At 47.5% G+C, this 70,551-nt stretch overlaps 3 protein-coding genes across 4 annotated transcripts in view; 2 read left to right on the top strand and 1 right to left on the bottom strand.

The window, feature by feature from the left end:
- The window catches only part of LOC308147753 (fibroblast growth factor 14-like), a gene marked incomplete at both ends in the record, with an annotated part of 22,577 nt that extends 19,002 nt beyond the window's left edge, over positions 1-3,575 (top strand). The window contains 2 exon segments of the mRNA XM_080520083.1: positions 3,149-3,347; positions 3,427-3,575. Of these exon segments, the coding sequence (XP_080376209.1) occupies positions 3,149-3,347; positions 3,427-3,575 (348 nt within the window).
- An 18,820-nt stretch (positions 3,576-22,395) lies between these two features.
- On the bottom strand, positions 22,396-32,229 carry tubgcp3 (tubulin gamma complex component 3). Its single transcript, XM_080519508.1, has 23 exons — positions 32,092-32,229; positions 31,332-31,439; positions 30,676-30,743; positions 30,497-30,574; positions 30,209-30,411; positions 29,579-29,742; positions 29,332-29,444; positions 28,459-28,584; positions 28,210-28,278; positions 27,971-28,103; positions 27,721-27,887; positions 26,891-27,001; positions 26,683-26,791; positions 26,151-26,340; positions 25,930-26,065; positions 25,735-25,803; positions 25,472-25,607; positions 25,263-25,351; positions 25,012-25,143; positions 24,782-24,922; positions 24,591-24,707; positions 24,406-24,500; positions 22,396-24,027 (listed from the first exon to the last, which is right to left on the bottom strand). Exons 1-23 carry the CDS (start codon positions 32,165-32,167, stop codon positions 23,961-23,963), a joined length of 2,697 nt encoding a protein of 898 aa, XP_080375634.1. The 5' UTR covers positions 32,168-32,229; the 3' UTR covers positions 22,396-23,960.
- A 1,854-nt stretch (positions 32,230-34,083) lies between these two features.
- On the top strand, positions 34,084-61,985 carry atp11a (ATPase phospholipid transporting 11A). 2 transcript variants are annotated; one of them, XM_080519727.1, is made up of 30 exons: positions 34,084-34,276; positions 47,365-47,487; positions 47,856-47,945; positions 48,084-48,164; positions 48,262-48,369; positions 49,453-49,581; positions 49,699-49,802; positions 50,586-50,633; positions 50,781-50,845; positions 50,956-51,037; positions 51,506-51,656; positions 51,741-51,938; positions 52,085-52,198; positions 52,277-52,336; positions 52,454-52,620; positions 53,021-53,092; positions 53,194-53,267; positions 53,393-53,496; positions 53,601-53,782; positions 53,862-54,113; positions 54,194-54,371; positions 54,467-54,569; positions 54,638-54,783; positions 54,871-54,930; positions 55,013-55,140; positions 55,252-55,387; positions 56,968-57,033; positions 57,113-57,216; positions 57,338-57,503; positions 59,012-61,985. In XM_080519727.1, exons 1-30 carry the CDS (start codon positions 34,232-34,234, stop codon positions 59,231-59,233), a joined length of 3,558 nt encoding a protein of 1,185 aa, XP_080375853.1. In that variant the 5' UTR covers positions 34,084-34,231; the 3' UTR covers positions 59,234-61,985. The 2 variants fall into 2 exon arrangements, with proteins under 2 accessions (XP_080375853.1, XP_080375852.1); XM_080519726.1 differs by lacking the exon at positions 59,012-61,985 and having other exon boundaries at positions 57,338-57,775.
- Positions 61,986-70,551: the final 8,566 nt, after the last annotated feature.

Raw genomic sequence — 70,551 nt, 5'->3', positions numbered from 1 at the left:
CTGTTATTGAGTTCCTACTGGGAGGTTCCCACGTCTTTTCAATCCCTTATTTTTCCGTCTTTAATGGAGGCGAGACAAAGTGCTGCCTGTTTCCATTCAGTATGTTTTTTTTTTTTTGGAGCAGGATGTTTCACGTGGTGAGTCTCGCTCCCAAAAAACAACAACAACAAAAAACGGCACCTGCTCAGTCACACGTGTGCAGCATGTATGGTAGAAACAGTGTGTGTGTGTGGTTGAGAGGAACACAAGGATAACAGGAAGGAGGGAGAACCCCCCCCCCCCCGCTGTTTTTCCAATCAGGAGGCGTTGTCCTCCTCACTTGGTGATTTATCCTCTCGCCCCTCTTCCTCACGCCCCCAATTTCCATCCCTCCGCCGCCGCCCAACGCTTCTTTCTTTCTTTCTTTCATTCATTCATTCCTCCTTTAAAAATGACTCACCTGTGTGGTTGTGAGCCTTTTCAGCCGAAGCCATTCTTTGCAGTTCACTCGTTCTCCGCGGACGCAGCCTGGAACAAAGGCCGCCGCTTGAGAGGAGACGTCGGAGATCTTTTATTTCAAAAGCAGTATTAAATGATGCATGACCCCGCTGACCACCATTAATAAGTGTCTGGTGCCGCTCTCTGCTCTCCACCAAACATCAGCCCACTTCAATTTGATAAAAGAGAGTCAAGGAATCAAGGGTCAAGACTAAATATTCTATATTTAGTTAAGTGAAGCCCAAAATGTTGAAACTGTGAGCGAATACAGCCGTCAATACATGAATCCGAGCCATGGTTACCGGAGGAGAACATTTGATTTGTGGTGTGTGGGTGTCGCTGACATTGCCAATAAATAGAGCATCCATTCATTATCACCTGTCTTGTTTTGTCGCCCGCCAATCATTTAGTCGCATTTCAGGTCCCACCGAACCCCCCTGCCCTCCCTCCATTCATCCCCTGGAGCCACAAGTGTGTGTGTGTGTGTGTGTGTGTGTGTGTGTGTGTGTGTGTCACCGTCTGATTCCTCGCTGCCACCCCGGCCCTCCCTTTAACCCTTTATAGGAGAATGCAGAGACATCGAACATTGCAGCCTGAATGTGTTATTACGTTTAAAATAAATGTAAATAAACACAAAGATGCAATGAATAGGATTTTTAAAAGTGATTAAAATGACATCATTTTTTGTTCAAGAGCTCAAAAGGTTCGATTCTCTTGCAATATGATGTTATTTGAAACAAACAAACAAACAAATACCCTAAATATGATTAAAATAATGGAAAATGGACGTACTTTTTTGTATTTTCAGTTGCTTTTTTCATAATTTACTGCTGAAAAAGGGTCAATATTTATTGAATATGTTTCAATGGAAATCCATCTGTTGCACTTGATCAAGCAGGGTTTTTGTGTGTGCTTATATTTTCAATTTGAACGGATCAATAAATTGAGATTCAACCAATATGTACATGTTTAATATAACAATTTAATATCGCCCATTATGTGACGGTCGTCACTTCACCCTTCTTGGTTTCAGGAATAAGTGCCTCGTCCCATAAAGGGTTAATAAGTGTGTTACTTGGACGTGGTAGATGTGGCACGTTGTTGTTGTGTTAGATTTTCCAATGCATGTGTTTATGTCTCTCTCTCTCTCTCTCTCTCTCTCTCTCTCTCTCTCGCTCTCTGGCAGCCCTCCCTCTTTAGACACCCACCCACCCACCCACTGACCCCTCCCTCTCGGCACTGGTTGGTTGCCACGGCTACAGTGTCGCCTCTCTTCCTCATGTTGCTATGAGACTCGGACCGACAGACCTGAGCTGAATGACAATGCGTCTGTGGCTCTGGCACACGGCCCAATACAGCCAATAACAGACAGTCTAGACAAACACTTCCTGATCGGGGGGTCTGGACACTTTGGGGGGGGGGGGGGGTATTTGGGTTGGCAGGATCCCTCTCGCCATATGAGGAGCAGTGTATTATCATTTAATTCCAGCAGCCGTCTCTTTGTGTGCGTTATTGTATTGTGAGTGATTACGAGAGTAAATCTAAAAAAATGATGGAAATTGTGTGGTATTATCCCTCCTTGTTTAACAAACAGGGATAATTGTTCGATTTCGGTCCTATTCAAATAGATTATCCAGGGGAGGATGTGTTTATGGAGATATCAGTTATTTCCTATAATGTAGAATGAAGCACCTCTTTTCCTTCGGCCTTGTAAAGTTTGGTCTTTTTAATTCAGATTCACACAGACACTCCAATGGGCTTTGATAGAACTCGATCTTACGATTAGATGCAAGGATTTAAAATGACTCACTTCTCAGTCTGTTGTTTTACTATTTATATAACTAGACGAAATCCTTTTGTGATTTAAAGTCCGTGAAACTTGCAAAACGAGAACAATCTCGCTGTTTGTACTGTTTGAATGAGCGCTTTGTTGACAAATAATCTGGAGGAACTGAGTGAAACAGTCCATATGCCGTCAACTCAAAAGGAAATATCAAGGTAACAAGTCTTAACCCCTGACATTTGTCTTGTTTTCACATCGTTCAACTGACGAACCGTCGTGGATTCGCTTGAGAAATGATCTTTTTTTTCTTCTTCTTCCTTACGTAATCTTGAAATTTCTGGAATCTGCCAAAACAACGGTGTTTTATCTGCGACTCCGTGTTTGGAGCAGACACAAGGGAGCAATGGTTAGAAAAAACACACACACACACCTAGTCTGTGCTGAAATGTGCTCCGCTGGAGGCGCTGGCAAGCATCAGGATAAAAGGAGATTTGACGCGTAGCGGCAGGGCTGACGTGGGGGGAGAAGGTGAGCTCTGGAACCACTCAGCTTTTCATCAGTCTGGTGGAGGAACCGTCCACTGTTGCTTAATGCGATTAGTAATAGTTTGTATGTGTGATATTTAGATTTCCTGGCCAATTAGTGCAGGAAACTGCAAAAGGTTTGCTTGATCCTATAGAAATATTGCATTGCTCAGTGAGGTTTTCTGTGTTTTCCTGGTGCATTTCTTCTTCATCCCGGCTGCTGTTCGGTTCAATATTTATTTTTGCCAGTGAAGGAAAAACTGAGCGCCGAATGAAAGAACAGGTGTTTTATTTTAGTTTTTTTGTTTTGTCTTTTTGAACGGCGGATAAATGACGCCGCCGATGTTCCTTCATGTCTCCTCAGGAACTGTTCACGGCGGAGTGCAAGTTCAAGGAGTCGGTGTTTGAGAACTACTACGTGATCTACAGCTCGATGCTCTACAGGCAGAAGGAGTCGGGCCGGGCCTGGTTCCTGGGCCTCAACAAGGAGGGACAGGCCATGAAAGGCAACAGGGTCAAGAAGACCAAACCAGCTGCTCACTTCCTGCCTAAACCTATAGAAGGTAAAATATCACATCCCGTCTTCCTGCCACTTCTCACTTCCTCCCTGGTTTTTGTTGATTTTTGCCTCTGCTTCTCCAGTTGCGATGTACCGCGAGCCTTCGTTGCACGACGTCGGAGAGGCGGCGCCCAAACTCGCCGTGGGCCCGCCCTCCAAAAGCACAACCAGCGACCCGGTCGTCATGAACGGCGGCAAACCAGTCAGCAAACCCGACAAGGAGGCGACATAACCCGGCACCCCACCACCACCGCCGCCACCGCCACCACGACTACCACCGCCACAACTTCCCTTTTGACCCTCCTCCCTCCTCCTGGTTCAGCCGAGGCCGGGGGGGCGGGGAGGGGAAAAAAAAGAGAAAAGAAAAGCCAGAGACTCGCCCCCGCTGCTGCGCTCTCAAGAAGCCAGACGACGGCAACGACAGGTAACAGACAAACAAACCGCTACAGTTCTGACGGGTCAGCAGTGGGGCCACACGTCCCGCCTTGCCTCGCCTTGCTCCGGGACTGGACTGGACTGGACTGGACTGGTGGCGTTGGGGGGGGGGGGGCGACTGCGCTGCAGGTGGTGGTGGGGAAACGCGACGGCGACGGCGAGCCGGCGCCAGCCACACGATTTAGAAGTGGGACAAGTGGCGGGGACCTCGTACGGGGGAGACGAGTGGAAAAAAAGGACTTTTCAAAATTAATAAGGGGGAAAAAAAAGAAGAAGAAAAAAGAAAAAGGTGTCGTCCTCGCCGGTATTTTTCTGTGACAATCTGTAAGAATGAGTAGTTTTTCTGTTACTGGGTGCGCTCGCTCGCTGCTGGCCGCAGACACAAGAGTCCACTCCAAAAAAAAAAAAAGAAAGAAAATTGATGTTAGAGTAAATAAGGAGCAGATTAGATGCATCAGCAAACTCCGGGGTGAAGAGAACGCTCTCGGTGGCACAACACTTGAGGATTCAGAAGATGCTTAGTCATGGATCGATGACGATTTGGCGCAGGAGGGTCGGCCCTCGGCTCACAATGAGTCGCATCTGACGAACAATCAGGCCCAGCGTATTACAGCAGAGTTCAACACGCCCTCCGACCCGTCCCTTCAGTTTGACTACATGTTATATATCCGTTAAAGAGTTCTTCTTTGAGCATGTTTGACTTTTCAGTATTCCTTTACTCGTCTGTTATTTATTACTCTGCACACACAAAGCACTTGTGATTAACCAAGCTACAGTTTTGTACAGACATGAACCATATTTGAGTTTCTACCCGTCTGTCCGATAGCTTTTATTTATTTACTTTAATCCTCTTTTCTGTGTGTGCGCCCCTTTAAATGCTCATTTGTAGCTCAGGAGAGGAGACGGGAAGTTTTGGCATCGAGTTGCTGGAACCGGCGTGTAGCTGAGCGCCTAAAGCATCCCCCCCCCACCCCCCCCCCCCCCCTTTGTAGCAACACAGAGACTATAGGAGGCATGCTGGTGTCCACGCAGCATGGTAGCAGTCAGTGTTTACATAGAGTAGCAGACCTTGTAGATGGATCGATGGCGTCCTCGGACACGGGGATCCTGCTAGACCTACTTTCTTCTGTTGCCTTTTTCAAGTACTTGAAATCCAAGGTGGGTATGAGGGTAATAAGCGAACAGGGTAAAAGGTGTTAAAGCCACTATGTGTACAAACTGAGCTTCATGTGGGACTCAGTGATTCCATTTGAACACACCGAGAGCTGAGGAAGAACCCCAAGTATCCTTGTTTGTGATATTTTGCACTTGTTGAATATGGAGGTGGTTCTAGAGACTGTATATCCAGTGTCCTTTTTTAGCACCTTGCAAATGACCAAAGGCCAAACTTGAAGTATTGTGAAAGGATGACCTGGTAGCCTTGGTCCTCTTATTCATACGTTTCAGTTTGATGGACGTCAAAACAGGTTTTTTTTTTAACCTTAGTTGAGTGAACCCACGTTCTAATCTGCACCATGACTTAAAAATTGGCCTGATCGACACACTTTTCAGAGGAAAAAGGGGCTTTTTGGTGCAGATTTTCTAAAACTCCACATGGAAAATGCTTTTGATTCACCTTTCTAACGTAAAGTCTCAATTTGGAGTGAAATGTGAAGCCTGCTGCTATGATGTGGACTTCTTTGCCACGGTCAGTAAATATATGTCGTGATTTCCCCTTCTGACTGTTGGGTATGAGTGATCTGCTCACCGGGATAAACCTCACACTGTATCCGATGCAAACGTCTGCCACAGTTACACATAGTGGCTTTAAATGTGCCTGCACAGTGGATTATTAAATCTGTAAAGGTAAAGTCAACGTCTGGGAGTTGTAGTTTTAGTAGAACACAACGAGAACGACCAAAAACAAAACCAAACAAAGAGCGCTCATCAATTCTAGTGTTGGAACAAACCTGTGTGAACAAGGTGGGAAATCAAGCCAGCGGGTTCCAATGCTTCGCCCTCTCACTGTGACAAGTCAACATGGCACCAATCTGTTCTGGACTTGAATCGCGTTCGGCGCCCGGGCTTTTTTTCTTCCTTTTTCTGTTTGCTCGTTTTTTTTCTGCGACGGCAAGACGAGATGCCAATTAACTCCTCAAGAAGTCACTCCAGTCGCCGAGGAGCTACAAATACTGTGATCCCCCCCCCCACTTCAAATTAGTGCCGGCGACAATGAGGCGGACTCGCGCAAATTAATCTCTTCTGCCAGGCTCAGGAGGACAGCGTGTCTGCTTTTAAGCGGCCAAAACAAAACACTGTGCATTCCTGGCGTCTTTCAACCCCGCGGCCGCTTTTTACATCGGAACACTCGTCATATTTATCCGAAGACGAACGAGACTCCCGCTGATGTTACTACGACTACAAAGAGCCGACGAGAGTTCAGCATCGTCACACAGAAAAAAAAAAGAAAAAAGAAAGAAAATCAAGGCCGCATGATTTATTCCCACTCTGGTTTCAGCGACTAACGAGCATCGGCCCGACTCCACAGCGTTCCCAGCCTTTAGTAACCCCCCCCCCCCCCCCTTTAAACAAGCCCATCTGAGGCAGAGTTGTCTCACCGTGCAGCTGAAGAGACTGAAGAAGAAGGAAGAAGAGAGAGAGAGAGAAAAAAAAAGAACAAGACAGCTCACAGTGTTTCTAATTGACATTTCTCAGATTTTGCCTCACATGCGCCACATTTCTCTCCCCGCCTCTGATCTCATTAGCTCGTTTCCAACCGGCCCGACACGCCGCTTGCTCATCCGGCCTAATGCCGTCCTGCAGGTGGACGCCTTTGGCCCTTTATATGCTGTTTTTGAACGAGAGAGGGGGGCGGGGTGGGTGGGGGGGGGGCGGATTAAAACACTGTTAAAAAAAACAACGTGTTCCCTTGATACTGGAAGTGTGCGAGTCCACGTGAGCCGTTGATGATTAGAAAGAGTAAAAAACAAAACAAAGCATTACTAGCAGTGTGAGTGCCTCTCATCCCCTGCCAAGCCCCAGACCTGAGGTCTCTCTCTCTCTCTCTCTCTCTCTCTCCTCTCTCTCTCATCTCTCTCTCTCTCTCTCTCTCTCTCTCTCTCTCTCTCTCTCTCTCTCTCTCTCTCTCAAGTGTTTTTTTTGTTTTAAACGTCAGCTCCGTCCTGTCTGTTACTCGGATGGTGTGGATGAGGAAGCAGTCTGGTGTTGTGCTTGTCTCCCGTCAAAAGAAGTGTAACGTCTATAGACGACTCGTTGTGTCACACTAGGGGTGTTTCTAGCAACAACAACAAAAAAAAGAAGTGTACAATGAACCCCGACAATCAGGTCTGTAAACCTCCCTTTTATTTCCATGTATCCGGTGTTGTCTTGGCTGTAGAAGTCCCCCCCCCCCAAAAAAAAAACCTCATCCCCACTTTAATGATGCTTCACAATGTTTGGCCCGTCCGGAGCTACGGCTGCTAACAAGGCACTGCTCGTCACAGAAGTATCATCAAGCGGCTAATTTGTCCTCCGCCGCTGGCAGAGGAAGAAGACGAGCCCCAGGATTCTCCGTTCACAGGTCCAGCTTGTTAGGGCCGCAGTAGGGTTCCCATCCTGTGCGAGCTATTAAAGGATCCGTGGGACGTGCTCGAGGTTTAATGACGGCCGAGGCCGGAGAAAGAAAGAAAAAAGAAATGGCCCGGTTTCCTGGCTACTGACCAAAGACACTGCGACATTAGCGTTTCCAGGCTGGTAATCACAGCTCCTGGTTCAAACAAAGACGGCACAATCACTGTCATCATCTCCTGAGAGATCCCCCCCCCCCCCCCCCCCCCCCCCCCCCCTCGCTGGTGCTCCGCCAGGTACCAAGACGACCATTAGGAAACGTTGGAGCGGCGCACAGGAAGAGAGCCGCTGATTTAATTAGAAGTGAGCAACGGCGACAGAACGGGTCACTCTTCATGTCCACACACACACACACACACACACACACACACACACACACACACACACACACACACGAAGCGCCGCTCGTGTCGTCTCTCCCGGCAGGCGCACATGTCTCCGTCCTGTCCCGCGTCCCGGAGGTCAGAGGTCAGAGGTCAGAGGGTGGACACGTAATGGCCGAGTGCTGAGCTCCGTCTCCCTCACCTTTTCTTTTGCTCTTTCTTTTTTTTCCTTTTTCCCTCCCGGCCACTTTATTCCTCTTACAAGAGACTGCCTTATTACATGTGAATCTGGAAACCAGACGGTGAACGCTCTCTCCTCTCTACACACACACACACACACACACACACACACACACACACACACACACACACACACACACACACACACACACACACACACACACACACACACACACACACACACACACACGCCGTCCGTCCCATCTTACTTTTCAATTATCCTTTGATCCCCAATCTTGCGTTCACTGTAACTACGCTAGCTTTTGCTCTCTGCTCGTGGTGTAATCGTGCATCCAGAGATCTTTATTCCCACCTTTTCTCCTCCACAGCACTCCTCCTCCTCCTCCTCCTCCTCCTCCTCCTCCTCCTCCTCCTCCTCCTCCTCCTCCTCCTCCTCCTCCTCCTCCTCCTCCTCCTCTCTCTCTCTTCGGACTGTTTACCACTTGTTGCATGGTTTTTAAAAGCAGAAAGATGGTGGTGGTGGGGGGGGGGGGGGCTAATGCATGTGGTAATGTAGGAAATGTGTTTTCAAAACAAACAATTACAGCCTGGCACCAGTGGAGCACGGCCTCTGGCTCATCCCTGCCATCGAGTTGCACGTACACGGATGCGACGGCCTGCTTTGTTTGTGAAGATATGCAGTATATTGCCTCTAAAAACAAGTCAATTACTTTTACGTTTGTGTAAAAAATATTTGCAGTGAGGCTCAAACAGAAGAGTGATTATCACTGTGTTCGGATGCCTTCGTGGATTCTCTCTCACGCAGTTGACATTTGACATCAAATCCACCTGTCTAATGAGATTGTATTTAAAAATGACCACAACAAAAAGAACCGCCCCCCCCCCCCCTAAATAATAATGATGGCACCGGAGTGAGGCTTGAGTGGACGACGAGTTGCCAGGGCCCGTTGTATCCCCCCCGTGCAAAGCTTTGGCAGCAACAAGCCAGGAAGCGACGTGTGACCGGCGCCACCCTTAAAGGAGGTCACTCTGTCTGTCGGTAAATGTACAGTTACCTTTACATACATATTATGCAAACAGTTTGTCTGCACTGTACAGTTTATGTCCAATCCGTTGTATACACAGAGAAAACAAGGATATTGAATAAAGGATTTATAAAAAGGAAATGCAACTGGAGGGTTTTTTTGGATTTCTCTTCATGTGTCATATCCTCCAATCTGTCCGTCTGTCCGACACTCACACTCGGTTTAAAGTTCACAGACAGACACTGCAGGAAACTTGATTCTTGTTTGGGTTGACTGGAGCGCACGGAGCAGACGGTTCACATGTCTTTTTCCAGTTCTTGTCATTTTAAGGCTGCAAATTCATCCAGAGCGGAGACGATCGGTGAGAAATGATGCGTCGGTCCTAAACCGGCCTCAGTTTGCTGGAGGGCTACCTGCCCTGAGCATCTGGCAGTCTGTGGATTGATTTAAAAGAAAAAAGTAGAATCGCTGAAATACTATGAAAATGTAGGATTTGTAGGATTTTTTGCATTCCAGCGGAGTTAAATGAGTCTGGATGTGTGTTGTGTTCTGCCTCAGCTGTCTGAGCCACAACTCGGCGTTGCTTCTTTTATTCCTTTCTTTCTTTCTACTTTAAAAAAAGAAGAAAAGCGGAGCAAAGTGGAAAATGTGGGCTGTGATTCAGACGTGTGGATTGACGTCAAGTCGGCGCGGCGATGACTCAGATTCACAGTCACATGTGGACGAGCTGCGAAGCGACGCCAAACACCTGCCGCCGCCTCCATTTTCCACTCCTCACCTTTGACCTCCGCGTTTCATTACGCTGACGCCAATTCGAAGAAACGACTTTTTTTTTTTGGTCTGTATATAATTACAGTTTTGTCTTGAAGGAGTAGAACTCTGCGCAGATCTGAAATCACCACAAATAATCCAATCTTGGCGAGTGGAGCATCGGTTCCCAGAGAGGCAGAGTGCGGCGGCGGCGTCATTAAACTGCTCCGCTGTCAGGCGGACGGCTGGGCAGGTTGACAGGCCGGGAGAAAACACCCATCTCACACATTCACACACTCTTCTGAGCGACGGATGAACCAGCAAATACTGTAATTAGGTGGATGTAATTAGAATTTGCATATGCAAATGTGATGTAAATGAAGTGGGCGCTGGAGAGCAATGCGGGGTTTAATTATCGACGAGGAGGTTATTAAAGAGAGTAACCAAACACTGGAAACCTGCTGCTTCCATTCAATATATATATATATATATATATATATATATATATAAACATTTCCCATTCCGGTGGACCATGTGGTAATTTTACAGTATGTCACCGGTCTGGCTTCATTATTTCAGGCATTTCTCGCCTTGTCGACGTCTGCAGACTGACATCCCAGGCGTTGTGGTTTGGCTCATGGTGAGATCACAACCCCCCCCCCCCCCTGCATAATTTTAGACTTCGACTTTCTCACTTTGTCATGACAAAAGGGTGATTCATCGCCCGGCTCATCAATTCACTTGGGCGAGTGTAAAATGAGCAAAGTGGTGTTCAGAATGGATTCAGCTGCTCGCTTGTGTTTCTTCCAAGATCATGTCTCTACATGAGCCCAATGTACGTCCCCCAACGCCTTCGAAAGTTGAAGCAACAACTTTTATAGGGAATAAAATCTGTTGACATGCATAAAACTGACAGGAACCAACATTTCTAGCATCAAAAAGATTATTCTGTAAATGATTGCAGACAGTCTAGTTTACAACATTGTGAAAATCCACATTATTTTTAAAAATAATTAAGACTTCCAATATCCAGGCTTCTTCTCTGTCGGTTGACAAAATTCACTCTGCATTAAATTGAAGCGCCGGCAAATGAAGTTTGAGTCGAGCCCATGAGATCCATTTGGCCATCAGCTAAACTAAAACTCCATTATTCACACGGCAAAATGACTGAACAGTAATCTCTTATTAAAAAGCAGCCAATTATAGCCGGAAAGCAAAATGACATTTTGTTATCACATGGCGCAAAATGTTTCGATTTCCCCCCCTCTGTTTGATTAATTTCATTAAAACGGTATCGAGTTGGGATTTTGGGTCCCTTATCTACTACGAATGCACGCACGCACACACACACACACGCAGACACACACACACGCACACACACGCAGACACACAGATAGTATGCCCAGGCTGAAGCGATGTGTTTGAGGTGGCAGTGAGCGCTCACTTGAGAGCCTGTTTCTGTCTGCCTCATTATCATCAAAGACAACAGGCGCTCCGGCTCGTGCACGTGCACGCGCACGTGAACGTGCACTCGCAGAGGCATGAGTCATACATGGCTCTTCCTTGTAGCCGCGGCCCCTTCAAGTCGCCTGGTATCAACAAACTGTCGGCCATTGAGAAACTGAGAAAAGACGTTCGTCTGCATTTTGTTTTAAATTTCATTTTATTTAGTGTTTTTGGGTTTTTTTTTTGACACATGAGAGAGAAATTTCCTTAAACCAGACAAATGAGTGACCCTTCAACATTACATAGTTTCCCCACAATAAGAGGATGTAATTGTGAATGATGTATTTCATTCTATTCTCCAGGCTGCTGTCAGTCACCCTGAAAGGTTAACATCAAACCTCCTCTCTCGTTTTATCGCCATTTGACTGATTCTCCCCCTCGCGCTCTGAGACGGCATCCAGGTGATACAGCCTCCCATTGACACTCGCCGTAATGGCTGTAAAGAAGGAAATATGTCACACCGGGGGGGGGGGGGGGGGGGGTGTATTTGCCTGGGAAATTTCATATGTTGGGTTTCCACATCTGGACGACCCCGAACCTCCCGTGGCGGAGAGAACGTGGTTCAGGGGGTCACGCCGCTGCTTCTCCCTCTCATGTCACATATGCCTCCATTCACTGTGCCTCTCCTTTCTCCTTCACAACAACAGGGAAGAGGAAGGAGAGAGAGGCTGGTGAAGGAAGAGGGAGGACTGTGGCGGCTGCGGGAGAGCAAGGAATAATTTATATCTCCAGGTGATAAGTGACACTTGATGGACACACACACACACACACACACACACACACACTCTCAGCCGCACATAGAGACGAGGACAGAGTAGCATCGAGCGAAGCAAATACGCAGCCTGAATACTGATTAACCAATCAGAGCCCATTTCTGCCCGGCACCACAGATACTCGTTGTCTGCCATGGCAACCAAGAAAGCATCCCGGCTGCAGGGAGGAGGAGGAGGAGGAGGAGGAGGAGGAGGAAGTGCCTCTGCACTCGGGAACAAATTTAAGAGGAAAATTGCAAGACAAGTGTGGCGTTAAACTCATCAGTCCTTCACCGGTTGCCATGGGGATCCTTTAAAATGTCTTTACCTTTCGCTGTGTTTCGCGAGGAACCGGCGAGGCACTATGACAGGAAAGAAAACCTTGAAATTAAGCCGCGCGGAAATCTCCCTGGATCGGACTGTGGCGCGTTACCTGACAGCCGTTTAGCCGCAGCGACACACGAGGAAGTGATGATGAACCAAACACACGGCGCCGCTCGGCCACAGTCATTCACCTAATCAATGTTTTGGATCTCCGGTCTGCAACTTTCATGTTTCAGGCATCATTTCTGAGCGCAGCAGGCAGCTGTTTTCTATTAAAACTCTTTTAATACAAGCCTTTGTGCGCCACCTGCTCAGCTGCAAACAGCAGGGAGATTGAAGTCAGGTACCAGTTGGCGATTCTCATGGAACTGGCAACGGCTTTTTACATCGTGACACGGTTATGTGACAGTGTTCCTCGGCTTTTTCGCCCCGTACCATCAATATATAGATAGATAGATATAGTTATATGTATTAAGTAAAAGTGAGGGTGTGAGATTCAAGCACAGACTGTTAAAACCCAGCAAACCACCAATGAATCATTCAATGTAGCTAACAGGCGTATGTCTTTATTTATAACTGCTTAATTCAGAAACCGACACGTCCAACTCGCAAACGTTTATCTGACACAAAGGGGAACGTAGAACTGTGTTCATGGCCCCAACAAGCCACGGTAACAAAATAACCTATTCGACTTTCCCTTTTGATAAAAAGCAGAATCTCATTAGTACGTGTGACGGTTATTGGGTCCACGTGACGGGACCTGGACAGAGGTCCGGTGGAGCACGCTTTGACGGCCGCAAAGCGCTCCGTTATCTGAGAGGCTCTGAAAGAGAGAGAAGAGAAGCAAATTAAAGACAGGGAGAGCTTTTGTCTCGCCGCTTTGGCAATATTGTTCTCGACTGTCATGCAAATGAGGAGCAGTGGACTGAGGAAAACACAGAGAGGCGAGCGGAACAGAGAGAGAGAGAGAGAGAGAGACGGTCTCAGAAATGTATTATTCCATATGGACGCTGCTTCCACTATCTCCCTTTGCACATTCAATGTAAGATTTAATAACGTGTCCTACAGCGGTGCACTTTTCCCTCCGTGGCCGCGATTGCGTTTCCCTTGCATCTATGTCTCCATGCCGACTATTTTCCTGGTGCAGGGCTGACTCATGTCAACACGCAAACCGTTGTATTTACCCACGCAATCCTGGAGATTTAGGTTTCCTCCGCCGTGCTGGCGGCGCGAACGCAGAGCCAACACAGCAGGGAGTCACGGGGAGGTTTTTCGCGGTGATCGCGGCCACTCGGAGCCGCTGCGTCGCCTGTCGTCTCCGCCGGGCGGCGCCACGCCGCGGCTTGACCGCCGCGCTCCAAGGCGCCATGGCGGACTCGGGCGATTGTACTGGCGACACGCGGCTCATCTCAAATCTCCAGTACACTCTCGAGGCCCACCGCTGCAGACATTTGAACTGCAGGGAAACCAGCCTGCAGTTGTGTTTGTCGTCGTGAATCAACACTTACTCAGCACTTGATTGGCTCAGAAATACAACGTACTCTCAGATCTCTAACTGTCTGACTGGACTGAGCCAAGAAGTCCGTGTTTGTCTTTTCCCTTTGTGCTTGAACCCGTAATCATTAAAAAAAATAATAAAGTGGGTGTTTAACCCTTTCAAGTCCAAGGAGGAGCTTTGATGTCTCCATATAAGCCTGCACAAGTGCATAAAGAGCAGGAGAGACTGAGGGGGTTTCTCCTTTAAAACTGCTCCGTCTGTGGCTCAGGCTTTGTGTGTCTTTGATTCTTTGAGTAAGTAATATTATTAGGCGGATGAACGGGGAGAACAGAGGAAAAGGGGGGAGTGGGTTATTACACGGATTTGAAGGGCACCTCAGCAGGTTTTAATATTGAAGTGAGAAAGGGGCCCTCAATAAGAGACTTCATAAATATTGCATTTGGTTTGAAATGTGATTTCCCCGGCCGACTCTCATCTGACAAACACGCGGAATCTTATTAGGATTTGGGATATTCAAACCTCCTATTATTGAGCCGCCTCATCAGCGCTAACCTCGCTAATATGAAGCTCAAACAACTTGGAGTCGGGAGTTCTGGGGGGTTTGTCAACTCTTTAGCGCAATCGCTTGTTTGCAGTCTTGCTTAGTTTGTCAATTTAAAACACCTCAACAAATATACAATATTAAACATATTCGTTCATCCAGAGTGAAACTACTGGTGTTTGCTTGCTGATCCCACTAATGTGGCAAAAATAAACGCACTGTCCTACTGGGCACATTTTTGTGAGCTTTTAAAGAAACAATTCGACAACATTGCAAATTACAAAAACACAGACCCGACAGCGAGTCCCCAGATAAGCACGTTGGGAATTCAATATCCTTGCTAGTATTTCTCTTTATTAGAAGCCATTTGACGGCAGTCGCTTCCACACAGGCCGAAGACCTTTGCCGGTTAAATGTCAGCGGTTTGCCGGAAGGTCGTCTGAGCGTGTGCGGTGTGTTCAGACGGGGCCGTGGTTGTAGCCAGGGGTCAGGGAAGAGCTCCAGGGTCGGTCGCTGGAGGGTGGAGGGGGTTTGACAGTCTCAGTGGAAACGCTTGGAAAGCTGCGGGAAAGAGTTCTGAAAAAGCCCGAAATAAATTAACCTTTATGCACTTCCTCTTTTCACAATGCCAGCGGGTGGGTTCAGGGTCTGTTCAATAGATTTTTTAGGTCTTAAAATAGAGGTTTGACCCCCAGAATCAACTACAGATAAACATGGAGGAGCTCATCTTTTAGCGCACTACTTAAAAAAAACTAGAAATTGTTCTCAAAAGTGTGAAACAACACTTCCGAGCGCATCGCTTTTTGGTGTTTTCTGCATCAGTGGAAAACCTTAAAGGCTTGAGGTTAAATTAATTAGGTGCTTTATGCCGTGACGATAAACTAAACGCAGCTTGGAACAGCTCAACTTTTAAAAGTCTCGTCCCACAATAGCGAGAAATTGTGAATGGAGAAGAAGAGCAACAAGCAGCCGGGTCAGAAGCTCGGCGTGTTGGCTCATTCACAAAACGGCTCTGTTGTGCCAGGTAGGATCCATATCGAGCGCTTTTCATCCCCCCCCCCCATTTTAGGAGAGTGGCTTTGAAGTCCCAGCAGCGAGAGAGCACTTCCTCTGGAGATCTCTGAGAGGACGACGCTCTATTCCAGCGAGGCAGATGGAAGATCAATGCCGGCTGCAGCACAAACAGCAAGGGGAAAGAAAATCAAGTGTTTGTTTTTTTGCTTCGCCGTTTGGCGGTGACCTTGGAAACCGCACGTGTCACCTTGGGGGGGGGGTTATTGCTCACACAATAACCTTTTAAAGAGGTTTCACCGCCGACGGATCCAACACCGCGATCAGCTGACAAAACCCTCCGACGGAAGTAGCCGTTAAGATGAGCCTATCGTCTGCACGAGATTGATTCCAGTGATGACGAGGTTCACAGTTGCAAGGTGATGCTGAGCATCGCTTGGTGTTTTTTTTAATGAGGAACTTTTCCAGGTCATGGGAAAAAAAACAAGACCCAGTTTAGTTGTAAACACCTATTCAGTGCTGGGGTTTTTTTTTTACTCTTCAGATCTTCGCAGCTGGGATTGTACGGGCCGCACACAAACGGCTTTGAGTAAATACGGAAGCTTGGTCGAGGTTATTGAATATTTATGATTCAATGAAAAAGGAATCGGTGGATGGGACATGTTGAGTGGTAATAATGCATCTATTAGAGTCGGCAGTAATTGTTATCACGTAAATGTGTCATTTTTATCTAAATACACACTATAGTCAGAAATTAATTGGCAAATTACAGGTCTATATATCTGACATGATCAGATTTTTTTTTTAAAGGACCGATTTGACATTAACATGTGTGTAAAGGGGATTCGTGTGACGATACTTTACTTTCCGTGGTATAAGTTTTCTCTCTTTCATCTCGGCATAGTAATTAGCAGCTGCTGTGCTAAACTGCATGTTAAAATATTCCCACCACCCCGTGAAGAAAGCCTCTTCCTCAAAATAACTCCAATATGTGCGGCACATGAATGTATCCCAGACAGAAGAGGGACAGCTTGCCGTCGTGTTTTTCCTCGCCTAAATTACCAACGCACGGCGGGGGATTTTTTTATTTTTATTATTTTTACGTCAAACATTAATACATGCGAGCATAAAGCAATTCCAACGTCGTCTCTCCTCCCGTTTTTTTTTGCCGGCTGTCAGCGGGAGGACACGTCTTCTCCCGTCAGGCCTCGTGACCCACGCGCCTGAATACAAGTGCGCTCATGAGCCATTCCTTGCCCGTCCCCTTCGCCGTGTCCGTCAATCCGCTCGGCCGTCTCGTGGCTGAACGGAATGGCCGGCTCCGGCTTGTGCGGCACAAATGTCACACTCGATAAGTGGAATCGCACCGGCTTAAGCGGCGTGTCAGCGAGTCCGTCGGCCGCGATCAATTACACCACGATGCACCAAAAGAAAAAAATCAAGGGACGTACGGCGCGCGCTGTTTACCCACAAGCGCGCTGACCTCCGGGGCGCCATTCACATTTCCCTCACATCTCCGCCACCGTCCCGGTGACCTTTCCGCAGGTGTTGGACCCGGAGAGTTCACACTTCACTCGGGGGAGGGGGGGGGGGTGATTTAAACCGTGGAAGCGCGTCACTCCCACGGGAGCCCTCGCGTGGCGTTGATAAAGTGGGGAAATGTCACGCGGCGCTTCTTCCCATAGGCTGGCAGCGGGAATCTAAGAGAGAGATTAACGTGTGGGAAGAGTTTCCCCGCCGGCTGAGGTGTCGCAACATGACGGCGGTAAATGGTCCCGGTTGGAGTCGCGTTGGTTTGCGTGTTCTCCCCGTGCACGTGTGGATTTTGTCTGGATTCCTGCAAAAGCCTGTGTCAGCGGAGGTTTTTCTTTAACGAATGGGTTTCATCCTATCGAATGGCGTCTTTACCCAAACAACAAGAAAACATCTCCCCATCTCACCTGTGGGCATAATCTTCAAATCCACAGCCAGATGGCACCTTAATAAGGTTTTCCACTTCACGAAAAGAGACAAAAGGAAGCGCGAGCAGGACATAAAGCTCATCTGAGCGCTTAATAGCTGCAGCTTATCATCAGAGGGCCGGCGAGAGGAATCCGTCAAAACTAATCGCTTTGGCGGCCGCGCCTCGTTTTTCTTTCACCAACGGAAGGAAGACAAATCATTGGAATCCTGCAAGTGTCCCGGGGCCCGACTGTGTGTCTCGATGAGGTCCGGGTGCTCGCACTGACCTGGATGAGGATATGAATAAATAATCATTTAAAAAAAAAATGTCAGAATGGGATTTCAGGAGCTGGAGGAGCTCATCCACAGCCGCTGGAAGTGCAGGCGCTGGTCAGGAGGCCTGCTCCACCTCCGCAAATCACAACTTTCCCCCACGTGAGGCAGAATCGGAGGAGGCAGACGCCATCAAAAGTGAAAACTTGAAGAGGTCCCTGCTGTGAGGGGGTGTGTGATTTGGAGGCGAGAGAGAGAGAGAGAAGAAAATAAAATAAAAAATAGTAGAAAGCAAGACAAACAAGTTTAGTTTTCAACACTTCCTTTGCGTCGAATGAACAAAACACGTGTTTCGGACCACAGAGCGCGAGCTGTCAAAAAAGTCGACGTGCGGAGGAGTGAGGTGAAGCCGGGGAGAAGGAGCGGAGACGCCGCCACATCAAGGAGCTCCAGCCGAGCCGACGAGGGGCGGCGGGCGAACAACGAGGCCGAGGGACTCCTTTCTCTTTCTCCACGGTCTCGTCTTGTCTTTCGGATCTCGCCCCGCTACCCCTCTGTTGTTTCACTTCTAATCATTTCAGCTTTGAGCGGCAGAAAAACAGTGTTTACAGGCTTTTGTCGCTTGGATGTAATGCTGCTTTATTCAAGCGAGGGAACAGGAACACTTCTTCACAGGGAGGCATCAAGAAATGAGAGAGGCTTTGTTCAGTTGTTTTTCCCCCAACACTGCTATTTGAATAGTGTTGTGTATATTTGGACACACCTATCAACAGTGTGTACTGCATGCAATCAATTCCAGTATCTTCTTTCCTATTTAACTCGCATTTTGATGGATTCGCTGAAGCTGTGCTGTACAAATGGCGATTTAGAACACAATATGAAACGGAATATGAAAGACGCTCCTCGGTAGTATCGTGTGGGAGTTTTTCGATTTGGAGGATTCGCAGTCGCTTCATTTGGTCTCGACCAGGGGTCGGCAACCCGCGGCTCTTTGGTCCCTCCACTGCGGCTCCTGGAGCCTCGGTCCCACTGCAGTTCATCCCGGAGGGACGTAAGGAGGCAAGGCCACCCAGAGCGCAGTCCCGCTACAAAGAGTGGTAAAATGTAGGGTCGTGAACGACGCAGCGATGTGACGTCATTACGCAACAATAATGGATGAAGAACGTAGAGTTGCGGCTGCAGGTCATGACAGCGGCTCAACTGGTGTCTGAAGCTGGGAGCTTCCTGTTCCTTTCACAGTAAAACTGCCGCGCTGCGGAGCGCCGACAGTTCCAGGAGGTTCATTCCAGACTTGTTGAGAGCGACGGAACATTCTAGTGAACTACACAACAACTACAGGACATTAAAGACACACCATCACACTCATGGTTCTAACAATCCACATCTCCCACATTTATCTTCCATTTTAATAATGTGTAGCAATAAAGGAGCTGAGAGCTGCAATGCATTATGGGAGTTTCTGTTTGTTGTGTTTTAAATGTAGTTATTGGGGGTTATGTTAGGTTTGTAGTGTCGGTAATAATTGTGTTGTGTTGATTAGTTCATGTAGTTTAGTTGATTAGTTGTAAGTCGTCAACCAGCAGTGAAGAAGGTTTTGTGTGTCGTCCTGGCATGGTCTGCCGGAGCGAGTGTCAAAATAAAAGCGTGCGGCTCTTTGGGTGTTGCATTCAGTGTTAAACGGGACCAAATGGCTCTTTGAGCCTTAAAGGTTGCCGACCCCTGGTCTAACGTAACAACGGAAGCCAGTTGGTGAAACGGCGTCCCGGGGAAACCCGTTTGGCCCGAACGAGACGGAAATATCCGACCGAAATTAGCCTCATTAAAACCCAAACGAATGTAAATATGCAGTTAAACCTTTGCGTCTATCCTGGAGGCTCTTGTTAAAGCAAACTGCCAACAAAGGAGGGCCTCAGACAACAACGTTCAAGGAGCAGGCGGCGAGACGGAACGGCGACAATTCGTCTTCTTGATAAGATTCTCTCAAATACACCTGCTGCCAAGAAAATGTCAGCTGTCTGTTCCGTCTGGCTCCACAACACACACACACACACACACACACATTTTCTTTCTCTCCGTCTCACCTCAAGTTGATGTGCGAAGGTCAAACACGGAAGATCAGCACTCGAGTCAGTCGCTTGGAATTGAAGCAGTTTTTTTTTTCCCCCTTTAACGACGTTCACCGAGACGAACAGGGCAACATTACAGTGAGACGACACAAGTGGTGGCAGACTTGTTCTGTTGTACTCGTGCTGCAAGGCTAATGTGTAACGGGATGTGACAGTTGGTCTCGTCGCTTTGTTCCAGCGGGTCAAACGGCTCTGAACCAAGGCTGCTGTGGATAGACGAGGTGGGGGGGGGGGGGTATGGAAACCAGGCTCTGAATTTAACCAGCTGTCTTGCTTTAATTTGACAACTTTCATGTTGCCTTCAGACAAAGAGGCTGATCCAGTGTTCACGTCTGTGTGAAGGCACACGGCGTGACGCTGGAAACAGTGAGAAGCAGAAGTCCGTGAAAGTTTAAAGACTGATTGCTGGCGACATTGATGTCAATTCAAACTCTCCAGTCATGTTTTTCTTTGTTGAAACTGGCCTGAAAGTCGAGATTTTGAAAGAGTTTCTTTTGTTTTACAAACCAGAATCGCCAACGAGGGGGCGTCATCCCCCCACATTTTTGAGATTGTGCTTGTGCTTCTGTGATTTTTGTCAACACAGTAGGCCAATATCATTCTCCCACTCCTGATAAATTTAGCTGCTTGCGGTTTGCCACTCGTGGTTAGCCGCTAACTGCTAACAGGACTAGTATAAACATCGACCCCTGTATTTCATTTTTGATCTCCGGGTTGCGTTGCTCTGTGGCGGGGATGTTTGTAGACGGCTCTTCGATCTTTTCTTCTTTTTTTTATGTGAGCAAAGATCTGCTATGCTATGCTATCGCTATGCTATCGCTTTAATTGATAGCCAATCAACCATACCAGTCAAAATCTCACAGGTACTCTCATCAGAGGAAGTTGCGGTATGAAAAAGGGCCAGAACAAGATCTATGTTTGATTTGTTTTTTGGTTTGTTTTTCGTAATAAATTTTAAGAATTAATTTAAAGATCATTTAAGGGAGACTGGATAAAAATAGCAGCTGATGACTCCTTTTAGTATCACGGGGTGAGTGCAGTTCGTACCAATTTGGAGGCGATCCCATGCAAGCTGAACAAAGAAGTAGAATTTCATGATGCAGATGAGTTTTATCACTCTCAGTAGCAACACCTTGCCCTGGATGTTGGCTAGCGGCGGCTGGGTGTGTTCGCCAGGTATTAGCAAGGGTTCAGTGCACCGCCGCTCCGAGGCGGAGGACAGGAAGCGCCCACGGACATGCTTGAAATGCATCGCCACTGAATAAGTGATGCCTCTTTTTGGGGCTGTTTGCTGAATAATTTCCACTGAGAAAGCAAGTCATAGTTCTGCACTCTTCTTCGCCGTCGGCCTCCGTTCCAGGAAACGTCCGAGGGCTGTCAAAGACTCCCAGGACCACTGACACGTAGAGAATGAACTGATACCAGGTCAGTTTGTCAGGGAGGTCTTGCTCAATATAAAGGTCAGCAGTGCAAAAGCTATTTCTGCAGGGGGAAGAAAAAATGACATGAGGGGCGCTGGGAATTGTGGGAGAAATGTCTTGCCTGATCAGAAACCATTTCGCTGCACCAACAAGCGCCTCGTGGCAAAGACGGGGTAAAACACGAAGTTTCACAGTCGGTTCCGACTCGCAGCCTCGCGCAACTCGAGAATTGACAATTTTCCGTAAGCGAGTAAAGCTGACTTTACACTGCGTGTCTGCACAAACAGCAGAGAACCAGACGACCTGTCAGAGCCACTCCATGAAAGAAATGTTTGTTTTTGTTGTTTTTTTCTTAGAATAAAATGGGAGCAGACAGAACTAATATCCGTGGTAAACACCGACTGCGAGGAACATTTTTCATATATGACCACACCCGAGCGAGTAAACCTGAACATTCTCCTTCATAAAAAAAACAAAAAAAACCTAAAGGCTGGAGGACACAGAAGGCTGGATGGAGGAAAAGAGAAGCTGTTCCTCCCTCTAGTGGCTCACCTTTTACATGGCTGAGTGTAAAAATGGATAAACCTCAGACCTTTATGAGTAGAACTGAACTTTTTGATTGTCATTGTTCTCAATTGAAAATGTGAGTTTTGATCAATTCCAGTCAAGTTTTAGATCTACTCATATCACTAATAAATACAAATATAACAAATATACTTTTTTTTTTTAAATGGAGAAGCTGTTTTGTCAGTGTGGTGAAATATTCTTCAAATAATTATAATTGATTGTGTGGTATTCCACAGGGACCAGTATGAGACCCACTTCTGCTCATTTTTTATTTTTTTTTTAAATGCTCCCACTCACATCATAAATCAACATTTGCAACCGTACAACATTATCAAGTTACATTTAAGTCAAATATAATGAATTTACCGTTTCTTTGCACTCTACAAAATCCCTTCTCGATTTCGATTTTACGTTTCTGGATTTTTGAAGAAGCTGTTTGTTGTTTAAATAGAAAAAAAAAGTTACAGTCACAGTAAACATTTGGCGCGACGACACTGAATCCACTTTAGTTTACCAGTAAATTTGATGCGTTCCAGTTTGGGGTGTTTTATGCTTGGTGTGACATTTTCAGAGTGAAATCAGAATTTAAGTGGCAGCAAAAGATGGTTTGTTTTCTGAAATTCAGCTTAAAAACGCACGTGGTCTTTCCAGGAGGTGGCAGCAAGTCCAAGCTAATTCGGCTCCACCAAGCGATGTTCAGCAGGAAATCACACACACACACACAGTCAATAAAAAAAGAACACTTTATTAAAGAAAACCCGGGACGGTTCACATCCCTTTTTCTCTATACATTATGTGCTATACAAGTTATTGAGTACGGACAGAAATAGACGAGTGCACGAGTTCAAATGGTCAGATTCACCTGCTTATGCACGTGTGTGTGTGTGTGTGTGTGGAAGTTCATTGTCAGAAAACAGTAACGTGGTCTGGAGACCAGATGCAGCACCAGTTTGTTTCACCAACACCACAAATAAAAGTCAAACGTCCCAACACACACACACCGTCGGGTTTAAACTGACTGAACTATACCGAGGATCTGCAGATGTAAAAAGGTTCGAGTAAAAAAACAAAACAAAGACAACTGGGATATTGATAAACAGGTTCGGCTGAAGAGGATTTGTGAGCAGCCTAAAGTTTTAAAATCTGTATTAGTAAGATCCATTTCTACGAACGCACAAGTTTTAAGAAGTCTCAATTCAAATGGGAAAAGCGTCGCAGACGATTCGTTCTCGTCGGGCTTCTCGCAAAGAAATCCAGCAAACACACTCAGCAATTCAGAAAATGCACGATTATCCTGTTTTTATAAGCTCAAGGAGGTAAAATGTGAACTTTACAGGCTTATTTTCTGGTTCGTTTGTACAGTTTGATTGTAAACGACAACAAAAAAAACTAATTACACAGCTCTGCTCTCTTTTTGATAATGTCCGAACAGATTAAACTGGACATAACAAATTTAAACGTGGACTTTTTATTTTTCTACTTCCTGTGGTTTTTGATGAGCAGTGAGGTTGGGATTGCATTCTTCAACATGTTACATAGAGAAATAAAAAAAAAAAGGAGAATTATTATTGGGTGTAAACAAAGCAACAACTTGAAGTCTGTCGTGTCCCTGGATTTTAGACTGATGTACTGGTCTGCTAACGCCGATCATAAATATTAAATATCTCATGACCTGATGGACCAGTGTTTCTGGAGAGTTTCGGTCCTCAAAAAAGTACTTTTTTCCCGACTTTTATGAGAAAAAAACTGCAACAGAAGCACTAATATATAATCTGTTCTATAAAAGTCACGTTTTCCGGCGTTTTTTTTTTTCCTTTGAAATTGAAAATCGGACCCACATCAGTCGAACCGGGAGGTGTTGACGTTTACACATACATACATTTTTGCATAAACTTTATTTACATACATAATGGGTGTTGGGACTGGATTTGGCAACCGCACTGAGGGAAAAAACCAGGTGGTGGTGGTGGTGGGGGAGGGGATCTCACTTTTCCTCATCAATAAGGCATGCCATGAGCGTTGGCCCGGCGCGACTCGGGGAGTTCAGTCGGAGCAGCAGCACTTGTCACCTCCTCGCTCTCGGGTGGAGAGTTCCCGCCCACTTCCATTCGCGTTTTGCAGGATTCGCCGCCGCGCGTCCGGCGGTCTTTACAATTGGAGTCTGCCGCCCTCGCCGGAGCGGCCCCGCGGCGGCGGATCGGTCCTCCGAGGCACGGGAAGCGCCGCCGCCGCCGCCCCCGTCGTCTGCGCGGCGTCGCACCCCGCCCACCCAAACGTTGCGGGGCGTAGCTCGTCAGCGGGCGCCGCGGCGGCGGCGTCAGATGTTCGATGGCCGCCGGCCTCGCGTGGTGCCCAGCGAGGCTCGCAGCCTCGGCTCTCTGGCCCTGGGAAATAAAAAAAACCACGTTCATGGAGGCAGTTCCTATTGGTGTCTGGAACCTTTATGACCAAAACAGCCGCTTTCACAACTTTCAACCTGTTAACTATATATTTTTTAACTATTATCTATGTACTTTTATTTATTTACAGGCAATTACAGCTATTCTAGAGTAGTTTTACCTTCTTTTTTTAGCCGAGTTTGAGCCTTTTTTTTGAAAATCAGCATGGAATACAATAAAAAAAACATAAGCAAAATGTTTATTTACAAATCATTTTCTGCAAAATGTCAGGGCGCCGCTACAGGGGTGCTGGGGAGGCGGACGCAAGTCAAGTAATTGACTCTTTAAAAAACAAATAAAAGCAGTCAGCGGTGAAAGACAGACCTGTAGTGCTCATTGAAGTCCAGTCTGAAGCTGAGGAAGCGCAGACTCTCGTCCGTGCTGGTCATCAGCAACACCAGGAACTGCTGGACGATGCTCTGAAGGGGGGGGGGGGGGGGGGGGAGAGGGTGTCACTGCGGGGGTCCACCGAGAGCAGGTGATTGGCGGCGGCGTGAGCGACACAGTACCTGGTAGAAGTGGGTGAGGATGCGAAGCTGGGAGCGCATCTTTGGTATGGTTTCCTGGAACTCCTGAATCCTCTTCTGCTCCTCGGCCTCCTGCTGGGCCGTCACCCCCCACTCGCCCTGCAGCGCCAGACGGAGCCAGTGTCACTTCCCGCCCGCCCCTTTGGGCGTCAACCCCCAGCGCAGTCCCTCACCTCCTGCTCGCGCCGCCGCTTCTTCTCCTCGTGCTGCAGCCGCAGGGCGAGCTCCTCCAGCGCCGAGCGGTAGAGGGAGTCCTGGGCGCTCTGGAACTCGATGATCTGCTCAAATATGGCCCTCAGCTGGTTCAGAAGAGACTTCGAAGCAGAAGATACGAACGCGGCGTTGAGTGAAGGACAGAAAGTCAGGAGAGAAAAAAAAAAAGAAGAAACGTGTGTTTATTTACCCTGCTATTATTGTCCAGCAGGCATCTCGAGATGATCGTGTCCAGGAAGACTTCGTGGGCGGCGATGATGTGGTCCAGATCCTGAGCCTGCTGCACTTTGTTCCACAGCTCGTCCCAGGAGCATTCCAGCACCTACACACACACACACACACACACACACACACACACACACACACTTCCATTAAAAAAAAAAAAATCTAACGCAATAGTCAGAGAAATCCTGAAGAGACTGAAATAACGGTCTATCTGACCTCAAACGTGATGTAGTACTGCATCTGGTGGATGAAGTGGACCATCTCCGAGGCCAGGATGTGGCACTGGTGCAACACGCCAGACAACTCTGGAGGGCCAAAGAGTAAGAAAGAGGGAAGGTAACATTTGGGACGGGAGTTGTTGTTGTTGTTTTTTTTTTTTTAAATGCATACATTAACCCGTAGGATGAATACATGCATTCACCCACCAGGCATGGTTTTGAGCAGCTTGGCGTTGCACATCTGTCCCTTCCAGATGTCCGTCAGCGTGTACTCCATCCTCTTGGCCCGCCACAGGAAATTGAACACGCGCAGGTAGTGGCACATGCACTCCCTCGTAAACACCTGGGAAGCAAACGCAACGTTCAGTCGGTACGCAACCAAGACCGCCACACGCAAAGGTGGTTTTATTTGTTTTTTCCCCCCCAGAGAGAGAGAGAGAGACAGACGAAGGTGTGTATGTGTGCGTTACTGTTGCAATCGGTCCATCGACGTGGTAGTCCAGACTGAAGACGTCCCAGCCCGTATCTCCAGGAGACACCTAAGACACATCGGAGTCCGTATTTATAAACTCACTTCAATTATTTCATCGTTTTTGTTTAGGATCTCTGTGACAGTGTGCTAAAAGAAGCTTGAATGAATTCCGGCGTGTGGAAGCGGGTGGTACCTCCAGCAGGCGTACGTCCAGCCGCTTCAGGATCTCCGCGTTATCGAACTGGGCGTTTGTGGCCCTGACTGCCGTCTCCAGGATGCCGGTCAGGTTGTGCTGGTATAACGTGGTGGCGGGACGGACCAGCTCAGGTCTGGGGACGTTTCAAAGCGGGTCAGAATGCAAGAAAAACAACAACTACAACAAGACTCCATTGCAACTTAACGAGCCAAACTCACTTGAGCAGGTCCATGAGGTGTCGGATGAAGTCTCCCTGGCCCAGCAGCAGGTACCTCCTCATGGCCTGCAGGTGCTCCAGCAGCAGGTAGTTGTGGTTCAGGACGTCCAGCAGGTACTTGCTGGTGTCGAAGTACGCCGCGTCGATTTTCTCCTGAAACGCTCCCTCCAGGTCCAGCAGCAGCTCCGACGCTGCAGTGGAGAGGGAGTCACCTATCAAACATGGCGTCACCATTCCTCTAAAGCTCCCGAGGGGAACGCGTCTACTGAATATCGTGGAACAAAAAGTAGAAATAGCCTCAGAATGTGTCTGGGCAGGAAGGCGGAAGCGAGCGCGTCGCCCTTCGGCCCGTCCCGGAAAAGCCGCAGATCAAACCCGGTCCCGCCGAATCAATAGAACACAGCTAAGTATAAACCTCTTCCCTCTCCGCGAGCTAACGGTGCGAAGGACAAGGCCGGCGAGCGGTAAGAGCATCGATCCCTGCCGGTCCGCGGTACCGTGTCAAGGCTGGCGGGGGACGGGACGATATTTACCGTCTTTGGGCGTGTCCGTCGACTTGGAAGCTGGCGTGATTTTACTGGGCGGCGTGCGGTCGTGACACACCTGATGCAGGAAGTTGATGGATTTACCGATGAGCAGGACCTGGAGGCAAAATGTTCACACACACACACAAACGTGGTTTTTTTTGTTGTTGTTGTTGTTTTTGTCATACGACGTCGGCAGGCCCGGGGCGAGCGTTACCTTGCGGGCCTGATCCATGGTGATGAAGGAGGGGATCATGGACTTCCTGAGGGAGTACTTGTCATGCCACAGGCGATCCGTCTTCACGTTGGGGTCCGACGCTACAAAAAACTACAGACAAAGGTGGATGTTTGACGCAACGTTTCGGGGGTCACGTTCACTTCCGCTAGATTTCTGAGGTGAGCGACGAAGGCTGAGCGCTCTGGAGCCATTTTTAGCCGTCAGGGTCACTCTGAAGTCGACAGCCGAGTCTAATTAGCTGAAAGAGACTCAACGGGGACGACACGTCGGCTTTCGCCACTAATATATACTTCGAAAAGTGCACAGTGAATAGCTGAGAAATAACTGTTTACTTTGACAAAAAAAAACAACCTCATAAACACTTTTATTCCTCGGTGAAAATACTGCCGAGTCACTTTTTATGTCTTCTGCCCTTTTTGAGTCGTAACCACGGCTGCGGTTTAATCGCCGTGATTCCCGGGAGTCGTCTTGCTGCCGAGAGCTCCGGCAACTTTACCGCCGTGTTCTTCGACTCGGCACCGTCCAGGTCGGAGCGATGGCTCACGCCGGACACATAAATACTTTTGTGCGAGAGGAAGTGAATGAGTGAAAGAGAGAGAGAAAGGCCGGGGGAGAGGTGAAGGAGGATCCATCACCGTGGTCTCCATTACCCAACCCCTCATCCCCGTCCCCACCGCCGCGCTCTCTTTTATTCCTCCTCCGCTAATGTTCTTTCTCACTGGGGGGGGGGTCAAACGGCAGGGCGGGTGGGGAGAACAATGCCCCACAACCGGGGCAGTAAATAGAGGGTGCGGGGACGCCGGGCGTACCTCGTGGTAGGTGTCTTCCAGCTCGCCGTCGTAGATCCAGCGGTACAGGAAGTTGAGGATGGGGTGCGACACCAGGCTGAGGATGTGCTGCACCAGCGCCCTCATCTGCGGGTCCCCCGTTTTCCCGTAGGCGTGGACGGCCGTGGCCAGCTCGCCTCCCTTGCGACCTGGGGGGGGGGCGACAAGTCAGCAACGGACGTCCGCAACGCCGCAAATCCAGCAGGCCACCGCCCGCCTGCGCCCAGCCCACCTTGGCAGAAGTCAACGAGGGCCGCCAGCGTCTTGAGTCGCACTTTGGGGTCGTACATCCACACCAGCAGGCGCCGGAGGGTCAAGCCGCTCTCGGTGCAAATGGTCACGCCGTGTTCGTCTTCCACCTGCAGCTGGGGACAGGTTCGACACGGGAGTCACCTTTAACGAGGGCGCGTGGATCCCGGTAGAACAGCCCGGGCGACGAGGCCGTAACAGCACTAATGATGCCTGGTTTACCTGTGAGTGGAGGACGGAGAGGAGGCGGTAGTACTCCTTCAGCTCCTGGTGGAGCGAGGCGCAGAAACCCTGCCGCCGCAAAGCACAGACGAGCATCAGGGGCCGGCGTTCACCAAGAGAATCAACGCGCCGAGATGAACCGGCAACAGCCCAGATCATTATGTATCGCGGGTGGATAGAAGCCACTGATTTATTCGGTCCGGTGGGAAAAACCATTCACTTGACCTGAGAATAGACGCAGACACGCACCTGTCCCACCAAGCCGAAGGCCCGGTCCAGGCTCCTGGCATCCGTGTACTTCCTGACTTTATTGTGGAGCCAGCCCAGCTCAGCCAGCCTGCCGCTGGTGTCCCTCAGGGACTTGCACAGCACCACCTAGTGAGGGAGGGCACACATTACACCGCATGCAAAGCACGGCTTGTTGGGTTGATTTATTCAGTGTGACAAATGAAAGCGCGCGTGTGCTGATTTAATACGCGACTGAAGACATGGAAGCTCTGCTGAGTCACTTTCTGGTTGAAAATACAAACCGTCATGCAGGCAGACATCGGAGACGGGTGTCATTTACATAATCCACCCACTGCAGCCGCCTCAACCTGTACAGGCAACAGGCTGCCTCTGCAGCGGGAGACGGGTCCACATTGAATGACGCATTAAATTTTCATCTGCTTGAACAAAAGCCTTTTGTGCGGGGAGCCTCGCGGAGAGGTTAAGTGGCCCAAATGCCTCCGGCCTCATCAGGACGGTGTCGGCAGGCTATGTTTAGTGCGAGTATGGGACAACTTCCATATTCGGCCCTGGTATTGACCATCTAACAAATGGGGAGTAAAGGGGAGTAACGTGAACTGACAGGCGAGACGAAATAAGAAAGAAAGCCGAGGTCACATTGGCTCGGAGTCAAAGAGCTTCACATTGATCTGTAGGAGCTTTTTTTTTTTTTTAATGTAATCAACAACAATAACCCTGCTATCAGATCACGTAGTCTGCGGCGGAGATCACTTCAGGACTCGAGTCCTTTGCTTCCTGCAGGACACTTGACATCCCCCCCCCCCCCCCCCCCCCCCCCCGCTGAGTGGATCGCTGCAGTAAAAGCTTTACGAGGCTCGACGAGGATTCACGTACCTTGCTGTCTATTTTGTAGCAGTTATCGTGGGCGTTCATCTTGATGAACTTGCCATCGATCCCCTGGAAGACGTAGAGGATGTCTCGCACCAGCGCGGCCTCGTTGACCTCGCCTGCGCTCGCGGAGGGCAAGACGACGTGTTCAAATGTCAGTGTTTAGACACACACAAGGAAAATATAGTCCAGGAACATTTGTCAGTGTGGATGTTTCACTCAGCTTGAAACACTTTACGTCCTCGTCACTCACCAGTGGGGTCGCGTGGCCGCCCCGCTCGGGACGACAGAGCCGGCGGTCCGAGCGGCGGGCGAGAGGTGGGCGGGGCCAGAGCAGAGGAAGGAGAGGCGTTGACGGGAAGAGCCCAGGCTAACCGTGAACCCAGAGCCTGAGTGGCTGCGGCCTGAGGAGGTTGGCTGAAACACACACACACACACACACACACACACACACACACACACACACACACACACACACACACACACACACACACACACACACACACACACCGTCTTAAGGGTGAATTACAATTCAAAGCTAAAAGGCTCTTTTCTTAATATGTAGAAGTGATGAGTTGCCTTTTCGCTCTCCCCAAACTGCTCCAGGGCCATTTCTACCTGGAGCATTAATGCATTATTAACACGGATTAATGGGATTAAATGGCCTTCTGACGCTCCACAAAACAGATGGCAGTCGCTGCGAGGAGCATCAGATGAATAACTCTGTCCTCCGCAGAGAGTTTCAGGTAAAGAGGGCCGTTGATTCATCGAGTATTTATTTTGGTTTAAGTGCACTTGGAGTTTAATCAAGTTTTTCCCCCCTCTTTTTCCAATCGGGGATCCGTTAAATTTGAACGTGAAATCTTAATGCCGGAGCACTCACCCGGCCAGCAGGGACTGTGGCGTCGGCGTGGGGCCGTTCAGCGTGTACACGCCCAGGCTGGAGATCCCGCTGGTGCCCACGCTGGCCGAGAGGCCGCGCTCCCCGTAGCTCAGCGCCAGGCTCTGCGGGCGGGTGCAGTAGAACGGGGTGGAGTGGGCGTCCCTCGGGAGGGCTTGGGCAAACAGCGCCCCGTAGTTTCCCACCTGAATGAAGGAGCATCAGGCCTCCAGTCACGACCTGGCAAACTCTCTGGATACTTGTGTGTGTGTGTGTGTGTGTGTCGCTCACCCTGGTGGACGGTTTACGGGGGTCATCAGATAGACTGAGCAGCAGGTAGAGAACAGACCACCGATGCTTCAAAACACCCTGTTAAGTAGGAAACCCCCCAATTAATGAGCTCAACAAGTTGCAATCTAAACCAATCACGTTCACAGCTCAGAGGATGAAAATAAACCAGAATTCCCGACCTGTGTCTGAAGTTTCCTGTGCAGCTCTGAGAAGAGCGCAGCGTCTGCTTCCCGTCGCTGCTTCAGCACTGCAACAGAAAGAGGAGCTCATTAAACGTCAACCAAAGATGATGGGGGAAATTTACTGCAGAAAAAGAAAAATGTCATCATCCCAGCAAGCAATCAATACAATTTTGGTCCACAAACCGGCACAAATACTTAACCAAAGGCTTCCCATAAGTCCCTGTGACATGCTGGGATGAGCAAACGCGATGTAAATGTTGTGCTATTTATGTTTTATTGTCTCCATCAAAGCTCGGATCAATGTTTCCCCACTAATGGTGCTACCTTGCTTACTATAAATGTCCGCTGGGATCAGGCAAAATGGTGCGATAAAGACGTTCACGTTACCCTGGAAAGACTCCAGCATATATATATTAAAGTGCAAATAGGGAATATATATATATAGATATACACACACACCGCCTATAACATCAGAAAGATGCACACAGATTAAATAAGGCACTCTCCTGTGGGTTAGGAATTTTTAGAAATTGGGTGATGTTGGAGAAGTGTCACCCCACAACAGTTTTATGACTCCTGGGGTCTAATCCTTGTAACCTTACTTCCGTAAAGCATGTACAGGAGCTGGATGGATGGATGGAGCTGCCACTTACACTCTTTCTTGATCTTCTCCGACACGAGGAACTCGTCTCGTTCAATGGAAGGGGCATAGTTGCTGCCAATGACTCGCACGGCGTACTGGAACTGGTGGGCAACGTCAACTGGAGAAAGCATCAAATACAAACACAAAACACTTTGAGGGGATGTAAACATGGCTATGACATGATGATTGTGATTGTGCCATGCAATCTGAAGGGGGTGTAAATGCACAATATGCTACGTTTAAGGCATTGACGTGAAGGACACTGTTGACAAGCGGATGGTCAGACTGACATTTGTCTTTGCTGCCATCTCCCATCACACATGCTGAGCTGCATCCTGCAGGGGCCTGCTGCTCGCTGCACACCGGTGCATCCCGCCGCCGTGCACACTGATCCGGCGACATGGATGCACGGAGTGCACGCAGACATCCAAAGAGGTTAGTAAATGACTAATAGCCGTATATTCAAACGTGCGGCTGCTCCGGTTTAGTTTGAACAGTTTCCCACAGGACCCCGTCACAAAAACATACCGGGTCGAATCGGGTAAGCTGAGTAAAAACGTTGAATCCTTCACGTATTTGTGACTTAATAAACTAAAACGTATGAGCCGAATTTTTCAAGGTATTCCAAGTAATACGTGTATACCATAAACTCATGTGTGGGACGAATTTGATCACCAATAGAGGCATGAATGTGAAAAAAGATGAATTGTGAACGAGGTTCGCTGGAGTGTTGCAGTCGCGCGCAGCATGCTAACGCCGGATCGATGTACCTTCGCTTTTCCCGGTGATCCGGCAGCAGAGGCTCTGGAGGAGCACGTTGGGGGACTTCTGGTCCAGGGTTGCCATGCTGTCCGCGGCTGACGGTCCGTCGGCTCTCCCGAAAAACGCAGAGATGGAGAAGACGGACTAACTCCAGCCTCCCACTACGAGCAACGCCATTTTGACAAGCGAAGGTAAGCGTACGAGACTGTGGAGACGAGCATCCGCTTTTGCCCTTCAAAGTAAGAGAAAGTCGCTCGCTTTCATTTAATCAATACTACAAAAACATTACCGATACGGTCTAAAATAAGCCCTCATGCTCCTTTATTGTAAATATTACCCAAACAGAAAAAAATACACACTTGTAGACAAAGAAACATACAATGATCTTCGCATCTCGCGTCATAAATAAATCTTCACATTTTGTTTTGAATATCAAAACAGGAAGTGGTTATTCATATTATGAAAGCTTTATTATTGTGTTTCAATAAAACCCGCCGAAAAGCGTCTCCAGGAAACAAGGAAAGGACCAATGGATGAAAATATTTCCCCCCTGAAACGTGGCGCCTTTAATTAAGGTTCTGACCCGTCTGACCTCAACAAATATTCAGTATTGATTATTCTCAAAGGCTCTAGAATTAATAATTGCCCAAATAAAGAGTTAACAATAAAATAAATAAATAAATTGATATTTTGATAAAGATTGCAAAAAAATTATACAAACTTGCTTTCATGGAATGTTGCATTTTTCTTATCTTAACTGTAATTATATTCTTTATTGAAGCATTTAACATTATATTTTATTCCACACTTGGTACTTATATTCATGTCAACAACAAGAATAAAAAACCCGCTATAATGGCACTGTTTTTTCTAAAAAGTGCTTTTACTTCCCACTGCAAAATCCAATTCTCTAACCTCATAAACTTAATTACACAGAAAAGTACAAAATTAGAATGAAAAAATGAATATATATATATACAGACTGCATATATTCATTTTAGTCTAATTTTGTACTTTTGGTGTTTCTGCATTTAACTAATTGTAATAATTAGATATTACAATAGAAATACATTTGTTTTATTGTCAGTTTTTGCACTAAAATTGATGACCTACCCGTATACCTATACATATATCTACAACTCCATATATAAACCCTTTGGAGATAATATAATTAATTAAAGTTATATTTTATGAAAATATATTTGGAAAAAATAGATAATCTATATTCAAGTATACACACATATACATACATCCTATGTCCAATTGCCATGTCTGAAAAGGGGGAGGAAGAAGTAAAACGTATCTAATCATACTCTCCATACTCCATACTCCAGTATTCAACAGTTTTACATAATAATTATCTTTCTGGGGTAAAAATATATACATAGATATATTTACATATATAAATTAACAATATCAACTAATATCTGTATAAATATATACACACAGATATACAATATGCACACATATACGTCATAGAGTGATAAATATAGTATGTGGGGATTAAATACAATAAAATACAGCAAAATAAAAATAAAAATGACTTAATTCAAAATGTGGTATACTGCCAATGCTAAACAGATTCATGTTGTGGAGCCTCTCCATGGTGATGTTGCACGAGCTGCAGCGTCAGAGCAAACTAATCAATACCCTGTAATTGACCAAAACACACACGCGGTCAATTACGCGGCAGAGTGCGCATGCGCACACCTCCCAGCCACAGACGCCACCTGGCCGCGCGTGACGTCACGGTGGAGAAAAGCTCCCGTGGTGAGCGAGACGAGAAGATTACCGGCCCACGCGCCGAGGCGGAGGGAGGGAGGGAAGAAGAGGAGGAGGAGGAGGAAGAGGAGGAGGAGGAAGAGGAGGAAGAAGGAGCGACACTCTTGTCTGTGCCTGTTTCCAAAGTGCACCGGGAGCCGCTCACACGGACGGACACTCCCCCGCCGAGCGCAGCCGGTGACGGGCTCCGGAGGTGAGAGCAGCTCCGCAAGCGTCATTCAGGAAGAAGCAAGAAGAGAGAGAGAGAGAGAGAGAGAGAGAGAGGGAGGAGGAGAAGAAGGAGAAGAAAGTCATGGACAGAGGAGGAGAGTTCAAACTGAAATAAACATCTGAAAGAAGACTCCTAAACTCGGGAGGAAGGACACGATGGGGATGGATTTCAGCACCCTGCGGACCCTCATCAGCCGATATGTGAGTTAAAAAAAAACAAAAACAAACAACCTTCTTCCAATCTAATCACAGAAAAAGAAGATATGAACGATTATTATCAGCGCCGGTTTCACATTCCGTCATCCGGATTAAGTTTCACTGGAGAAAGAAAGAAGAGAGTTTATCTCTCGCTCCAAAAACATCCACTTTATTTGTTTTCATTGCAAGTTTGCATGTTTTTGCTTTTTTTTTGGACGTTGTTTATCAACAACTCGCCCTCAAAAGAACTAAATACGGTTGTTTATTATTGATGAGAGTCTTTATGTCGTTATCACCTTCACAAATTCAAAATAAAGAATTGACTAGGCAGTAAGTGTGCTGGTACAAAATCAGAATGTAAAACAATTTATAGAAATATATAATATATATGTATATCAATACATATATTCTTTATAGCTGTTGGCACAAAATGTACTCAGAAACCCAAAACTAATTCAGTGAGGTGACAGCTCCACAAAGAGGGTTTTATTTACTTCATTTTCCATAAACACAATTATAAGAACTACAGAGACTTGACCCGTATTTAATTTCTACCTCCAAGTTTGGTGCATTTAATAAGAAAAAAACCCAACAAATGCATTATTTGTATTGGAGTTAAAAACGTGCGAGGCGCACGCTGTTCCCACTTCTTTCACCCCTTTAACCGGCGAAGCAGCTCTGCAGGTGAACAAGTGAAAGGTGGAGTCGCTGCCCAGGATCACCACTGAGCCGGTGTTGCTCCGTCGTGACCCGACACGCTGAGAAATGTGGGAAAACGGCGGCTCGTCTCGGCTGTCCCACCCCCTCCCTCCCTCCCTCCCTCCCTCTGTTGACTTGCAAATGGAACATGAATTATGTAATCCAGTTGTCGTCTCCCTGCTGGTGGGATCGATGGGCAGCAGGGAGAGCAGCAGCCGGTCTGGATGGATGTGGGCTGCATTAGGGCTCCAGCAGTAATGTGTTTGACAATAATCCAGACTCCCTGCTCACACGAGAGTTCAAACCCCCGGCTCCATGATCAGCCGAGGCTTAGACAGCCTCCCAACTGTTGCAGATAGCTGATTAAATAAACCCCCTCCTGCTGTGTGTGAGAGGGGGGGGGTTTAATGTAGGAAGAAACGTGCAGGGCTGAAGCTCTGCAACTGGTAGGAACTGGTAGGAAGTGGGATCCTGATGAGGCCCGGCTGCTGCAGGCAAATGGGTTTGTTTGTAAATTGATTGTGTTTGCTGTTGCTAAAAAAATAGAAAAAAATCCACGTGCAGCAAGAGAGACTGGCGAATACTTGAGATTAACATCAGTGTTTATTTGTCTGTCGATACTGGGATGAAGGATTCCACCCATGTTCCGTCGTATCTCAAAGTGCGTTTTATCAGAATTAGGTAGATATTTTAAACAAACACAAGGATTTGATAAGATCATCGGAACAGCTCTGCATATTGACCCACGGTTGGTATTTAAAAGTGGTGAATTTAACTTTAAAGGCATTTATGTGAAGAGCCACAATCGAGTGATTATGAGAATAATCAGTCTTTCAGAAGATTCAGTCACAAAAACGCACAGTGATGTTGAGGAACTGCCGGATTAAACGTTGACGGCTTCTTGGAGGAACGAGCAGAAACACTCCTGATCGGGACGCGATGTAAAACCCGGAGTGCAGTTTTAGCGTTGGAACAAGCGGAGCTGTAATTCTTGTCTTTCCCACTCAGGTGGAACCAGAAAACAAGTTCTTTGCTTCATGAACGGAGACACTTTGTTCCCTGCGTCCTCTGTCGGCGGCGATAAATCTGCTAGAATAAGGATAATTGCTTTTTGTAAGCCATTTTAATGTCATAAATCTTATACCAGGGCTCTGGGTAAACCCGGCGTGTCACCTTGTTTTTTTTATTTTTTTTTGGGGGGGGGGTTAATATTTCAACGTGCTCGTGTCCTCTGGCTTTTCCCGGCCCTTTTTGCTTTTCGCACACTTTTCTGTGCTTCAGCGAAAAACCCGCGCATCAGAAGATGTAGAGATTCACTGCACGCTAGTGAGGACGCGTGAGGGAGCGCACCGCTTGCACCTCGCCTCTCGTCTTCAAGCAATACATTTGCATTAGTGCAGCAGGGATCATTTGATTAGTCAAGAAAAGTAGTTTCCGTCTGAGACGGCCGTTTGTTTTCTGATTTTCTTTCATCGATTCCCTCCCGAGGCGCACATCCATCACCCACTGCTTCACAACCCCTGGAGAAACTTCAAATTTGCCTTGATTGAACACTGAGGGATCATAAATTGTACTTTGCGCCCGAGTTCGGGGAGGCAGTAACAGGCGTGACACGCGCGAGGCGTCGGCGAAGCAGTCGGGCGGCATTCCTCCGCCGCTGACTAATCCTTAGACCTGGACAGGAAGCGCCGCTCCTCCTCGCCCCCCCTCCCTCCCCCTCCCCCCCGGCTTCCTGCCCCCAGCGCCGCGGATTAAAGGGTTACTGGTGTTCACCAATACCTTCACCTGCCTAATCCATTTCCCTGCAATACTTTCAAGCGCAGTCTCTCCGCAGTGGTTGTTGGCGGCCCGTCCGCCAGGGAGGGGGGGGAATACAGTTACCCCTCGGCTCCGACGGGCCGTCAATAATTCATGTGGCCAGAAGGCGTTGTGGAGGGGGTTCTGCCCGCCGCCGTGCCCACAGAGTTCCAGTCCAACGTTAAGAGAGAGGGGGGGGGGGTCATTAGGATCTACGCAGGACGAGCCTCACGCCGCTCGGTGGACACCTGCTCCGCCATACTGCCCACAATCCACAAGGTGCAGTGGGGTTAACCTCCTTATCTGGATTTACAGGCTCCCGCTAAGCCCTCTGGTCCCGGGACCGTCCCTACGCTCGTTCGGCCCGCCGAGGAAACCTGCTGCAAGGTCTCGCAAATCTGTCATCGTTTAGATTCACGATACAAAAAAACCAAAAAAGGCCCGGTCACATTTCTTCCAACTTTGTTAAAAGTGTCTCTTTTAAAGTCCCATCCGCTTTGACTTTTTTTTATTCTACATGCATGAACTCGTGTCAACCGATTTTTCAGGACTTGTGCTTTACGGGAAAAAAAACAAACAAAAACCAGGAGCAGAGATGAGAAACGTCTGCAAAAATAGATTCCTTAATGTTCTCTCTCTTTTTTTTTTTTTTTTTTTTGGAGCTGAGGATACAAAAAGCTGATCTAAAATTCCTGTGTCATTGCTTTTTAAAAGCGTCCAGCGCCTCATCGCCCTGCCCAAACTGTACCTGCGGAGGAGTGTGAGCTCCATTAGGAGCTCGTATCGGCGCAGCATTAACAGCGTATTACAGCCCATTGAACAAGGAGACGGGTGATGGATCGCTCTGGGTTAATGGTGCATAGAGGCCTCTATCCACAGAGAGAGACGGAGCGAGAGAGAGAGAGAGCGAGAGAGAGATAGAGGTGGGGTTTGAACTTGGGTCATCATAATAACGCTGCTCCAGGTTGTGAGTGAAAGTGCTGAGCAGGGCAGGTGCACCTTAATGTTCTGTGCTGTCTGAGGGAATGATGGCCTGGAGCTCGCCATTCCCCACGGCCCCACGTCAGAGCAGGGAAAGTGGAGAGAGAGAGAGAGAGAGAGTGCATACCCCCCCCTCTTCCCAAATGCTGATTTTGCAATGTGGCTGTCAACCTCCACCCCCCTTTGCTTTTAGCTAGAACGTCTCCCCTTCTCCTTTACGACTGGATTATTAAGGATTATTGGTTTGAGGCACTTTCGCTTTGTGTTGACGCGGGAAGTTTTCATTCCGTTTCCATTCTCCGTGACATAAAAACAAGCGCTTTTATTTGTGTGGGCTTGGACGTCTTCCCCGGCCTCCGTACGCGCCACAGGTCAGGCCCCGTACCAGGAAGCCGCCGAGGCGGGAATCGGTAGTTGGATCCGTCCAATTGCCTTTGATTCCCCGGCTCCCGCTGCGTCTCCTCGGGGACGGCAGAAAGCTTTTCAGCGATCTTTAACTGGACCACTTGAGAGGCCACTTTTACAGTTCAAAGCCCTGCGAGGAGACGTATCACAACATCTTATAAATAAATCCTACGCGCTCTTCCTGGAGGTGCATTTGTTGCTTAGCTACTGAACACAAGGCGCTATTCTAATTATTGCATCTGGAAGCACATGTGGCGGAAGACGTGAGGAATGGAGACCCAGTCCTGCACGGCGAAGCCAAATAAATAGATTTTTCAGGGCCGCATTAGTCTGAGTGTGCCCAAAGTGAAACGTCCCACGGTGCCACGAGTGGCGTTCTAGCATGAATAAATAATCACCGCATTAATATTTGAGTGTAATTGCCACAAACAAAAGGCCGGCCACCAGTAGATTTTGCAGTCTTCTTTACATGAAGTGCCGCCGTCGGCTTTCGTTCCAGTTTCAGTGTCCAGGTTTTGTTTTATTTCTAAAGCAGGACGGCCCTTGACGCTTTAAGCGTTCAAGTAGTGCTTTTTGATGGATGTTTAAGGTGGAAGAAGGTCCTGCTGCTGCGCCGTTGGCTTCCACTGAGGTTTTAAGTGGTCGTTAAAAAAATAAAGAAATAAAAAATCCACATACAGTAAATACAAATCAACTACGGCAGCGTGTTAAAAACAGCTCGGGGTCCTGCAGAGGACCGGAGCCTGGTGCATCCAGACGGTGTGTTTTCTAACTGGGTTCTGCCAACCACTGTTGCTTTCTTTATTGTTTTTTCATCTTGAATCGACTGAGACGTTCTAACTTGTAGGAATCCGTCAGGTGACCAGTCTCATGAGGACCACATGATGCCTTTAAGGTCCCCCTTCCTACTTCATTCTGAGAATTCTTCTCTCCCAGCGAGACGTGATTCTAACGGCTTCAGTTGGAACGCGTCGGCCCGGAATGTAGATAAGTCACACGGCGTTATTGTGAAAGCTAATGGCTAAACTGAGATACAGCAACAGATCAAACAGAGAAACATAGTTACTCTCATTGTGAGCCGGGAGATTCTGCAACCATGCAGTCACACACACTCACATGGAGTGTGTGTGTGTGTGTGTGTGTGTGTGGTCAGGAGGGGAGGGGGGAAGTTGGTATTTGAAGGGCAGTGGGAGTCATGGGCACGAGCAGGACAAAGTAGAAGAGAGAGAAATAAAACCAAAAACAAGATCAGACAGGAAATCACTGTTTGTCTGTTTCCTGAGCTCCATGGAATCATTATTGAAACTCTAACTTATTCCAGTTCAGGGGCCACATTTCATCTCCACTGGCGAAACGGTGCCTTAATAGCTTTTACCTGACAAACTTGAAAGGCTTTATTTGTAGTAGCGCGGAATATGACGGAATCCTCTTGTGATCTCTATGTCGTCTTGAATTTTAAACTGAGAAGTCGATTCATAAAGGTCTTCGAGGACTCATGAAATACATGGCCAAGGGATTTGCACTCGTCTGGCTTTGGGGTTTTGTCACGTCAGTCAAATAACACCTGAGGTCTTATCTGCTTCTTGGATGTGTGTTTTGTTTGGCAGCGTGTTGCAGTATTCCTGACGTTACTTCACACTAACGGAGAGAAAGGGAAGCTCCAGACGTCGGGTTTGACTTCAGCTCGTTTATCAGTTGATCATCATGTGATCAATTTAATGTCCCCAGAGAGAGAGAGAGAGAGAGAGAGAGAGAGAGAGAGAGAGAGAGAGAGAGAGAAGTGTGCAAACGTACAGTACAAAGTGACACTGGAACAAAACAAAACAAAAAAGTGAGACATGATCAGACGACAGCAATGGAATCGTTTCCTCAGTGAAGTGAGCATGAGGAGGGAGATTCAGGTAGGGTCTCATTTCCACAAATATTTGTCCGTCTCCCCGCTCTGTGCTTCACGCCCCCCCCCCCACTGCGTCGTTACTCTCTTCTTCTGGCCTCCGGCATACTTCTACTGGGCCAAGCAGTAACCCAGAGAGCCAATGACGGGCTGAAGACGACTCTCAACCTGCAGCCCGGCACTTCATTTCAACACGGCCGTCATTTTCACTGCAGAAAATGTGGATTATTTTGAACCGTGGCTGTGAAAGTCCTGCCGAACACTAAGATAATTGTGTGTTGTCTGGGTAAGAACCATTACCGGCAACAATACATTTGTAATAAACACCATTTAGGAGCGTTCGGGAAAGCCTGAGGAGTGCCCCCCCCCCCCCCCACCCCATGATGGAAAAGTTGTGAAATAAACGCATTGGAAAGAAGTTGGTTAAAAGCATTGTGGCACTTTTCTCTGAACTCCTGGGAGAGGACGGCAGGAAGTGAAAGCACCAGCCGAGTGAGGTAACACGAGGTGTGTGTGTTTGTGGGACTGCTAATGGTGCCGTCACGCTCAGGAAGACGAACAACCCCCCCCCCCCCCCCCCCCCCCCCCCAGCAGGATTGTTCCCGTTATCTGACTTCCAGCGTAAAGCCTCTGTCAGTGGATGAGTCGGGTCGGATTCCACTGGAACAAAAGATCTTCAGTGGAAGCACAGAGAGTGAGCAGCAGATGAGACATTGCCTGCACTGTGTATATATATATATATATATTTGTGTTTTGTACCTGCAGCCAGCCGCTGATGCTATATGACTGAAGCGGAGCCAAACAAGCGGCTTCAGCAGCTTCCAGGCTTTGTGCCAAGTTGATATCCTCCATGCTGCGGCTTCACATTCAACACACACTGACAGCGTCTGTCTTTTGTCTTCATCTGATCTAAAAAGGAAGAAGAAGAAGAAAAAACCCCTCCTGATTTCCCAGGACATGGGTTCTCCGGGGGATCGCTGACTTTTCTGTTGTACATTTGCTGTCGCGTTGTGGGAAAGGTCATCGTATGAACTGTCTGACACACGTGGATCTCATCACGGTTTCTCGCTATTTTCAAGAAATGTGTGATTGTGGTGAGGTTCTGCTGCTTTGCCAGAATTCTGTCGCTGACCAAGTCTTCTCTCTTCCACACGGACTTGTTTTTGGTGATTCTTTTTGATATTATCAAAAGAAAGCGACGTATATCGGTGAAAGAGCAGCAGTGCCGAAATGCTCCAAGTTCTTTTTTTTTTTTTTTTTTTGCTCGCAAAACACTCGACAACATTCATGGCCGTGTGACCTGATGACCAGTCACGGGTCGGTCATGTGACATGAGCAGCAGCTCTCCTCCACTGCGTCCGTCTCTCTCTCTCTCTCTCACACACACACACACACACACACACACACACACACACACACACACACACACACACACACACACACACACACACACACACACACACACACACACACACACACACACACACACACACACACTCCCTCCCAGCAGACACAATGAAACAAGTGTGAATGCAGTGTAAGTTAATTCCCCAGACGTCCACAGAATGACGGCGCTTCTACACAGCAGCCCTCCAGCACTAGTCCCTCTGTGCAGCGGCGCTGGTGTGCGTCTGCCTCCTGCGCTCCGACTGCACTAGAACCTCCTGAGAGCGGCGGCTCCAGATCCAGTGTGCCTCCGCCATCGATCCGCCGGCTCCTCCGAGGGGGTTTCATGTGAAGCCCCGGGGCCTGCTGGCATGTTTGCCGCTAAAGCAGGTGTATCGTTGCAGCTCCCTGCTGACATCTGCCCTGTGAAAACCAGGCTAATGAATTTCTCTGGAGAGATGTTGTCCTCCTCCTCCCCCTCCTCCCCCTCCCCCTCCTCCTCCTCCTCCTCTCTGCTGACCCACATAAGTGATGGAAACAGGTGAATTTCTATTTCCAGGCCATTTCAATATGGGTGAAAGGTGCTGATCTCCAGAGAGTTTTCTTGTCTTATACTTTCCATTGCAAATCATGTCCACATATATTTTACTGTGTTGTTATAAATGATCTTGTTTCATTTTCCTGACACTGAAACGAGGACATTTGAGGACGTGCAGGTGTGCAGCTGTGACCAAAGTCTCCTGACGCCGATTAGCACAAGCGCTGTCCTCATGTGACGGCCTTACCGAGGACGCCATCGCATCACTAAATCCCTTCTCGGCCCGTCCACCGGTCCACTTGGATGTTTTAGCCTCGCTCATGATAACGTTTTAGACTTTAAAGCACCAAAGAGCCGTTGCTAGACCTTCAGACTCACGGGGTGGAGCTGAAAACGCCGTTAGCGGCCCACATAGCCGGAGCAATTAACAATAAAGAGCGTTCTGTGTGTTTAAGCGCCGTCGATGGTTGGGAGCCGGGTGCATTTCTGATATTCACTGGGCTTGAGCGCGGCAGATTGTTTTGTGGCCCGGCGTCGACGCGCCGCCGTGGTTTAAAGGCTGAGGAGCGGCGTTTTCGACGTGACGCCGCGGATTTATGGTGATCTCATTTGCTCTGGCCCGGCGGCCCGATGCGAGGCTGAGCGGCGCACAGTGACAGATGGGAAGCACAGCTGGTGCTTAATCTGTGACTCAGGTGACACACACACACACACACACACACACACACACACACACACACACGCGCTGATATCAGAGGCATTCATCAGAATCGCACAGATGAAGATAATAACTTACAAAGCAGCCGAGAGTCTTCATCGTACGTAGGTGTTGCTGCCGTTTGATCACTTGGTTGCTCTCCAGGCCGCCGTACAGTGCAGAATCTACATGTGACTGGGGGGAGAAAAAAAAAAAAGTGCTGCTGAAGCACTTTTCTGCTGTTCTAGATACCGAGGATGAATAAACATACAGGCTGTGTGAGCAGCTCTGGGTATCTCTACATTTGTTTCTCGCCAGAGTACACAAGTGCTCTCACACGCACACACACACACACACACACACACACACACACACACACACACACACACACACACACACACACACACACACACACACACACACACACACACACACACACACACACACACACACACACACACACACACACGCCATGTCTGTCTTTAATGCCAAGTGATTTAGGGGAGCGAGCGGGATTTCACTTATCTCTGCAGCTCAGCGGCCGCATGGAGATAACCACCGCTCACACCGTGTTTGTACATGCAAACCTGATATATGACACAGAGTTTATACGTGTGTGTGTGTGTGTGTGTGTGTGTGTGTGTGTGTGTGTGTGTGTGTGTGTGTCAGGCTGTGGTATCGACGGGTGCAGGCCGGCGTCCTTCACCGTTGTCGAAGGCTCTGCCCGTTTCGGCGGGAGATAAAGTACTTTGGGATTGGTCATCGGTGGAAACAAGCGGCGGGGGGGCTTTAAAGCTTCAGACAAACAATAGTTTGTGTGGCGAGCAGTGATTTCTCTCTCTCTCTCTCTCTGCTGCTCACACTCTCCTGTTAATGTTATCTTCACTCAGCAGAACTACCTCTAATGCTCCACTATTTCTCTGGCAGTTTTAACAGCAAAGTGTGACCATGTTTGGGAACACGGCACCATGTCGGCTCTTAAAAATAAAAGAAAGTACTTCTTTTGATGGGGGCGCTCGTAGGAAACGTGCAAGAACAGGGATATACTGCATTTGTTTTAGATGCAAATGAGAAAACGACCGTTAATAAGTTGAGAACAAGCAGAAAGTAGGTCAGAATATTTGCTAAATATTGACAATAACCAACAAATTGCTACGCTGGAATGAGAAAAAATTATGGCGAAGTTGAATTATTATGAATAAAGAAAATGAAAATAATCTAAATATTCCTAATACCTTATAAAATGTCAGCAGTTTTTTTTTTCCTTTTACTGGATCAAAATAAATCAATGTAGTTTTGTCTTTAATCTTCAATTTCTTGAAAAATCCAAAGCTGGATCTCAAAATAAGAGCTGGATCAGCTGCTGGTGGGCCAGTGCTACTTTGAAGAGGTTTTTCTCCGATTTAAAGCAGATTGTATTTATCGCTGCTCCGTTTTGTCGCGCTTTTCATGTGTGTCTTAAGTCATCGTAATCCACAACTCATGCTAAAGTCATGTGCTTGTGCGAAGATGGATTTATTTACTCCGTGGAAATTAATTTCCCCCGGAAAGTGTGAAGATTGTCTGATGTAATCGAAGGGGCACATTTAGAAAAAGTCTCATACTTTTCTTTAAATAGGGTTCACATTTACTGTGTGAGAACTAGTTTCAGGAAGTGTGAAGGTGGGTGGGTTCGGCACTTCCTGTTTACAATCTGGTCCTGTGTTCCTGAAGGCAGCGCCGCTTCAGAGCACCACCTGCTCGCGGTGCGTTCAGGCCCCGTGGGAGAAGGGAAGCGCAGCGCGCCGTCCCGCTCACACAGTTGGCGTCGATGTAGGTCAGGGCGTTGGAACGCCGTGTGACCTTGACCGATCTAATTGTAGTCATTTGATCTTTTTCTGTCTGTAACAGAGTGGCGTCCATCATTTTCCTTTTCAAAGTTCACTGCCTATAAACTTTAGGTATATATGCAAAAAAACCAAAAGTAAACATTAAAACTTTGCATCTTTAATTACCGCATGGTTTACTTGACCTCAGTTGAACAAGATGAAGAGAATTAGGTTTTATGTCCACGTGGGAAATGCGACAAGACTGAAAAATGATGCGTCTGTGATTCCTCTTCATGACAAAAGCCGCAAGAAAGCCAGTTGTTGCCGTTCTCTTTGAAAATAGCACATAGTCACTTTCACCTCCATAACGCATAGAGAGACACAGCTGATTGGTTCACCCGCGATGACGATCGCTTGTAAAAAAAATTATTGAATTTTTCTTTATTTTTGTGTGAATGTGAGAAAATTCTGTTGCATTGAATAGTTGAACCAGAGTCGCAAGATAATGACACGTTTCCACCGCGATTGAATGAACTAGGTTTGACCTATTTTAATGATATAATATCCCCAAAAGTTTTAAAAAACATGCTTTTTCTTTAGGTCTTATTATTGCTATTACATTTTTTTTAATTCATTTAATTTTTTGTGGTCGAATTGTGTCAGTCCAGAGAGGATATCTGCTTGTGTTTCAGAATTCAGAATGTATTTTCAAAAGAAGGCTGCACGTGCAGAAACTCCGATTCAATTATTGCGGTAAAATTGTGTGAATTTTTCAAGAAACAAACTTGTGTGACTTTCTGCAGGGGGCCGTGTTGAGGTTCGAAGCATTAATGGAGGAGAAAAAAAAACATGTAAACATGCACACAATCGACCAGGAAGACACGTGCGGCCCGACTATAAATATCCAGCGTGGCTCCAGAGGGAGCGCTGCGTGTTGCTGCTCATGTGTACCTGCTCTCATGCATGTTTGATGTTGCAGCAGCGACGTATTAGTCTGTCTGCCGTCCCTGCAGACTTCCCTTCACTTTGCGCTAATGTGGCTTTGAGGAAAGTGGCTGTGGACGCTGAGTGACCGAGACAAAGCCTGAGAGCTCTCGCCACAAATGTTTCCCTTTCCAATTATAAATACGCCCCCCCCCCCCCCCCCACCCCTCCCCTCGGTACCGGCCGCGTTCTGAAACTCGAAACTCGAAACGCGTCTAAAAGTGATTATGGCGGTCCAGAATAGCACCAGGGTCTCCAGTTTCCTCGCATAGGCCAAAAGGCCCGGGCTCATTCGGAGTTTTTATTTTGCGGAGATGCCGTTTTTATTTGATTACGCGCAGACGGGCTCTCATGCGAAAAGCTCAAACGCGGACGCGGGCTGAACGGGGTCGATAGGACAGGCGATTTGTCGAGGCCGTCCCGGGTTTGTGGCGAGAGATGGGGAGGGAAGAGCGCCGCCGTCTGTTTTAAAATCAGCCACAAGAATATAGGCTGATCGTAATTATGTAAACATGAATTATCGTCACGGCCCCAAAACTCGCATTTTAGGTTGATTTAATCTATTGGAGGTCGGCTTCAACAGACAAATGCTGACATGTGTACCTCGTGTCATCGCCTACTGGTCGCCATGCATGTCCATACAGGACGTGGCTGTCCTCCATGTGAGAGAGGAGTGTGGAGGAGCAGACGGAGCAGGCAGGTGGGAGAGGCGGAGCAGCAGCAGCAGCACTGTGTGGGCGACGGCTGGCAGGCCGTCCGCACTCCCTGCCTTTCATCTCCTTTCATCTCCTCCCTCCTCCGTCAGTCAGACATCCGCCACCGAGCTGCTCTGATACGACGGCGTAACTCTCTTGTAGGACCGGTCGCAGCGACACGGCGTCCATAACGGCCTTAAACACAGGTGAAGCAGAGGGTGGAGAGTTTCCACTGCAGCGCCGGCGGCGTTGCTCTTTATTCCTTCGCTTTCAGTGGATAATTGGACGTGTCGTCTTTCCAGACGTGTGTCTGGTTCTGTTCAAATCGTCCACGCAGCTTTTCTTTGATTCCACGCAAATATTCATTTGTTAAAAAGTCACTTAAAGCTCTATAAGTTTCTTTTTCTGTGTGTGTGTGTGTGTGTGTGTGGTCCCCAAATCCAGCCCATTGTCTCTGCAGGTCCAGTCCTGTCTGAAATACTTCAGACACGCACAAATATGTCTGACTCACGTTTTTTTTTCTTTCGTAGGTGTAACTTGAGACGTAGAGTATCCAAACCGCAGCTAATCCGGCTCTCTGTTATTCCGCCTATACTTGTAATTGAAGCTGTGTCTGAGCGTCAAACGTTGCTGTCAGGACAATTTTTTTATTTTCTTTATTGTTAATATTCAGCTCCTGGGCGTTTTTAAGTTTGGCTGATTGTACAAAAATGTTCTGCGTGAGATAAATAATTCAGGTCGCGTCTATATATACATTTCTATACATCGTTTGTAACGGATGACGCGCGCAATATTCTACATAAATTAATCATCGGCACTTAAACGGGAGACATTGGGATTGCCATAAACTGATGAAATGCTACTGGGAAGCGGTTCGATGTCGCGTCCAGGAACTTTTCCCCTGATTATATTTGAAGGTCAAAAAGCCCAAACACTGAATTAAAGCAGAACTACAGAGGAACTACGACAAGTGTCTTATTAGCCTGTGTGTGGGAGAGTGTGTGTGTGTGTGTGTGTGTGTGTGTGTGTTTGTTTGCATTCCACTGTGAATCCCATGCAGGTTTGTGTAACCGTGGCAACAAAGGCTCTCATTCATTGAGACGTGTCCCACATGTGTGGCCCTACAAGCAAATACCTGCCGAGGTGAAAGTAACGAAGGCGATGCTTTCCTGTGTGTGTGTGCGTGTGCGTGTGCGTGTCCCCGCAGTGTGTCGGTGAAGAGAACTGGGTCGACAGCCGCACTATTTACATCGGACACAAGGAGCCGCCGCCAGGAACCGAGGCCTTTATACAGCAAAGATTCCCCGACAACAGAATAGTCTCTTCCAAGGTCAGTGAGGACACGCACACACACACACACACACACACACACACACACACACACTCTTGATTAGATCTTAATGAAATATAAAACACACGAAAGTGTTTTATCGGCCTCCATTCAAAATCAATTGCACGCTACACGTTCCCAAAGGCAGGCCAGGACTGTGTAATGGAACAACAGCAGTGACTGGAGGCCTGCAGCACCATCCAGGCTGTTGTTTGACTGTGTGGGTTGTTTCTCTCTCCTTCTCTGTGTGCGAAAGACAAATCGGGGAACATGGTGTGACATTATAAATGCCATCTTTTAACTTTCATTTGGTTTATTTTTATCCTTTGTTTCTTTCCTGAAACATGTGACTCATCTATTGTCTCCAGTACACTTTTTGGAATTTCATCCCAAAGAACATGTTTGAGCAGTTCCGGAGAGTCGCCAACTTCTACTTCCTCATCATCTTTCTGGTTCAGGTAAAACTTTTCTTCCGTTTCTTTTCAAAGGCTGTAAAATGTTTCTGTCCAGCCGACACTTTGTTTCTTCGGCAACGTGTCACGTTAAAATAAGATCCGGGTTTTAAAATCCTCTCCTTGTTTGTGCTTCACCCTCAGTTGATCATCGACACCCCCACCAGTCCCATCACAAGCGGACTCCCTCTCTTTTTCGTCATCACCGTCACGGCCATCAAGCAGGTGAGGCTCGGGACCTTCATCATCGTCATCGTCATCATCGTCATCATTGCCGAGCGTCAGTCCGACAACTCTCCGTGTCTCTGCTGGTCTCTTCCAGGGCTACGAGGACTGGCTGAGACACAAAGCGGACAACGCCGTCAACCGCTGTCCTGTGCACGTGGTGCAGCACGGGAAGGTGGTCCGCAAGCAAAGCCGCAAGCTCAGGGTGTGTGTGTGTGTGTGTGTGTGTGTGTGTGTGCGTGCGTGCACGATGCATGACATGAAGAGCTGAGCTGCAGGATTTTAACCACTGCTCCGCTTTGTCTGTCTTTAGACTTTTGGAAACTGTTCCATTCCATGTGTGTAGTGTGATGACATGAGGTCTTCTATAATAACGGCTCCACAAAGATATATATATAACGTATAAAAGAAAAAAAGTTTTTTTTTTTTTTATTCACACGTTGCACTTTATTTTTAACCACTGTTCTCGTCTGGCTAAAAATGGCTGATAAAAGGTTGACAAAGATAAAATGTGTGCCCAATTCAGAACAGACATTTCTGCCATTTCTGCCATTTTAACATTAAATCGTCAAAATGGCTAAAATAAGTACTTTAGATAGCTTAAACAGCTTAAAAAAAAATCACAGTTAAAAAGGGTAGAATTGGTCAAATATCTATGCAGAGTAAATAATAGCAAACAGCTAAAATGACTAAAATTTAAGAAAAAGAAAAAAAAAGATAAAACCACCAAATTAACTCCCAAAATATATGACCAATGTTGTAAATTGCATTCATGAAACATCAGACATGTTATTCGTATTTTAAAAGTTAAATGTTGCTGCTTTAAACTAATTTAATGTGGCGGAAAGAGCTGGAGAGGCAGTTTTAGTCAAAGAAAGCAGTGGAAGCTTGAAGCTTTGTTATTGCTGCTGTGTGTGTGTGTGTGTGTGTGTGTGTGTGTGTGTGTGTGTGTGTGTGTGTGTGTGTGTGTGTGTGTGTGTGTGTGTGTGTGTGTGTGTGTGTGTGTGTGTGTGTGTGTGTGTGTGTGTGTGTGTGTGTGTGTGTGTGTGTGTGTGTGTGTGTGTGTGTGTGTGTGTGTGTAGATTAAGGTTAAGTTGTGAGGTACATTGCATTAGTTCAAACTGCATTAGCAAAGCTGGAAATAAGGAGATGAGTGTCCTGATGGCGTTGGAAGGAGTCCAGAGTTGGACGGTGGACAGACGTGTCTCTGACACGAGCCCTCCAACGTCGATGGCGTTCCAAGTTCAGTGCAGGCCCTCGATGTGACGCGTGTCTTCGCCCGCTGCAGGTCGGGGACGTCGTCTTTGTGAAAGAAGACGAGAGCTTCCCCTGCGACCTCATCCTGCTCTCCACGTCCCGGGACGAGGGGACCTGCTACGTCACCACGGCCAGCCTGGACGGCGAGAGCAGCCACAAGGTGCGTCGTCCCCCGCCGGGAGGACCCCCCCCCCCCCCCCCCCCCGAGGGTCACTTGTTCCTCCGTCCTCGTCCTCACGGCGTCCTCTCTGCCCCACGTCTCTTTGTCCGTCCCCAGACCTACTATGCGGTTCAGGACACGAAGGCCTACTGCACAGAGAAGGAGGTGGACTCCATCCACGCCACAATAGAGTGCGAGCAGCCGCAGCCAGACCTGTACAAGTCAGTGCGAGCCCATGCCTTCCTCACAAATCAACCACATTTATTATCCCCCGCCGTGGCCGATAGGCCCCGTAGGGGGATCTTGAAACAGTCTCCATACGTACGTCCGTCCGTTCGAACGTTTCTACCTAGATCTCGGCAACCCCTGGGCCCACAGTGACCAAACTTCACATGTGGATACATCTCAGATGGGGAAGGGATACTATGGTGACCTCGACCTAATTTGCATATTAAGTAGGTCACAGGGTCACGAAGTGCTTAAAAACACATTTGGGGCTCTGGAGGCCTAGGTTTTTGAGCTAGGGCTCGGGAATTTTATACACACATGATACACACTCCAGGGATAACCTCCAGTACACCAAGTGACCTGACCTTGACCTTGAAGATTGCACAATACATGTATTTTGATAGAAACATTTCTCCTCATTTCTCAGCAGTTCCTGGGCCCACAGTCACCAAACTTCACACATGGACACTCCACCTGGGGAGAAGGGGCACCATGGTGACCATGACCTAATTTGCATATCAGGTCACAGGGTCACTAAGTGCATAAAAACACCTTTTGGGCTCTGGAGACGTATTTTGACATAGCTTATGAAGAAGACCTTTCAGATTCTACATAATTATCTACTAGGACCCATGGAACACCCTCTAGTGTACCAAGTGTGCTGCCTTAGAGCTGGCTTTGTGAGAAAATATAAAGCCCTCCGGCGGGGGATTAGCCGAGCAACGGCCTTCTTGTTTATGTATTTATTTGAACCTTCTCGTCTTTTCCCTCCACAGATTCGTGGGCCGGATCAACGTCTACATGGACAACGAGCCGGTGGCCAGGTGACCAGACTCGGGGACTCCGTTGTTCCGTGTGCCGATGAGGAAATGTGTCTCTAGATACGACGGCCTTCCTCTGACCTCTTTAGAGTTGCACTTGTGTCGCGCCTCAAGAATAAAGTCTCGCTCTGAACTGCTTTTTGTCTCCAGGCCGTTGGGATCCGAAAACCTGCTGCTCCGAGGAGCCACGCTCAAGAACACGGAATACATCTACGGTAATTTTATACAACATTAAAAAAAAAAAAAAAAAAACTAAATCGTCTGTTTGCTTTCGAGAATTCATAAATTGCGAGCTATTAAAACCCGTTTCCCCCCCCCCCTGTAGCGGTTGTCATCTACACCGGCATGGAAACCAAGATGGCCCTGAACTACCAGTCCAAGTCCCAGAAAAGATCCGCCGTGGAGAAGTGAGCGCTGAGAGAAGAACCCCGTTAGCGTCGATCCGCGTCCTCTTGCGAGCTTCTTTCTCGGATTAGATCATCTTTCCTTTTTTTTTTTTTTCATTCACCCATCCTTCTCGTCCATCTGCTCACTTCTCACGTCTTCGTTCATTCGCCGACTGGAGATCTGTGGCTCGCTCCTCGGACTGGATCAATGTTCTTTTCCGTCTGGCGTCGAGACTCCCGCGTCCAGATGGCTTGTAGAAATGACTGAGTGGAGGTGGATTACGTTCACACTTGGTTATAGTCTCGGCCTCATTAATTCATTGGAAGCGTAATTGTGCTATTTTGATGAGAAGGAAAAAAATAAATAAATCACGTGGTTTCGGAGTCCGTCCAGACAAAATATGGATTTGATAATATTAGGGGAGACGGTTAACGGCGTCTATTATCTTGGGGCCGTACCCTGACGGAGTGTGTCTGGCGTCCTCGCAGGTCGATGAACGCCTACCTGGTGGTGTACCTCTGCATCCTCATCAGCAAGGCCGTCATCAACACGGCGCTGAAGTACGCGTGGCAAGCCGACCCCAACCGGGACGAGCCGTGGTACAACGACAGGACGGAGGCCGAGCGGCAGCGGCACATCGTGAGTGTCTCTCCTTCGGTCGCGCCGGCGCCTACGCTCCCCACGCTCTTCATCCTCCTCCTCCTCCTCCTCCTCCTCCTCCAGCTCGTCAGGGCTTTCACAGACTTCCTGGCCTTCATGGTTCTCTTCAACTACATCATCCCCGTCTCCATGTACGTCACGGTGGAGATGCAGAAGTTTCTGGGCTCGTACTTCATCATGTGGGACGACGAGATGTTCGACGAGGAGCTGGGGGAGCGAGCCGTGGTCAACACCTCCGACCTGAACGAGGAGCTGGGACAGGTAGCAACGGCCCATTAGATTGTAAAAAAAAAGAGTGTGTTTCAGATTGAATTGCTCAAATTAGTAATATTTTAGATTTCGTGGGCGGGAAGGTTTCAAGATAGATCTGCGAGTGCAGGTGGTTACAGGAATCCTGTGTTTCCCAGGTGGAGTATGTGTTTACAGACAAGACGGGCACGCTGACCGAGAACAACATGGAGTTCATCGAGTGCTGCGTGGACGGACACGTCTATGTGCCCCAGGCCATCTGCAATGGACAGGTGACGGTCAGCAGAGCAGTACACTGTAAAGCCCGGGTAAATATCCACACGTTGAAATGACGGAACCAAATCTCCCAGGTGATGCCTGGAGCCTCGGGTATGGACATGATCGACACGTCTCCCGGCCCGGATGCACGGGTGAGCCTCCCTTTAGTTTTCTCTGTGTGTGTGTGTGTGTGTGTGTGTGTGTGTGTGTGTGTGTGTGTGTGTGTGTGTGTGTGTGTGTGGCTAACGGACCTGATGGCCTCACTGCAGGAGCGCGAGGAGCTGTTCTTCCGGGCGCTGTGTCTGTGCCACACGGTGCAGGTGAAGGAGGAGGAGACGGTGGACGGCATCAAACATGGCCTCCACCAGGGCAAGTCCACGTCCTTCTACATCTCCTCCTCTCCGGACGAGGTGGCGCTGGTGGAGGGAATGAAGAGGTGACGCGCTTTTATTTCACGCGCCCGCGAAAGAAGCTGCCTTGTATCGCCACCATTTTGGGTTTTTCACTGAATTTCCATCCACATTGACTCACAAGTTTCTTCACAATGTTTGGCGGAAATGGTTTGCCGAGTAATTAACAAAAAATTATGACACAGTGTCCCTGCATTTTTGTGTACATGCTCTCATTTTCCCCCATTTTCCCATCTGCCTTGACTGGCACATACATTTCTTTTTAAAATTGTTGCTTACAAAACTCACAGCACAGATATCTGTGTGAAATCCGGTGGATTAATAAGATTAAGATGGCGCCTCCTGTCTTAAAGAGGCAGAATAATCATATATATATATTTTTTAAACATGCCATTCAGACTAATTAATATAGTTTGTCGGCTGCAGGCTGGGCTTCACCTACCTGAGACTCAAAGACGGTCAGATGGAAATCTTGAACAGGGAAGACGAAATTGAAAAGTGAGTGTGTCACAACATTTTTACTGCCGCTGTGTTTGTTTATTTTTATTTTTTTTATTTATATCGTTTCATCTCTTTCTTTTTTTCCTTCTTTTTGTCAGATTTGAGCTTCTAGAAGTTTTGACATTCGACTCGGTGAGACGGAGGATGAGCGTCATCGTCCGGTCCAACACCGGTAACTGACATGAACGTGTATTTTCGTACTTCTCTGTGTGTTTATTTCCCCTGACGCAGTTTTTTTTCTGCCCGTGTGTGTGTGTGTGTGTGTGTGTGTGTGTGTGTGTGTGTGTGTGTGTGCAGGTGAGGTGTATCTGTTCGTTAAAGGAGCAGACTCCTCCATCTTTCCCCGAGTCGTCTCCGGCAAGGTGGATCAGATCAGAGCTCGGGTCGAGCAAAACGCCGTGGTGAGAGAGTGCACGCACACACACACACACTCCGGTTTCCATGGTTACCACAGGAAGCGGCCCTCTTCTATTAAAGCGCTGAGCGGTGTTGTTCTCCGCTGCAGGAGGGCCTGAGGACGCTGTGCGTCGCCTACCGCCGCCTGAGCCCCGACCAGTACCAGCAGGTCTGCCACCTGCTGAACGCCGCCAAGCTGGCGCTGCAGGACCGGGACAAGCGGCTCGCCGAGGCCTACGACCTCATCGAGAAAGACTTGATCCTGCTCGGCGCCACCGCGGTGGAGGACAGGTGGACGCTCTTTTCCCCTCGAAGTGTCGGCGAGTCGATGTGGTTCTCGTCCCTGAGTGTGTCAAATCTCCCCCCGCAGGCTGCAAGAGAAGGCGGCGGACACCATCGAGTCGCTCCACAAAGCGGGCATGAAGGTGTGGGTGCTCACCGGCGACAAGATGGAGACGGCGGCCGCCACCTGCTACGCCAGCAAGCTGTTCCGCCGCAACACGCAGATCCTGGAGCTGACCACCAAGCGCACGGAGGAGCAGAGCCTCCACGACGTGCTGTTCGACCTGAGCAGGACGGTGCTGAGGCAGCACGGCGGCATGACCCGCGACACCTTCTCCGGGTGCGTCCGGCCGCTCCATTCGCCGCCGCCGCGTCGACGATCCGCCGCTTACCGGGCCGAGTGTGTGTGTGTGTGTCCAGCTTGTCAGGTGACTGCACGGACTACGGCCTGATCATCGACGGCGCCACGCTGTCGGCGGTGATGAGGCCCGGCCAGGAGGACTCCAACTCGGGGAATTACAAGGAGATCTTCCTGGAGATCTGTCGGAACTGCAGCGCCGTGCTCTGCTGTCGGATGGCGCCGCTTCAGAAAGCTCAGGTGCGGGGGAAAACCGACGTGGGCGCGGGGGAGCTGGGAAAATGGCGGAGCCGGGGAGCTACAAGCCTTGCTCTTTTTTTTTTTTCGTCCTCCAGATCGTCAAGCTGATCAAAGTCTCCAAGGAGCATCCGATCACGCTCGCCGTCGGGGACGGCGCCAACGACGTCAGCATGATCCTGGAGGCGCACGTCGGCATCGGTGAGGTTCCACTGACTGTTGAAAGCAGAGAACGTGCCGGTTATGTTAATGGTGGAACATGTTTCCAGGCATTATGGGTAAGGAGGGCCGTCAGGCGGTGAGGAACAGTGACTACGCCATCCCCAAGTTCAAACACCTGAAGAAGATGCTGCTCGTTCACGGACACTATTACTACATTCGCATCTCGGAGCTGGTGCAGTACTTCTTTTACAAGGTAGTCGTACTTCCTCTGCGTTTTTACTTCAGAAACGTCCAGTAAATCTGCTTTTTCTTACCGATCCGCTCTCTTTTTTTTCCCCAGAATGTGTGTTTCATCTTCCCCCAGTTCCTCTACCAGTTCTTCTGTGGCTTCTCTCAACAGGTAGACACACACACACACACACACACACACACACACAGGGGAATAAACCAGTGAAACACTGCTTCCCTCTTTGAATCCCCAGCCGCTGTACGACACGGCCTACTTGACGCTCTACAACATCAGCTTCACGTCGCTGCCCATCTTGCTCTACAGCCTCATCGAGCAGCACATCAACATGGACATCCTGAAGAAGGATCCGACTCTCTACAGGTCAGCGTCGCGCCGCGCCGCACTGCGCCGCGCCGCCGTGGTTTCGCGTCGCGCCGGGGCCGGGCTGTGATTTCAACCCCCCCGGGCGCCCCGCTTTCTCTTTTCATCCAGAGACATTGCGAAGAACTCGATGCTGCAGTGGCCCTCGTTCATCTACTGGACCGTGCTGGGCGTCTACGACGCCGTGGTGATGTTCTTCGGCGCCTACTTCCTGTTTGACAACACCACCTTCACCAGCAACGGACAGGTAACGGATGTGTCTCCGGCAGTTTGTCTCTCTCGGGGCTCGCCGGGGATTGAGACGGACTTTTCTTCTGGATTGTTCTTGTATTGTCAAAGAAACAAATGTTTTTTTTATTATTGTAATCGTTAGGAACCTTATATACAGTACCTGCAGCAGTTTGCAGAATATTTCCTGTTTTTCCAACATTCAGCGGATTCACTAAACGCGTCGGCGAATATTTTTTTTTTTTTTAAAGTCTTGTTTTCCACATGTGCTCCACACTATTCCTCACAAATCTCTCTGGATTTATTCAAACAAATGGATATGAATACACTCCTCTCCAGTTTTTCTCCAGCAGCGTCACTCTCTGAGACGTTTTGGACCTTTTTTTTTTTTTTAAGTTGCCTGGTTTTTCTATATTCTATTTTTCTTGTTTGCATCCAGTTTTCACATTTTCTCCTCCTTCGGCTACAAAACTGTTCATTTTTGTTATGATTTTTCTCTCCTGGCCACATCTTCTTCTTCTTCTTACTATCCTCTTACCTTTGTGTTGCTGTTTCTTTTTGCTTCTCGTCTCCCAGCTCATGACAACCAACACACAGATGGTAAGCCTGTCCCTGTCTCTCTCTTGTCGGCTCTGCCTCCTTCCACTTCTCCGTTTCATCTCACACACTCACTCCCCTCATCCTCCACCTACTGCTTGCTGTAGGATCCTCACCCGTAGGCTGTCGCGTCGTTCTCCACCCCCCCACCCCCCCCCCCCCCACACCCATAACGCTCATCTCTCGACCCCACGCCTCGACGTTTGTCCTGGAGAAGCAACGGCCCGAATGAGTGGAGAGAAACGTCTGTTTGTCTGCTTCCATTACGGGACATTTGAGCCATTTCTGCCTTTTGTAATCTAATTCTTCTACAGCCAACAATGTCCTTTCTGGAGTACAATATGATCGTCACATTAGTGGCTACTCTTGGCAGCATCAGGCCTATTTATAAGAGAAATAAGAGACGGGGGCTTTCACAGCTTTGCAGCGATGTGGTTTTTTTTTTAAATATTGAAAACAAAGGAAATCTGAAACCACAAAGTAGAAGAGAAGATCGGATGTAATGCTTGTGGAAAAAATAATACGATAAGAGCAATTTGTACTCGTATATCATAGATAACAGTCTGCATGGTAATTTTGAATTTCAACTATAATAAATAGAGATTTCATAATGTAAAGTCCATCGTATAATTACTGTAAGCTTAATATGTCGTCGACACGAACAAGTTCCATGCAAATTCTCCCCGAAGCTGATGAAACTGAGCCGCAGGTTGTGAACAGGTTCTGGAAATTCCAGTTTTTTTTGTCGACATCTCACAGTCATCGTGTCTCATCCGTGAGTCAGCCGAGTGTCGACTCCTCACCTGAATGTCCCCCCCCCCCCCCCCCCGAGCTCCCTGCCATCTGTTTGATTGATTGATTCCCTAGTTTATCTTTATGTTTCATTAAAAAAAAAAAAAAAGGTTTTTAATGTAATTTACAAGAAATAACAACTGAAAAAAACTCTTTTTTTAATTAATGTTATTGACTTTAACTGCAGCTTTTGCCACTTTTGCTCGGCAGATGTTTGGAAATTGGACATTCGGGACTCTGGTCTTCACTGTGCTCGTCTTCACAGTGACATTCAAGGTACACACACACACACACACACACACACACACAGTGTGCTGTGATGGCCATCATTAAACCAAGCTTTGCACTTCTCCAGCTGGCTCTGGACACTCACTACTGGACGTGGATCAACCACTTTGTCATCTGGGGCTCGCTGATATTCTTCGTGGTCTTCTCCCTGTTGTGGGGTGGAATCATCTGGTACGCCTCAACATACATATATATATATATATATATTTAAAAAAGGATTCCAGTGTTTTACCAGCCAGTGGGTGAGCTGCTCCCTCTCCTCCCTCCACCCATCCTCGTCGTTTCCCTCCAGGCCCTTCCTCAACTACCAGAGGATGTACTACGTGTTCATGCAGATGTTGTCCAGCGGTCCGGCCTGGCTCAGCATCATCCTGCTGGTCGCGGCCAGTCTGCTGCCGGACGTGGTGAAGAAGGTCATCTGGCGGGCGCTGTGGCCGTCCACCACCGAGCGCATACAGGTGGGTTCAGGTGCTGACGTTGTGGATATTGCAGTTATTAATGAAGAGATGCCGTCACCGGCGAGGTGGCCTCGTGGCGCCGCCGCCGCGTCTAACCGGTCGCTCTGGGTCCAGCAGACCTACGCTGGGTTGGGCTTCGTCCCCGCTGTGCTGGACGTGAGTCAGTAAGCCTTCCCGTCGGTGTGCGGTGCCTCCTTCGCTCTACCGCAGGACGTCGTCACTGCACAGGACTGCCGAGCGGCGCAAAGGACCATTTGCTCCGCTGCGGTTTTCTGAACGACTTTTCCTTTTCCTCTTCGTACCGAACTGCTCAGTGTGGTGGTGTGATGAGAATCACCCTCATGAGATCCCTCTGCTCCTTTGAGATAACAAACAAAACTGCCTTAACTACTTTCTGTGATTGAGACTTTCTTGAACTTTTCCCTCTTCTTCTTTCCCCGGTTCCTCCTCCCCTCCTCTCCTCCTCTCCTCTCCTCCTCCCCTCCTCTCCTCCCCTCGCTCTCCCACGGCAGGCTAAGCGTCGGTGCCTTGCCTCCGAGCCGTCCACCATCTTTATGCTGTCTCAGACCTCCAGCAGAATGAGTTTCTAACCCAGAGGTGACCCTCTGCCCCCCCCCCCCCCCTCCCCCCTCCCCCGTCTCCTTCCACCCAACCCCTCTGCACTGTTCTGCATGTATTCATCTTGCATGCCTCCTGCATCCACACCTGGTTTGGTTGCGCCGGCCAGCTGGTGTGCAGCCCTGTAATGTGTGTGTGTTGGTGTCCACAGCGTGTTAGGGAGGAAAGGTTTGCGAGGGCGCTGACCTTCCACAGCTCCGACTCCTTACTGGACGGAGTCGCCGTCACAGAGGCCTAGCGGGCTCCAGCACGGTAAAACGCGGCTCCTGCCTCTGGCGATGGGTTTTCCTCTGGTGTGACGGTTGACGGGGCTGGACTCTAGGATGTGTGGTGTTTATTTTTTAACAACCAGACTAAAACAACTGGTTGTGCATAATGTGTGTGTGTGTGAAGAGTCCAGTGAGGGTTTCTCCTGGCAGTGGAGCAGTGCTGCCATCTAGTGGTGAATTTGACAAAAGTGGGACTGCAGTTTTGCATGTTTAATGGTGGTTTTTTTTTTTTTTTTTTTTACATTTGCATGAATTTTGTGAAGCTTGGAGTGGCGAGGATAATTGAATGTATTTATGATTTGCTTGTATCGTGGTGCTTGTTCATGCGGAGGAGACATTTTTGTCACTGTTGGCCGAGAAGCTCACACGTTTAAATAACTGTTTTAAACATTGACTCTTGCAATGACTTTAGATCTTTTTTCCCCCTAAAATGTTCACATCAATTCAACATTTATTTGTTTTGTTGCTAAATCTTGGCCACGACTCCCATAGAGGTGATAATGACTAGTTTCTATGTGTCGAGCAGAGACGACAGTGTCGCCTCCAAACTTCTCTCCGCCAGCTCCCCCCTCTCTATTCGCTATTCTCCGTCTCTCACTTCCTCTTTGCCTCCCGACACAGAACGCTGACAAACTCTACCAGGGCCAGCTGTCGGAGTTCACCCCCCTGGCGTCCCTCCACGCGCCGCCCAGCCGCCGCAGAGGCTCGGACCCCCAGAGGAACCCTCGAAGGTCTGAGCCCCTCACCAACAAACTCATGTTGACGCGCTGGCGGCGAACGCCCGACTACTGCACCTTCACCCCGCTCCTCCGATTCGTGGACGGCCCCGAGACCTCGGTCTGACCATTCAATCCAACCCCCCCCCCTCCCTCCCGTCTGCTGGTTCTTTTACTCTGATTTTTGCACGGAGGAGTGGAAGAAGCAGCTCCGACGAAGCGGGAGGGTGGGAGCGGGCGGAGGACGCCGTCCACACGGTGCCGCTGCGGCCGGGGGAGGCGTTTTCACGCGGCGTGTTCTTTACTGACATCATCATGTGACGACGATGGCGAGGGAGGGAGAAGACTCGCCCTAACGCCGCTGCTCTTAACTTTTTGTGTGACCAAAGGGTTCTGCCGTCTTTAACTGCTGCCGTCTCTCCGTCTCTCCGTCCCTCCGTCCCTCCGTCTCTCCCTGTAGGACCAACTGGTGTTGCCTGTGTGCAAACATGTTGTCCAGAAACACTCCGTAGGACTCTGAGGTCACATCCTACTCCGGGGTGAGGAGGAAGTTGTGCTAGACGAGGAAAGCCGGAGTGTTGCCACCTGACTTGGGAGTTATTCTTCCCACTTTTTCTTTTTTTTGTATTATTTATAAAAAGAAAAAAAAAGGATAATTTCAGGCTCACAGGCGACACTTCAGCTTTCACATGTTGTTCGTTTAGAGTATTTAGTCGATGTGTGTGTGCGTGAATCGCTTCCTGTCTGTTCGTACTCTGATACATATAGATCTATAGATATATATTGACATGTGGCTTCATGCTTCACGGTAGAATCTCAGTAGGAATGGCTGCTTCTGACTGCCTTAATGCCACTTGGTACCTAGGACTTTGTTTCCTCTTACCAAAGAAAGATCAAACAGCTCATACCTGCACCGTGGGCTCATCTGATGAGACGAGCCGCACATTTGAATGTATTAGAAAACAGCTTGAAAAGCTTTTATTTTGAACAAACTGAAATTGACCCACTTCTTTTCCAAGTGCCCACTGCGACCCGGTGCCTTAGTTTGTGAGACGAGAACGACACGCGTTCACGTTTTCATGAAGAAACACTAAGAAGAAGCACTGATGCATTTAGGGGGAGTCTTTGCTGCACATAAAAATGTAAATACTGCAGAGTTTATGAGACAAGTGGCATGGAAATCGTTGAAATAATTATTTAAATGTGTAATATTACAGTTGCACATGTTTGCTTGATTGTAGTTAAAAAGCCTTACGATGTCAAAAATACGCTTTTGTCTTGTTAGTAGTTTGTTTTTTATGGTTTTTGCACAAATCTGAACAAAAAAAGTCAAACTGAATATGCCTGACAAACCAAAAACGTACATGTGCAATATTCTAATGAATAAATGACAGTAAATAAAAGCACAAAACAAGTTTAGTTTGGTTTTTGTGTCAAGCGAAATGTAACGACGTGTGTGAAATTTTTGGTAAAAGTGTTTCAGGCATATTCGTTTGAGTTTTGTGCAAAATGATCAAAGATTTTTTAAAAACGACCTATTTTTGAATGTGTTCAATTCACGAAACCTTCTTCTCTCCTCGGAACAGACGAGTCGAACACTGAATTCAACGCTCTTCTTCTCTTTCTTTGTAGCTCTCTCTCTCTCTCTCTCTCTCTCTGCTGAAGGATGTTTTCCTACCTCTGTGACAGTCGTCTCATCACCGCCGCCACCGTCTGTCCTCCTCTCCGTCGCTCCGCCGGTTCACGTGAGACCGTAGAAACACGTTTTGTCCTCCACCAGTTCTTCCAGGAACCCGAAGCCTTGTTGTCGCTAGAGAAGCTCTTAGCTGCTTTACATTAGGTGCCTTTTTTCTGCTAGCTGTGCAGTTTGCGCCCGTCTCCGCTCGCTTTCCCTCCGGCGAGGACGTGAACACGGTACGAGAGGCTGGACGAGGTACCGAGAGACGTGAATGTAAAAACCAGTCCAAGAGAAACACGACTCCCGAAACATCCCACTGTTACTTTTTGTATGCGTTTCTTTCTTTCTTCTTTTTTTTAAAAATTGTTTTTACTTCAGGTGTTTTATATCTGCCTTCAAGGGCAACGTTGTGAATTTTTTTTACTGTTTTCGGTTACTTGACTAGAATTCACGTTTACACGCGTTTTTTCTTTAAAGACACTTGAAGAGAAATCAACTGGCATCATGAGTTATTTGTTTTTTAAAATGTGTTTGTTTTCTCTCACTTGAACCCCCCCCCCCCCCCCAAGTCTATCTTTTAATCTTGGGTAAAGCACAGAGGTTCTCGGTTTGTAAATCAAGAATTGCCGAAAAACATGTCAAAGTTGAATCTCACGAAATGAGAAATGCTTTCCCACCTTTGTTGAGGTTTTTTTTCTTGGTTTTTTTTTTTTTTTTTTCGACAAATATCAGAGTCACACAGTCACAGTTGTTTTGGTCCTGAGACAGTATTTAATGTGTCTTATTTATATAGACGAGTATTTCCGGCAGCCAGACTTGAAAAGGAAAACGGATCTCTGTGTAGCTGAGGCTTACACACACACACACACACACACACACACGCACACACACACACTGTGCTGTAGAACCTATAAGAGCCATTCAAAGTGGGCTGGAGGTTCTCGCTGGGCCGTTCGCTCTCGTACTACTGATCTTTCACAGCCTTCAGCCGGATGTTATCTTTTCAAATGTATTATTGTACAGATATCTATGCTTCTCATAATGGCTGATGATATAAATGACCTATATTATATACATATATATGAAAAAAACGTGTAGTTATGTCAATTATTGTACAGTTTTGGGGTTTTTGTATTACAGTTTTTAACAGAGTCATATCAAGATTTACTTGTGGATGGATTTTTTTGCCAACCTTTATGTAGCTGTTAATGGCAAAAATAATAATGATTAAAAAAAAAAAGACCCTGTACATTTGCTTTGAAATAAAAGGCAGAATTGCATCTATGGATGATTTATTTAAAAAATGTTTGTATTTGTTTCCATGTACTTTGCGGTTTCGGCCACAAGGGGGCAGTAGAGCGACGTGTCAGCCTGCAAAGCTCACAGTTGATGAATCAAGATGTGAAGCCGACGAAATGCAATGGAAGGAAACGTTTGAGTTCGTGCATCCAGTGAAAGTCAACCACCCGCTGTTTGTGTCGGTTCAAACTGAAGGGAGAGGAAAAAATAAATTAAAAAAAAAAGGCCATTTTTAGATGTAAACGCGTTCCCAAAAGTTGCTTGGGGGCTGCTGTCGGCAACCATCTGAAGACGTCAAGAAGATTTAGGATGGAGGTTCAGGATCGATTGGTTTCCCTTCATCCTTTTCACTTCTCATCTGCGCTGATCTGCAGTCCTCCCCTCCGCCAGCCGCCGAGGCCTGCGAGTGTGTCTGACAAGGATGGAGAAATATCTAGGGCAAGACTGTCGGAGGTGAAATCTGGGGGAAACTTAAAAAAGAAAAAAAAAATTGTGTTTCCTTGGAACTGGCATGTTTTTTTGTTGTTTTTTTTCCCCTTTTGAAATGAGTCATTACAGAAGGAAAGCAAAAGTCTTTACCACCCGTTTCACTGTAAACTTGGATTATGAATATTCAGTGTGTCTTCCTTTTGAATTTACCTGTATAGAGGCGTGACGTGGTACACAGTTGAAAATACTCCAAAAAAAACCCCAAACAGGTGGGAGGTTTAATTCCAGGTGTAACCAAGTGCTTAAAAAAAAAAAAAAACAACCCTCTTCATCACCTGTTCAGGCCTCCTTCCTCTTCCTCTGCTCCAGGTCGGATGGCTTGGAGCACATTGTTGTGTGCTTGTGCCACAAAGACGGGACGAATTCACACCTCTGAGCTGTTAAAAATAATACACAAAAAATCGGTACTGGCACAGAAATCTGGCTGCAACTTGTGCAACTTCAATCAAAAGACGCTTGTGTCGGCTGATTTTCCATCGTGTATGGGGCCACGCTTATCAGTCTGAGCCGGCAACTCCGCAGCAACAGGTGACTGTTAGAAATGGAAGCTTTCAAGCCAGCGTTCCATAATCCTGTCAGGTGCGGCGCACAAAGTCCTGCTCCGGTGTGAAACGGGGGTTAAAGAGGAAGTTTGACGTGTTTTGGAGACACATGTCATCGCTCTCTCGCCCCAGAGTTAACTTGTGACTGGGCGTCAAATGAAGCGGGAATCGGGGGGGGGGGGGGAACAAACATCCGCCCACCGCAGCCGCCGATGCTCATTAATGAACGGGTTTCATCTCGTTTGCTCTAATCCCTGGAGAAAAAACCCAAACAAAACGGCAACTTCGCACTGCCAGGTGGGGAAGTTCCTGCTCCCAGTTATAGAAACCATTGAACCTCCAAATACGTCCCAGAATTGTGGTTTTTTTTCCACTCTGGATTTTGCAGGTATTAACATAATGAGATGCAGCACGCTAATTATTTGGCTTTAGAGTTGTGAGGCTTATTTACTTTTCTTCTTCTGCGCAGAGTCGGATGAAGCTGCGAGGCCTGATGGATGAATGGATGGATGGATGGATGGATGGAGGCCTCGTGACTTGCTGCCATTTGAAACCCAACATTACTGCACGAGTCCATGAAGACAACACTTTTTATCCTGAGCGTCCGCATGAGAGTCTTGACGCTCTTTACATGGTCGCTAACGGCTACAGGAACGGATGAATGTATAAAACACAACTGGAACAAGAGGGTGACATGTTTCATGAGGCTCCATCAGCTCCAGCCAGTGTGTGTGTGTGTGTGTGTGTGTGTGTGTGTGTGTGGTGGGTCTGACTCTCAAACTGGGCTGAAAGCGTTCTGACCTCTGACCTCTTCCACCACGCAGAGTTTGGTCCTGTGGTTGTAATGTCAGCCTCTATTCACGGTATTCAATGGAGGGAGGTGATGCAGCCATCCACACGTGAAATCTACGAATTAGCTGTGAAATTGCTGTTATTTGCTCCCGATTGTTTATGACTCACTACATGTTTTTTTTTTTTTTATCCTTTTGTCCCCATAAAGACCCTTTTCTCTTCTGACCTTGCCTCAAAAAAATACATGTTTTTAATGTGGATGCACTCACACACGGAGTGGAAGGCTTTAAGCATTTTAACTGTTTTCTCTGAGAAAAGCAGCTACGATGAGCTCCTCTCTCCACACCCTCGTCTTCTCCTCCTTCGCCCAGGTTTTCCATCATCTTCAGCCTGACCGAGGCAAATTGTGCAGAAACTTTAGACCGTCTGTCGCCTTCGTCTCATCGCGGCATTGTCACTCTCGTCAACGTTCTGTCACACAATGCACTCAAATACAAAACAACACAATCCGAGCCTTAAAGACTTGCGGTTCGCCGAAGGCTGTGGGCGTCAGCCGGAGCACACGGGAACAATATAGCCTGTGAATACACATTTTTCTCTCAAGGTCACAGTCGAATCCCTCTGAGCTGCAGACGATTTCATAGACTGGATATTATGAAAATGAATGCCACAAGTAAATCTAATCTTGATGGCGTGCCGTTTCTTCACTCGCGAATGTGCACGATCAATGAAAGTCTGCTTAATGCTTGATTTGTACGAGTTGCGAGGCACAAATAAACCGTTTGTGTGCAGTGATTTCCATGTTTTACCAAGCTTTTGGCGGACAAAGTGATGAAAAGTCACTTTAGGTGAAAGTCGGTTTTCTTGATTAAAACACATCAAACCCGTGCTTTAAGTGAAAAACAAATGAGTGCCGGTGGTCAGTGTAAAATAAAGGCACCTTGTGCAGCAAGTGGATCCACCAGCTGCCTTATTATAGTAGTGTGAGATTAAAAAAAGACAAGTAAAGACAAGTACATGTAAGTAATTGGATATTTATTGAAATATTGGCAGAGTTTTAATAAGTCCACCCCAAAACAATAAAAGGAAAATAATAAGACAGCAATAGTGTGTGAAAAAAGTGCTGCAGTGAATCCAATAGACAAGACAGGATCATGGTGCAGTTTGCTGAAAACCAATTGATTTGAGTTTTTAGGAAATGTTCATATCCAGTACAAGCACAAGTGAATTTCTGCAAAAATACACAAACACTGAGGGTTTCATCCAGTGGCGGACCTGGATGGTTTTCTGCCCACTTCGCCCATAGCAAAGTCCCCCACTGATGGTTGTTTTTGTAATAGAAACACACACACACACACACACACACACACACACACACACACACACACACACACACACACACACACACACACACACACACACACGTACATTTGAAGCTGGTTTACATCATAAAGTTTGCAAAATATGTGGGGAATTACTCTTTTCTTTTTCTGATCAACCATAAATGTCGAGAAATAAAATTTTTTAAGCTCATATAAGTAACTACATTAAGTAATCTGATTACTTTCAATGTAACTCGTTACAAGTGAGAGAGAGAGAGAGACTATATGAAGTTACATAGGCCATCAAAGGCATATTTGTCCTTTCATCTTTGGTGTGTCGGAGTCTACCAGCGAACCTCAACCCTTAGCGACCCAAGATTTATTCACTATTTTTTGGATATTTCTTGGTTTTTTGCGACCCTTTCTGCCACAATGAGACCATCTACCATCTCTCTTGGTGCAGCTAGGACGGCGAACCTCCAGAGCCAACAGGTGAGACAAGTTGATTCAATTTTTAGGATTTGAAAACTTAGAATTTAAGACTTAGAATTGAATAATATTTAATAATTGCAACTTAGTAAATTCAACTTAGAACTACCATATCAGGTGTTGACAGAACGTAGATCAGTAACACCGTAATTGCCGGTGTCGCCGTCGAAAAGTGTGACTATAGTGGTGAAATCAGACATTGTAATGACGAGACACTGCCGCCATCTTGGTCCGGTCGCCGCTCTGCTCAAGCTGAGTGTGTTTGACGTCAGAGGCGTTAATCAACACCAGATGGCGCACGACATTTATTTGAACAAGTTCTAAAATAATATGAACGCATTATAAACCCATATGTAAGATACAAAACAGTAGGCAAGTTATCAATCAGAACAAACTAGATTCTTCTTTTTAGATATATTTAATATACGTGTATAACATTTGGTCAGGAGAAAGCACACTCCACAGTGGTGCTGCTGTGTTGTGGAGATGATCAAACCTGCAACAGATGGAAAACCATGCCAAAAGACCGAACATCTGCCTTTCTAGATAAAATGTCTATTCTTGGTCTTGGTATTGACTATATTGGCTAGTCTGGAAAATATGTGCTAAATCCTCTAATACTTCAAGCTCCAACATTTAATATATCAAATGTTATATTTCTTATAATTAGCTGTAAGGTCCATTAATACAGGAGAGTATTTGGGCCACTCAAGAAAACCAATACAGAAGGTTCTTGCTCAAATAAACACATCTCAACATTGTTTTTATGTGAAGCACTTTGTGTCGCACGTATGTTTGTATGAAAAGTGCTCGATAAATAAAGTTTGATTTGATTAGATTTGGACATTTTTTCTGTAAGCTTGCAATGAAAAATAACATCCACCTCCTATATTTTCCCTCCTCACCAGAGGTCCCAATACTCTCCTGTACACTGATGTAGAGGAGAGTTCATTATATTATGACTTGAGGAATAAAAACAGGCATTTACTTCAAATGTGTTTGATTTTCCTGTTTTGTTTGTGCATACATTGAGTGTGTATTGTGTCTTCCTGTTGACTGCTGTCGCTCGACCGCCGAGGAGGAGGATCGCGATCGACATGTCCGGTCGGGACATCAAACTCCAGACGGCTTCCAACGCCTGGAAGCCCGGGGGGCGAAGGCCGGTCCCTGCGCTGGAGCCTGAAGCTCAAGCCACCGAGGTATTGACACAAGTTCACAAGAGAAACACACTAATATTCCTCAACACAATGTGACTGGATGTGCATGTGAGCAAGCGAACTGATTGAGGATCTCAGTTATTAACCAGTATTCTCTAATCCATTTCCCCCCAGGAGCTTCTTGGGAAACTCCGGAGAAGTACGACTCCCTATCAGCGCAGGTGACCGCACTGCCCATAACCAGCCTGGCGAGGCTTGAAGGGGTGGTGGAGCTGGTGCACGAGAAGGCCATCTCGGAGCCCAGCTTCGCCTCCACCTACGCCACGCTGTGTGGCAGCCTTGCTGCTGTAAGTAGGATTGATTCATTTCTGGCTCAGAGGAAATGTCCATGTCCCTGTTGGTCTGCTCACTGTCTTCGTCCTGCATGAAAGACTAAATACAGTTTGAGCGGTCCGTTCTTCTCCTCACCTCCACCTCTGTCTGGTTCACAGATCACCGTCCAGACGGACGATGGCAGCTCTGTGCGGTTTCGCACCCTCCTGCTGAAGCGCTGCCGGGAGCTTTTCCAAGGGAAGCAAGGCGGCGCCGCTGCGTCGGTATGCATCGATTAAACTTCACTTTTTTACTACAGCTCTTGTAAAGACTTGTCTGAATAACTTACCAAGGCTAATATTAATATCTGACTCATATTACTTCTGGTTTTCTTCAGTCCACGGAGCCTGAGGCTCAGCAAAAGAACCGGAGACGAGCCCTGGGGAACCTCACCTTCATCAGTGAGCTCCTCAAGGCTCGGCTCCTGGGAAAGGCAGTTGTGGTCGGCTGCATGGACCGGCTCCTCCAGGACGCCACCAAGGAGTCTCTGGAGGGTCTGTGTCGGCTGACCACAACTGCCGGCCGGGACCTCGCCCAGAAGGCCAAGGTGAGACTGAACAGGTGGATTTGTGGATTCAGCAGACGTTGATGAGGGTTTCTCTTTTGTTGTTATGAAGCAGAGAAACAAAAATTAAAGTACGTCTCAACTACTCTGTGTTTTTTTCCATCAGTCACAACTGGACAAGGTCTTTGAGGGAGTCAACAACCTCATCCAGACCAAAAAGATGTCCTCCAGGACCAAGTTTATGCTTCTGGACCTGGTGGACCTCAAAAAGGTGAGCGTTTGTTTACATGTTTGCTGGAGTCTGAAGTCCTGCAAAGCTCATGTTTTACCCTCCATTGAGTCATTTTCTTGATTTCTTTAACTTCCTGAAACACAATATTTGTGTCCTGCTCACATCTTGATTGCTCGTCTACTTTAAATCCAGTCATGTTTAATTCATGATGAAACAAAGTGTGATTGGAGTCGATGCAACGTAAAACTAAAAGAAACCCAAACAGTGTTTTTGTGACGTTACAGTTAGAAATATTGACAAATATTGAAAAGTTGGGAACATTTTCAGTCCTTGGAATTCTAAAGTGTGATTTCAATAGAGACCCTGAAGTCTGAGCAACATGAGCTGAATGTGTATCTGAACTGAAACTGCAGAAAACGACGACTCATCAAAATCATTTGTTTTTCTCAGAACAACTGGGTCTCCAGGAACACCGACCAGGGACCCAAAAAACTCTCCCAGGTCCACATGGCTGCTCGGAGGGAAGAGGAGGAGAGCCTCCAGAAAGCTCATCGACAGCTCTCCTCTGCCAGGGACAACCAGAGAGAGAGAGAGCAGAGGGAGAGGGAGGAGAGGGAGAGCAGGGAGAGAGAGGAGAGGGAGAGGAGGGAGAGAGAGGAGAGGGAGAGGGAGGAGAGACAGGAGAGGAAGCGAGAGGAGAGGGAGAGACGGGAGAGAGAGCAGAGGGAGAGAGAGTGGAAAGAGAGAGAGCAGCGAGGGAGAGAGCGGAGATATCGAGAGTGGAGAGACAGAAGACTGAGAGATATAGAGCAGAGACAGAGAGAGACAGAGCAAAGAGAGAGAGAGCAAAGACAAAGAGAGATAGAGCAGAGAGAGAGAGAGCAGAGAGAGAAGGCAGCTAGAGAGAGAGCTGAGAGAGCGAGGCCGTCCGTCCAACGAATGGAGCGAGAGAGAGGAGTGAGAGCCAGAGCCATGATCAGACAAGTCCTGAGCGGCAGCAGAGAGAGAGAAGAGAGAGACCGGCAAGCCAGACAGCAGAGAGACCAACGTCTGAATGTTCAACTGTGCTTGAGAAGCTAAATAAAGCTCTGACTTCTCAAAACTTCATGATTTCTTCTCTTGATCAGTGGAAATGTGGTTTAAAGGGACATTTTGTGTTTGGTAAAGTGAGCTGGTGTTTCTGACTGGGACCTTCTTGTCCAGCGTCCAGGATCAGTCTTATTATCGTCTCCACCAGCAGCACTGGTCAATAGAGGACGCTGAGTCTCTGATTGTTTATCCGTCACCTCCAGTTCACCATCTGAAAAGAGACATTTGGTTTATTTATAAATATTCTAAAATGCTTTGAAAGCTGTATTGATGTGTTGTTTGAAAATATACCTGATATATCTTTTGTTTTTCCTAAACTCAGACTAAATGTCATTTCAAGTAAAATAGCTGCCCCCAAAAAAACATTCATTTTTCTAAAAGCATCTGCAGGTGTTTTGTTTACAAGCTGTCAGGGGGCGGAGTCACGAGACGGTGGGCGTGCCCCATATGAGTTTGTGCCCTGAGCTACCCCCCCCCCCCCCCCCCCCGGTTTAAAAAAAGTATTTGCTGACTGTGGTTAAAGCGAGATGGCTGGTCAGCCCCGTAGCGCAGAATTACGTGACGCACCTGAACGCATCACCCATATATCGTCGGCGTGCAGCTCGTTTACCTGCAGAAAATCCATAAATTAGCGTCATTTTATAAGCTGCTGAGTTCAAAGTGTGTGAATAAAGTCGCGTCTGACCAGTCCAGACATTACGAACGGTTCCGGTACGAGCCACACGGTAGAATAAAAGCCCCGGTATTCTCAAAGGTAAACATTTAAAGTACTGCAGTCCAGGCGCGTGCCGGCCACTTAAAGCACTGCGTCAAACAAACTCAGTCACGCGCAGACACGAGACTTCTGACCCCACAATGAACATTTAATGTCACGTTTCGTTTGAAAGACGACGGAATCTTCTACAAACAAAGACGCACAAGGAAGCGGAAAGGCTGAGGAATCAACTCTGACCCGAGTCCCCGTGAGTCTGCGGAAATGTTTACATTGTTTACATTGTTTGTGAGCTCTGTTGACAGGTGTTTTGATATTGTTGCTGCAAATGTTTGCTGCAACGGCCGTTTGTTTAAAAATAATGATTATAATAATCCATCACACGTATAAAGCGCTTTTTCTAAACGCACTCACGTTGAAGAAGCGCAACAAAAAAGGAATAATAAGGAAGTAAAGAGGTTGTCAATAAATGAAGAAATGAGGTTAAGGAAAGCCAAGGTTGACCAGGTGGGTCATGAGTGTTTTACAGTCCAGACTCCTGAAATTAATTGTTTACATGTTGGAGAAAAACATCAAATTCTTCCAATTTCATCATTACACACTCATTTACTTCGTGCCTGTGTTTATAGGTGTCGCTGCAACGTATGAGAAGAAAAAGGTTTTGTCAGTTTATCTATTTTTAATTGTAGTAATTATACCATCTGATTAAAAAAAGACATTTCTTGATGTTCATGTAATAAGATTATGAGGAATAAAACAAAAAAAGG

The sequence above is a fragment of the Blennius ocellaris genome, assembly GCF_963422515.1.
Source record: "Blennius ocellaris genome assembly, chromosome: 24".
Taxonomy (NCBI): Eukaryota; Metazoa; Chordata; class Actinopteri; order Blenniiformes; family Blenniidae; genus Blennius; species Blennius ocellaris.
This window is presented reverse-complemented; position numbering and strand designations above follow the sequence as displayed.

Bases quoted from the DNA above. Each gene is read 5' to 3' on its own strand.
- tubgcp3 (XM_080519508.1), bottom strand. From the start codon at position 32,167: ATGGCAACCCTGGACCAGAAGTCCCCCAACGTGCTCCTCCAGAGCCTC. The intron at 26,066-26,150 runs GTGAGTTTGGCT...AAACGTCCCCAG, and splicing joins CACCTCATGGACCTGCTCAA to ACCTGAGCTGGTCCGTCCCG. The intron at 25,804-25,929 runs GTACCACCCGCT...GATGTGTCTTAG, and splicing joins TGGACGTACGCCTGCTGGAG to GTGTCTCCTGGAGATACGGG.
- atp11a (XM_080519727.1), top strand. From the start codon at position 34,232: ATGGGGATGGATTTCAGCACCCTGCGGACCCTCATCAGCCGATAT. The intron at 47,488-47,855 runs GTCAGTGAGGAC...TATTGTCTCCAG, and splicing joins ACAGAATAGTCTCTTCCAAG to TACACTTTTTGGAATTTCAT. The intron at 49,803-50,585 runs GTCAGTGCGAGC...TTCCCTCCACAG, and splicing joins CCGCAGCCAGACCTGTACAA to ATTCGTGGGCCGGATCAACG.